The sequence below is a fragment of the Topomyia yanbarensis genome, unplaced genomic scaffold (assembly GCF_030247195.1).
Source record: "Topomyia yanbarensis strain Yona2022 unplaced genomic scaffold, ASM3024719v1 HiC_scaffold_160, whole genome shotgun sequence".
NCBI lineage: Eukaryota > Metazoa > Arthropoda > Insecta > Diptera > Culicidae > Topomyia > Topomyia yanbarensis.
The window spans coordinates 2350-74438 of NW_026683339.1; the positions used below are offsets into that span (position 1 = coordinate 2350).

At 37.9% G+C, this 72089-nt stretch overlaps 2 protein-coding genes across 3 annotated transcripts; both read right to left on the reverse strand.

The window, feature by feature from the left end:
• Window positions 1–10740: 10740 nt before the first annotated feature.
• Window positions 10741–13205, reverse strand: LOC131694812 (uncharacterized). Its single transcript, XM_058983313.1, has 3 exons — window positions 12493–13205; window positions 11935–12436; window positions 10741–11876 (listed from the first exon to the last, which is right to left on the reverse strand). The coding sequence occupies exons 1-3, from the start codon at window positions 13158–13160 to the stop codon at window positions 11430–11432; spliced, it is 1617 nt and encodes a 538-aa protein (XP_058839296.1). The 5' UTR covers window positions 13161–13205; the 3' UTR covers window positions 10741–11429.
• Window positions 13206–29929: 16724 nt separating this feature from the next.
• Window positions 29930–56882, reverse strand: LOC131694811 (centaurin-gamma-1A-like). 2 transcript variants are annotated; one of them, XM_058983311.1, is made up of 8 exons: window positions 56804–56882; window positions 55203–55344; window positions 54996–55130; window positions 32441–33736; window positions 32139–32378; window positions 31962–32079; window positions 31489–31846; window positions 29930–31428 (listed from the first exon to the last, which is right to left on the reverse strand). In XM_058983311.1, the coding sequence occupies exons 2-8, from the start codon at window positions 55255–55257 to the stop codon at window positions 31165–31167; spliced, it is 2466 nt and encodes an 821-aa protein (XP_058839294.1). In that variant the 5' UTR covers window positions 55258–55344; window positions 56804–56882; the 3' UTR covers window positions 29930–31164. The 2 variants fall into 2 exon arrangements, with proteins under 2 accessions (XP_058839294.1, XP_058839295.1); XM_058983312.1 differs by lacking the exons at window positions 54996–55130; window positions 55203–55344; window positions 56804–56882 and adding an exon at window positions 33798–33919.
• Window positions 56883–72089: the final 15207 nt, after the last annotated feature.

Sequence of the window (72089 nt, forward strand, 5' to 3'; positions counted from 1 at the left end):
TGACATTTTATTGCTCCATTTTGTAATACCGTGGAACATTTTTTTCGATATTATGGAACATATCGACGTGTTTTAATGTACATTGTTAATATTCTATGGATCAATGTCAGTTAATTTATGGCGCAAAATGTACCATTTTATGGAACATTTCCAATATTTTTATGGGGCATTGGTTCATTTTAATTGCTCTTTTATTACTATTTTAGTGCTCTTTTGCGACCATTTTATGGTTCAATTTTACATAATCTATGGATCAAATCACCCTTTTTTATGGATCATTCACACAGTTTTATGGATTTTCAGTTTTGTTTTATGGAATATGGACAACTTTTTTATGGATCGTTTTTCAATTCTTTATGGATCATTTTAAATATTTTATATGCAAAAGTACATTTTCCCTTTATTAACCTATTAAAAATATGGGAGTATTTGAATAAAAAGTGCGTAAATTTTTTTTTTCAGGCGCAAACGCTCAAGCAGAATATACACATCGCACTCTGCAATATTGAACTCAATCCAAAGCTCACCCCACCCACCCACTTTGCAAATGATCCTAACACCGCGCTGGTACCTGAAAAATTTATACACGATTTAACTGTGTGCGATGTCACCGATGCCAAAAATCCATAGCGTCTTCCGCTTATTGTAGAACCTAGATGCTATAGCCATGACCTTGCTCGTTTGGCATAAGAGCAACAACATGTTCGAACCGATACGCGGCACCTCCATTTATAACTTTTCGTATTTGATTGAGTCACTTAGGTGCCTCCTATTGACGGCTCTGAACTTTTCTATTTTACCGATTTTCAATAGATTACTTTTATCGCGCCGACATCAAATTATTACTAATATTCAAATTAGGCGTTTCTGAATAGGTGTATAATGAATAAAATCCATTTAGTAATAGCTGATTTATAAGCATGTAAACCGTACATAATTTTGTTATATAAGAGATATTTTAGATATTAGAATGATACCTAACCCCAGATAGTGGAGTAAGACATTTTTAATGTCAAAACTTTGACTAAAATATGTTGAATACTCTTCTGGGTCCAAATCGATGTCAATTGTACATAGAAATTATGGAAATCACATTTGTTTGGATAAGATTTTAGATACATACATGTTGTCATTATCGAAAAGGTTTTCCTAAAAAAACAGCTCATAAAATAAAGAATGGAATATTGTATTTTGTCATTCAACGCATATAAATACATGCTACTTCCATGGCTTCCCTCCATATTTTTTCATGCAACGATTATGTGGCAACAAGTCAAAAGCGATTATGTGGCAAGTCAAAAGCCGTCTGCTTACGCGAGGAGCAAATTTTTTTGTGAGCTGGAACAATACTTACCTAAGCCAAAACCTTGCAAGTTAACAAAAAAAGTGAAAAAATCCTCACGTGGGGATTTTTGATATGGTCTACTTACCCAAGTAACCAATATATTGACCTATATTCTAATTAAATCTCACGCTGAACTTATACGAGAGGAGTGGTATAGCATAGGGTACAGACGTGCTTAATAACAAAAAGGTGGGACCTCAGAAAACGTTTTTAAATTTTTTAAATCATGTCTATCATGTCACTATACTGGAAAATTCCTAGTGCCAAATGTATCATGCAACCATATGCTGTGCCTAAAAAGATAAATAAAAAATATTTTATGAAATTGAATTTACAGGGCAGTACCTTATATTCACTACCCTGACCCCTAATTTTGTGGGGTTAACTGTCAAAGATATCACATTTTGAAAATTGAGTGCTCTAGATGCACATTATAAAAGAATTTTATTCTTGATTTAATTGCCCATATCACAGTAAATAACGTATTTTTGTTTTTAATCTTACAACACATATATTGTTTGAAATAGATGGAAACATAATGGAATATTTTAACGATACCCCAAAGCGGGAAGAGGACTATTCAAAATTGTTCATGAAAGCGGATTTATTAATACATTCATATAGGGGAACTGGGGGCAAGTCCGACACTTTAAGCGCAATCATTTTTCTAAAATACCACAAAGCTCCAAAAATTGTATATTCTCTGCATAATCCTTGTTTAGATGGTTCTTAACAAGATATAATTTTTTCAGCGTTTCAAAAAATTGGATTCATTAAAAATTATTGGTTGCCAAAAAATAGAGAAAAATAACAATCTAAAAACGCTGCGGGTAAGACCGACACCCCGAAGTGGCAAGAGCGACACCCTTATTAGCTTTCGTTTTGTCCAATTTTTTCATTAAAAATGTCTCGACAAACGTATGATTACGGCCTAAAAGCCAACTGTCAAAATCCGCTTTGAATGGAAATTTCGGACAAACCGTTACACGCCAATCACAGATGTTGGTAGTAAACGAAAGAGTAAAGTTTTCTCTTTCATAAACTGTTGTGAACTGTGTTCGACTAGTAACGGTTTGTCCGGAATTTCCATTCAAAATGGATTTTGACAGTTGGCTTTTAGGCCGTAATCATATGTTTGTCGAGATGTGTTGTGTATGTGTTGTAGAGTGTAATTATGTGTATATGAGTATGTGTGATGCAAATGCTTGCTTTGAGATAGATATGTGTCTCGAAATGCTCAAAATAATCGTACTAATGATATCCTGTTATTATTGTATGATTATAAATTTGATATCTGGGAAAAGTCGTGGGGTGTCGGACTTGCCCCCGGTTACCCTATATTTTTCTCTAATCTTTTGAATTATATTCTGTACTATCTTCTGTATCGTATTGACCCGGTGTGAAATTCGTATAATAATATTCGTGTATATTTTCTGTGTTGGCATTTATATACTACATTAACATATTTAGTTTTCGCAACAAATCGTTTCTAAATGCTTACTCGGCGCCAAAAAATAAAAAAAAAACTGAGTACTTTTCAAGTAATCTGTTAAAGGTTGTAGGTCTGGTCAAATACAACACGAAAACACGTTTGATCAATTTAATGGGTGTTCAATAAAAAAAAGAGAATGATTTCAATACCTTTCTGCAATTAAAGTAAAGAGCGCAATTTTTTTCTCTCCAAGAGAATTGCTCTCTGGACGCCGTAGAAATGGGTGGCATGTTTCTTTTCGCTCGGTTGCTGTCAGATCAATCGAAGATGACAAGCACTCCACGAGTGTGTTGTAGGGTTTTACGAAACGCATGGTCATCGTGGACAAATGTTTACGGTAGACCACTTTCGAGACGAAAACGTGCCCGCGAGTATAATCTGCCTATCCTGGCATCCCCCAGCGTGGAGCAGAAGGTCGGTAGCGGCCGTCCGGCGAAGATGATGACTAAGAAGAAGAAGAAGGAAGCGTTGAAAAAGCTCTTCGACAACAAGGACGGAACGAGTTTGCGTTACGCCGGCCGAAAATATCACTGCTCCCATACCTTGGTTCACCGAACCCTCAAGATGAAGGACATCATCTGTCGGAAGAAGACTCGGTCCCCGAGTACACGGACAAGTAGATAGCGATCGTGAAATCGCAGTGCCGGTGGATGGCGGAGAACTACCGCTGGACGTCTGTCGTGCTGAACGATGAAAGTTACTTTCCGTTCTCGAAGATCCACATTCCAGGAAATGACAGCTATTATTCCAGCGAGAAATCGGCCACACCCCCCAAGTAAAATATAAGTTTATGCATAAATTAGAAAAAAAAAGTTATGCTGTACTTCGCTATATCGAACAGAGGGATTTCAAAGCCGTGGTTCAAACCGACCGGTCTGGCCATCAAACAACAAGTATACCAGGAGGAGTGTCTTGATAAAATTATTCTGCCGTTCACAAAGGAGCATCATGCGGATGGGAAGTACGTCTTCTGGCCGAACAAGGCGTCTTCCCATTACGTCAAGAAGACACTGGAGTATCTTGTGCAGAAAAAGATACCGTACGTGCCGAAAGAAAGGAACCCGATCAATTGAGCCCCAGTGCCGTCTCATTGAGGATTTTTTGCGGCTCCCTCAGTGGCTTAGTGTACAAAAATAATTGGCGGGCCAATGATACGTAGCAGTTGACCACCAATTGTATCCGGAAGATTAGCATCGCGACTAAGTTGCGTCGTACGGCTAACCAGGGCCCCTTCTCCGATATTCATTGACACTTTTTTTTAAAAAAAACATGTTTTTAATACAAAATACTAAATTCGTTGATTTTTTTTTGTTTTTTAACTACATGACTGAAAAAATTCTCATTTTTATTGACCACCATTTAATACACCCTCGAAATCTTGATTTAAGCTGGTCGCTCACGAGGCGACAGGACACACGCCACAAAAATATTCACTATAGATTTTGTTCTACCTATTCCAACGCTGTTTCTGTTGCCGCGTTGGAATAGGTAGAACAAAATCTATAGTGGATATTTTTTGTGGCGTGTGCGTACAGCTTTATAGCAAAACTATTTTTCAGGACTTTCGGCAATTTCTACGTTGTCATTTTTCAACCGATTTTTAAATTTTTGGATTGGGAAGGAGAAATTACCTTTTCAACGGTATGCTAGTTTATGCTCTTTAGTTAAAAATACTATGCGGTTTTGGGACAACAATATGAAATCAACCATTATTTTGCGATTTTGTAATGAAACGTATGAAAATTGCTCAACATTTTTATTAAGAAGCGTCTTTGTTTTAATAAAATTTAATTCAACATTTAATTCCGCATCCACCGACCTATTTATCATCAAAATCGGTTGAAAAATGGTAGAGCTATTTTTTCAAATTGGAAGCTTTCTCTCATGAACTTTTAAGGGAACAGTGCCATATGAAATTTTCAAAAAATCGCTTTTTTGCTCGATTACGTTTACAATCAAAAGTACTGTGTGAAATTTGAAGTTGAAATTAGAAAAAATAACGGAAAACGTTATTGTAGAATTTTATAGTGCGCGACAATATCTTACTAACCCTTATTAAGGCTCATGTGAGTAAGTTTCTAATTTGGAAAAAAATATAACTGCAATTTTCAACCGATTTTGAAGATAAATTGGTCGTTATATGCGGAATTAAATGTCCTTTCTAAATGTTTTTTGAACTAGGTACACTTCCTACACACTTAATTTAAATTACTGGGTACAGTAAAATTTTGCTGGGGTATTGAACAGCAAACCGTTCGGTAATCAATTCAGTAAAACAATTTGGTACCGAACTCTCCGCAATCCGTTCTATCCAAACATCAAAAAACACTGGTCAGTCAGCAGTTTCCTCTGAAAATGGCGACTTGACAGATGATTTGCTGTACCTGTTTTGTAAGTTTTTGACGAGGTTCGGTAACGTTGGTACAATTTTGCCGAACAATCAGTCAGTATTTTACTGGATAAAACAGAAGAGCTGATAAATTCAGTGAAAAATACTGCGGGTTTCAGTAAATTATTCGAAAAATTACCGAAAATCGCTAAAAAATGAAAACTATTCCGCAAATTTTTAAACAATTTGCTAGCAGTTCCTTAAAAATATCACTTTACTGAACAAGTCGTCAAAAGAAATTACTGAACAAGTTTGGGCTGGGTTAGTGTGTAAGAAGAATCTTGAGTAATTTTTATAATTTTCAGGAAAAAATCGCAAAATAATGGTTCTTATATTGTTTTTTTGTTTGTGTTTTTTTCATGGTGTTGTCCCAAAACCGCATAGTATTTATAACAAACGAACATAACAACACACACCGTTGGAAAGGTCATTTCCTCTCCTTTCCAAAATACTCATACATTTTTTTGTTATAAATCAAGATTTTGAGGGTATACAACATTTTTCATACATTATTTTGTGTTCAATTTAATGAGATCTACAACCTATACTAGGTCATTTGAAGAGTACAAAATCACTGTAGCACCGTGTTTTTATCTACATCCCCCATTTTTGGTTATATTAAATGTTACATATACACAGTACTACTAGTTTTATAATACTTGGGTTCTACGGTGATTCTGTATTGGATCATGATTTTAAGACAGTACTTTAATAGCGGTAAGCTTGAAATTAGTTGGTACCGCCACACGGTACTATCTTTGATTTTTGGCCTGATTTTAGTCCGGCCTAAGACGTTAGTACCTCTCATTGCAGAAATGTCTGCATCCTGAAACAAAACGAAAACAGTGTAAAAGGCCGCCATGTTCCTCTTGCATACATCTCAATAATTTGAATCAACTTTTTGAACTTCATTTGCATTATCACGGCCCATGTTGCACACAAACCATATGAGGGCAAGTAAGCAAGTTTTATCCCGTACGAAAAACAGGTGTAATCGAATTTTTAATGCAATTTTTTTTAATATTCTTTATCGTCCTATATCTAGAAGGTGCAACACGCTCATTTCAAAACGCCACATCGAAGAGTTATATTACAGGTTAGCAGAAGTCGAACCATTTGGAAACAAACCGTCGAACGACATTTTATAATTGGATTCAGAGATGAAAATTGCTTTCAATTGTTAGTTTACCAATGGCTATCAAAATGAGTGAAGTTTAATTTGCTCACAATTTTTTTGTTATATTAACAAGAGTAAAAGAAAAGAATATATAATCACAATTTGTTCCCTTTTCTAGTTATATTTTCTCACAAGAAACTCAATAAGCAAGTGGAAGTTTATTTAACTTTAGTTTAACTTTAGGAAGTTTAACTAAGATTGAATAAAAATTGTAAATGAAGCCATGCCATATAGCCTAAGTAATACTTTTAAATATGACGGCAAACAAGCTGCTACAAATATTCTCATTTTGATCGTTATTTAAATGTTATCGGAGCTTGCTTATATTGTTTCGTAATTTATACTTTTCTAGTATATGTTGAACGATTTGCATTTCCGCTGAAGTACAAATTTTGGTTTAATTCTTAATGATAGAACAGCAAAAAGTTGATTACGGAAAAATCACCTAAATCGTGTCGGAACTTAAGGGGGGTTGTGTAAAATATTATCGGCAGATATTTTCGATACAAAGATTGTTTTTTTTTCAGTCGGACTCCACATCGAAAACTTGTTTTGCGGTATACACTATAATTCAAAATCTCCTGGACCAAACCTAAGACAAGACGTGACAATCGGCTTCTTGTTTTTCATTCGACATTCTTCTTTTCGCAGATTTCCATCCTGCCGAAATCTTCCGAACAGTGTTGCTATTTTTTAAAATGAAAATGGATTCTTGTTAATTTATTTTATGCCTGCAATATTTTGTATCTTGAATCCATTATATTAATAAAGGGCACCGTTTTTTAATGTCATGGGTGTTTAGTAAGGTTTGATGAAACCATTTTCTGACAAATTTTAGATTCATTTATTCATTTTTACTCTTTTAACGATAATAATATTATTTGTCAAAAGTAATTACATTATTTTTCTATAAATATAGCACCACTGCCAAACATCATTTAGCTACCCCTGCAGTAACATTGCGCACGGTGCAAAAAGTCAGAATCAACCAATCAGGAGATGGAATATTCTGACGTAAAATTGGAACAAAAACGACCCCCTCTATTGTCATGTCTTGTCTTAGGACCAAACGTTGAGACATTTGCACAGTTGTTTTTCACAGCATTTCACAAGTAATTAAGGGAGCTTTTATTTTTTGGTCGATTTTCGATTTTTTCGTAGCACTTTAAAATCATTCGATTATTGCTAAAACAACGATTAACATGTTATTGTAAAATAATAATATTCAGCAGTTTGCAAAAAGCTCTTGTAGCCTGGGCAATGATGTGAAGAAGAAAAACTGTGCAAAATTCAAAACGATTGGTCCAAGAAATTTTGAGATATGATTTACACCGGATTTCGTCGAGGTCGTGAAGATTTACTGTCTGCATCCAGTATCAGATTCAATTTGTAAATTTATAAAGGACAATTCATTATCAGACTGATCGCAGACTATAGAAAGTAACTAATTGTAATTTCTATTGATTTAAATTACTGGACTTTTGGTATTTCAGGCTTGATTTGGGTAATCGTGCTGATAATTTTGATTACTTCATTTTCAGCAAAGTAGGTCTTCCATATGCATGGTTAGTAGAGAAGGTGGGTAGGATGGTATAATAAGCCCCACCAGGCTAAAATGTCAGATTTCTATTCCATGGACGACTGATACAAATATTTCAAAAGATTTATGACATTTTCGACGTTTTTTCACTCAAAAGCCATTCCCCGTAAAATTAAAATATCGAAAAAATCCTACGTATTTTGTTGAATGAAAAATACTGCCAATAGAATTATTTCTAAATTTAAAAAAAAACATAAATTAACATTCATTTAACATTATTGTATCCTTAACTACTTAACAAAATAAAATCGCCAACTGGAGATATTTTTGATGGCTGGATCTTTTGGCTGCTCTAAAAATGCCGAACTGGCGCATATCTGTAACATCCTCAGTAGTCTAAGCAGCCGTTGTTTTATGAGCGTTGCCGAAATGTTCCGTTTCCGCCCCGGATTCAGATGCAGACGGATAATTTGCAGGTTCCGCTACGAACCTTAGTTTGCAGGTTAACTCGCTTAAAATAATTCTTAATGATTTTTCACTCATTATTAAGATTAAAATGTCAATGGGCAAAAAGCACTCATTGTTAGTAGCAAAAAATATCCATTTTTTGACAGCTCGAATAATTTCCGAGAATGGGCAATTTGAATACAATGGGTAAAGTTTTTTTACCGTGTATATTTATCCGCATTACACAGAAAACTTGCATTTTTTAGCAGTAGGTAATCTTAAATCTGCACATCCTACTTCCTCCAACGAAAAACGAAAGAGCCCAAATTTGCCCAAAAATAATAAGATATTCCTCAAAGCCGACTAAACTTCATCCCATTAATTTTATGTAAAAAAATCATTCCCTCTCCCTTGTTTTCCGGCCGTGAAATAAGGACAGCAAATTAAAATTACCTACTAGTAGGTAATAGATTTTAAGTGTGTAACTGCTATGAACTGTGTTTATCCAGTAACGGTTTGTTCGGAATTTCCTTTCAAAGAGAATTTTGACAGTTGGCTTTTAACCCGTAATCATACGTTTGTCGAGAAATAACAATCATGGCACCAATTACAATCACTCCTTTAACTCGACGAGCGCCTATTCAAACTGAATAAAAACATGCATATTTATACCAATTTATTTTCTTTTGTGTATTTAATATTATGTCACTACAAAGTGCTGTACATCATCGGCCAACTTTCAACTATCCAACACGTTAAAGTTCTAAGTTCAGAAACATATCGGCTACAAGTTGACAAAAATTGTACTCAAACGCTATAGAACGAGACATTTGACGAAGAAAAGCTAGATTACTGCACGAAAATATCGGAAAGAAAAACAATTCACCATGTTGTCTAATTTACTCATTTTCTTTAACTTGAATTTGTTGTTTTTAACATTGACGTGTAACGCAGATCAGAACGCAGCCATATAAATGACAGCATCGTTGGTTTAAAGCTTACCAAATAGTTTAGGCCGGTTTAAAAGTTAGTCCGGTTTAAAAACTGTTGGTACGGCTTTGTGCTTACGGCTATAAGAGTGCCAAAATAGTGGTCAACCCTGTTTTAGGTTAGGTGTTTCGTAATGTGGTTGTAAATTAGCTGTCAGAAATCCTAATATAAAAACAAGTCAGAAAAGATTGTCTTCTTCAGACTATTTATAATAAGTATTGAGAATTTTCATTTTTCACACGCGCAGAATCTAATGTAAAATTGACGAAAGGACGACGACAAAATAGTAATAGATAGACAACGAAATTGAAGATCGAGGGATTGACAAGTTGTAAAAAGTTTTAACTTATTTCTTGAAATTCCAAAATATTACAAGAAACTTGAAGCTCCAAATATTAAGTATGTGTGACTATTGACTAATCCATGTGCAGTTGTGTTAGTGCCAGATTGAGGTTAAATCAGATGGCGAATTGAAAACATCGCGTTGTATGGTGGTTATACACATTGCAACTACACCCAAAACAAAAATCTCTTGCAATTATTGCAAGCGACAATCACTTGCAAATAATGTTAGCATCGCTTGCAATTTTGCAGTTAAAGCCGCTTGCAATTGTTGCAAGCATATAAAATCACTTCATCTCTCGCTATACGTACATACGTTTCTTCAACACACTGTCAAAGGATTACCACCACATTCACATGCCTATGCTGGTTGGTATAGCAACGCACGGCGAGTTTTTATTTTCCGTCTACTTTTTATTCATTCCTCACCAACATCATCAAACACAGTTTTGTGGTTTATTCATTACACACGAGACGGCATCAAATTGCGGATGTGACAATTGTAAGAGTTTTAACGCCCTGATCTTATGTGTAAGGACAGATCAGTGCTTATAGTTAGCGCTATGATGCGGAAAGGCCAGAGTTCAAATCTGGCTGCTTGTTTTACTTTTTTCATTAATCGTGAAATCATCTAAGTGTTTATATATGGCTTTTATCCACTTATTACTATCTGGTAGTATGGTTGGGTGGATAAAGCATTGCTTAGCGATCTGTTTGTGCAGGATTCATTTTTCAATGCCAACAGTCTTTTTTTCTAACGCATATTGGCCACCAATACACATACATCGCTAATACATAGGCAAAATTAGGTTTTTCTGTTTCTTGCATTGCATGCAAGGAAGCTTCTTGCAATTTTCGCACATTACCAGAACGCTTGCAATTTTTGCTCGTATTTATTGCATTAATGTAAGCGAATCTTACCGGGTACGTTTTGGGTGTAGATGTACATAATGTTGATGTTCTAGACGTCAAATAAGTCAATACGACTAATGCAGTTTCTTGGTTGAAAACAATCCTATTTGCTTTTGCCGTCTTTGTTTATTATTTTCCACCAGCTAGTAATGCAGTATTTGTGTCATGTGACGTGTACGACTGTACGTACATGAGTCGTAGAGAAGTCTATTCCAAAACTACAAATACCCACTGGAAAAAAACAATGTTGAGTGGTCTAATCTTATCTAAAATAAACGAAATAACCAGATAAAAACAGAAGTGTTTTGGTCTTCTACAAAGCACAACAATTTGGATATTGTCCACCTGAATTAATTAGATAATTTTCATTTTGTTAATGTTGATTAGAGTAAAGAGCCTACTTCGACATATTAGGGAGAGTGCCTCGTTGTTTCATTTATTACTCGGTATACAATCGATGGAATGCGTGTAAATTGGCATCAATATCATTGTTTTGTTGATAAGCACCGATGGCTAAACGCAGAAATGTTCGAGCGTTACGAAAACTCGAATCGAGAGCCCCAATTAACGCTCTATCATTTGATAGACCCTGCTCTGACCACCGGCTTCAAATGGGTAGTGCGATAATATGAAAACAAGGCGAAAAAGGCTCATTACCCAATCTGAATTAGTTATCTGAACATGGTTTGCATTGCGTTGTTTAGGATCCATTCAGTACGAAGCACTATTCGTTGATCTTCTTATCTTACGGAGCATCGTAAAACTGTTCCCTGCGCAGACATTAACAAAAGAACATTATTTGCTGACCGTCTGATCTACTATCAGCTGTTTGACAGATCTCCGCAAAACTTTTCCCGCCGCAGACGTTGGCAGTTGCTGCACGAAATAAACGCCACCTCGTAGCTTTTTGTGATCACTGACCTGACCGTCGACGATGGCGACTACTTGCTCTTCCGTCAGAGAAGATCCTGCATGTCGAACGATCATTGCCGTCGGTAAATCCGACGATCGATCCGCCACTGGAATCCCACAGACACACACCTGTTTCACCCCATCGATCTGCTCAATGACGGCTTCCAAATCGGAGGGAGATATCTGGTAGTTTTTATACTTTATAATATCCTTGATTCGATCGATTACGTACAAGAACCCATACTGATCGAAATATCCAACGTCACCGGTTTTAAAGAAACCTTCCTCGTCAAACGCATCCCGCGTACTTTCTGCGTTGTTGAGATAACCCTGAAAATAAGGAGCATTGTAGCCAACATACCAACACTGACTTAAGCTGCGTGTATACCAAAAACTTATGTTTGTATTTGACTCGAATTTCACCCGTTTCACCCGGTCCTTTTCTTCGACCTTCTTCATCAACAATCTTTGCCTCCAAATTATTAGCTAGTGTTCCAACCGATCCAGGGGCAAACGGGCCTGTTCCCAAAGTTATGAAACCAATTTCCGACGACCCGTAAACCGGCTTGGCAACACCATTCGGAAATCGACTACCCAAACAAGTGCGAAGCTCCTCCGAAACGAGTGCCCCTCCCATGGTCCATCGTTTGATACTGCCGAAGTCTGCGGTTGAGAATTTCGGATGACTCTGCAGGACCGAAATGTATGCCGGAGGCGTGAAAATATCCTCCACTTTGTATCGCTCAATAATGGAGATGAGGGTTTCTTCTGTGAACGATTTGCTGGTGATGACACGTGCCCGAGAACAGTAGAGTGAGGTGAGCATAGCAAACATTCCCGTTGCCCAGAATAGCGGACTAAAGTTGAAGATCGGTCCAGCATCCAGATCGCTATAAATGACGATAAGCTAAACAAAGAGCTAATTTTATACCACAGCTAAACTCACTTTGCAAACACATCACCCTCGATGAGATGAGCGTGTGACAAGCATACTCCTTTCGGGAGACCGGTGGTTCCGGAAGAACAAAGTACCATGGCCATCAGTTTCTTAGAGTCACCCAAGTATTTTGGTTCGAAGCTGTTCTCCCCATCAACCGGTGCAAGTAAATCGTTAACAGACCTAGCACTCCCAGCTGCCTCACCCATGACAAATATTCTAGTATTGTAATCACTGATAGCTTCTCGAGTAGCCTCTTCAACCACCATTCGGTTATCTTCGTCACAAAACACAACCTTCGATTGACTCTGCCTCATCATATGCGCCAAATCATCCTTATTGAACACAGGTGCCAGCGGGTTCACTGCCAAGCCAATCGCCAGACACCCGACAAACACCGGAACCACATTCTCACTATTACAGCAAACCAGTGAAACCAAATCGCCCAGCTTCAGATGATCAACCTGCTTGGTCAAGTTCATAGCTACGCGTACGATTCGCCGGCTCATTTCCGCGCAGGTCATCTCCCGCCCGGTATCGGCATCGATCTGAATTATCTTGTCCGGCGTTCGGGCCAACAGATTGAGGATCACCTGTCCAAAGTTGGCCTCCGGATTGAGAATGCTGGGACGGATGGGACCGTGCCAGGTTTTTGATTTTTCCTCGTAACGAGTCATTTAATGCGGTAGTAAACTTCTGTGTAGTATTTCAATCAACGAACGGCTATATACTGACGGAGATACGGCGAGATTGCTTTTATATATAGCCACACTTCGGTGGTTGTAATAGAATAACATGTGAATTGATAATGATAAGCGGAGGACCAGAGCGATGCTGTCGTAAGAGGCTTGTCCGGGCCCTGATGCACTGTGTGATAGTTTGTTAGTTGATAGTCTTGATAGTGGTATATGCCGATTCAATGAGTGTACGCTAATATTATCAATTCCGTAAACCGGTTTGAAGGTAATCTAGCATTTCTTTCGAGGTATACACGATGTTTACCGAGTTCGATGCAAAAGTTTATTTTGTTTAAGAAACATGTAATAATGATTTATTTTGCATTGTTGTCTATACTAGGATGTCTTCACGCTAGTTTACAAGAGAAATGAAGTTACGAGAAAAAGTGTTTTCTAGACTAATTTTGGGTCGCTGAAGACGAAAAGCACAATCATTTTTTAATTAAAAAAACGTTTTGGATTAAAAAAACGATCTTTGCGTTCTTTTTTTACTTTTTGCATAAGTTATATGCAAAAATAATCTGATCGGGAAAATCGGGAACGGAATCGAAAGTCGTGAAGGTGAGCGAAACGAACCGATCGCCGTCAATACCCGCTTGGGGTGGACGATTTACTGGGATTGTACCGGTAACGGAGACGCCGGCAAATACGTAAACTTTCACGGTGTGGGAAAATGTGAGTGTAGGCTGGAGAATGATAATGATCTTCACAACACGATGAAATCTTACTTCACGCTGGATAACATGGGAGCCATCAAACCAAACAAGCTGCTTCTCTCTCAGGACGATCAACGGACTAAGTCATTGTTAGAATCCCTAACCCGTCCACTGCTTAACCACTTCGAAACCGGCCTACTCTGAAGACACGATCGTGTTCGACTTCCGGACCGTGAAGCGATGGCTTTCAACCGATGGAAATGTCTCGAAAACCGTTTGAGCGAGGATCCACCCAAGTAACCATAAGCATTAAGCCATTGCACTATATTGGCTATACATTTGCACTAATGTTGCATTGAAACTCCATTACAGCATTAACAATGCAATGAAACTCTATATTAGCATCAATAATGCATAACTGCACAGCTGACATATAGCATTATCGCTTGCGTATATAAAGCTGATATAACGCGTACATGCTTCAAGGATCTTTAAAGCATGTAAGCTTTACAAGCGCATTTAATGCCATTATAGAGCAAATAATAAGCCGATATAATACTATTGTAATGCTGTGGGCACAGAGAACAGACGTCCATCTTCAGCGTTCAACTTGTGTAAAATCTCTAACGGTTTCGAAGGTAGTTGGGATATCCAAACCAGGTGCGCTACTGTCGTCATGTTTTTTTCGTGGCTGAGTTCGACAGAATTGACAGCGGTTACTCCTCAATCCAGTCAAACTAGTCCGGTACCGGTTCGGACTTCCAGCATGAATTCCAGCTCAAATGCAACAACCGATAGTGTCGGAATCGGTTGTTTTCTTTGAGCAAGATTCCATACTGAATCCATTTGACGGATAGTTGGGATAGGTTGGTGTGGCGGCGCCAGTGTTTATCGTATATTAATTCAAATGTTTACACACGTTTTTTAAATACTTTTGTTCGATCATGGATGTCTGTTCTCTGTGCTGTGGGTTTATTTGTTATGCAACTCTTCTTGGAGATTATATACGGCATATTTCATTTCAATCGAACATATGCAATATAGTCCTGGGAGCAAACGCAGCGCACTTACCGTGAAGGACGAGGTAAGGTACCTCAGTTGGAGACTTACTAAAGGTAATTTTCGTAAAATTGTCATATCATGTCAGAACGAAAACCCATTAAGGATATTCATTACAATGCTTTAGAAGAGAGACAATTACGGTTTTAAACAGAACATTTTATTTTAATTTTTTTTCCTTTTTGCTCATCATACCGAAAGGAAATATAAGAAATGGTTTTAAAAGCATGGCGGACAATGACAGCCAGCTGAAGCCTTTTAATAGCATTAGTAATGCTAATATAAGGCTTTAAAATTTGACATTTGTGCGCTAGTGCTATATAATAGCATTAGTACTGCAGAAACGAGTTGTCAATCTCTGCACAGTAATAGCACTATATTTCGCCTTTTCTGGCATAATACCAGCATTATATAAGTATTTAGGGCTTCACAGCTCTATAAGACTGCATTATATGTGGATCTGAATCAGATATTAGGCTACGTTATAATGCTTATTGGTTACTTGGGCAGTACTAGCCGAGGCTCTTGAACAAAAGATCCAAGAACATGTCAAGAAGGGTTACGTGAGAAAGCTGACTTCGGAAGAACTTTAAGAAAAGCATGCGCGTATTTGGTACCTACCAACATTCGCCGGGAAAGTTTCGCCTAGTGTGAGACGCATTTGCCACCGTCTATGGTGTTTCTTTTAAACTAAATGCTCCTGAATGGTCCAGAGCAGCTAACATCACTGTTATCGGCGCTGATCCGTTTCCGTGAGTTCCGAGTGGCAGTATGCGGGGACATCAGGGAAATGTTCCACCATGTGCGGATGAGAGGAATCAGGAATCAGAATATATTGACTTAAAGGGCACGTTCCCCGTATATAGTCGGGGATTTGTGCCCTGCCGTGTGTTTTCATCATTTCCTGAGCTGAAGGAAAGGACAAGGAGGTGTGGGGAAGTAGAATTGGAAGGGTGGGAAAAATAACAGCACAAAAATAAACAACAGGTAAGTTAAACTCACAAGTAGTTCAACTTGCCTGCGAATAAGACTAAAGCTCTTTACCACATTGGATAAGAAACTTTAGTATGTCTCTGAGTTTCAGTCGTCCAAACATGTTTTCGTCTATATAAGGACGGCCGAAGATTCGAAATCGCAATTGCGCTACCGCTGGACAGTTGCATATCAGATGATTTGAGGTTCCGTAGTCGGATTCACAAAGATTACATGAAAAAGACTCAGCGCGCTGAATAGTTGCCATGTGATAGCTGAGTTTGCAGTGGCCGGTTAAAGCTTGGAATTTCGAAAAATGTAGGAGATTTTTCGAAATCACTGGGCACGGTTGTTCTAGAAAGGCCTTTGTTTGGCAACACGTTTGTAGATTTCGCCATTAATTGCGGTGCTCGGACGAAGCCCAGGACCGTATTTTTTCCCTTATCCAACTTGTCGAAATTGGCAGCGCGGCCTCAGGACCAACGAAGTCAATCGCTGAACCTTCCCTGGCTAATTCGTCAGCCCATTCATTTCCAGTAATACCGCAATGTCCGGGCACCCAGACAAGGTAGATAGTGTTGACAATGCTTAGTTCTTCGATTTGGATTCGGCACGCGATCACTAGCTTGGACCGGGATTTGTCTGAGCTAAGGGCCCTGATTGCAGACTGACTATCGGAGCAGAAGTTTATAACTCTGCCGGACAAACTCAGTTGAAGGGCCGATTGCACCCCGCACATAAACGCAAAGATTTCTGCTTGGAATACAGTACAGTATCTACCTAGTGAGTGAGATTGTTCCAATCTCATTTCACGACAGTAGACACCAGCACCGGCACGTCCCTCCATCAGAGAACCGTCAGTATAACAAACCACTTGCGTTTGTTGTTGTCTTTCCATAAAGCCAGACAACCACTCCTCTCGAGAGGGAATCTTCACATGGAATGTCCTGTAAGGAAAACTACAAGTGAGTGTAATATCGCTGGGAGCAAGAATATCTTCACCCCATGTAACCATTTGTGACCACAATCGTGTATGACTGGTAGCAAGATCAACATGATTACTGTTCCAAAGCCCAGTAACCTGCAGTCTGTATCATGTATGTACATGATAGTGCTTCTTGTTTGAGGTGTATGTGTAATGGTTTGATATTTAGAAGTGCCTCAAAAGCAGCAGTCGGAGTCGTGGTGAAAGCACCAGTCAACGCCATGAGCGCCATTCTTTGTAGATGGTTTAGCTTTGACTGGACTGTCACCATCTCTTCCCTCTACCACCACACAAGGCACCCGTATGACAGTATTGGACGTACAATTGTCGTGTAAATACAATAGATGTATTTAGGTTTGAGACCCCAGGTCTTTTCAAAAGTTCGTCTACACTGCCCGAAGGCCATGCACGCTTTCTTGACTCTGAACTCAATGTGCGCAGACCAATTCAGTTTGGAATCCAATATAACTCCAACGTATTTGACTAGATCTGCACACAGTAGCTCAGAATCAAAGAACTGCAAGGGATGAACCCCGGTTGTTATTCGCTTCTTCGTGAAAAGAACCATTGAAGTTTTGCTTGGGTTAACTGATAGTTTAACTTGTCGACACCACTGTTCGACAGCTCTTAATGCCAGTTGCATTAAGTCAAAGATTGTTCCGATGCAAAATCCAGTAATTAGTATCGTCAGCAAACCCGTAGGTTGAAGATCCAAGCTCATTGAGTTTCTTCAACAAGCCGTCAGCTACCAAGTTCCATAACAAAGGTGACAGATCGCCACCCTGAGGACAACCGCAAATACTCAACTTCCGTATCTCAGCCTGTCGCAGTGACGAGCAAAGTATGCGGTTACTAAGCATTGCGTTTATCCAACCTGAGATACATGCAGGTATCCCATGACCGCGCGTCGCTTCCAGAATAGACTGGAAGGACACATTGTCAAAAGCACCCTCAATATCTATACACCCAAGCTAGATTGCATGAGCGAGAAGGCTTTCTCAATGTTGTAAACAACATCGTGAAGCAAAGTGATCGTGGACTTCCCACACTGATATGCATGTTGCATTTTGTGCAGTGGATATTCAACTAAACTAACATTCCTGATGTGATGATCGATTATCCGTTCCAAAGCTTTCAGAAGAAAAGAACTTAAGCTGATAGGCCTAAAACTCTTGGCTTCTTCATAGCTTGAGCGCGCCCCCCCTTTGGGAATAAATCTAACAGTTATTTCTCGCCATGCTTTCGGGATATACTCGGTAGCAAGATTGGAAAGCAAAATCTTTTTCAAGACATGTTTAAAAATATCAAATCCCTTTTGCAGTAGCATGGGATGTATTCCATCTTTTCCGGGTGATTTGTATGGAGCAAAGCTGTCAACTTGACCACTTGACCGATTCAGTGGTAATCAATGTGCGTGCTAAGGCTCACGAGTTCGAATCACCAGAATGATATCTGTGAACATTGTTCAGCTCCGGATCGATACAAGCTGGAAATTGTGTGTCGAAGAGACAATTAAGAACATCTTTTTCGTCCGTCACATAAACACAATCTCTGGTTTTTAAGGAGTTCATCTGAAAATCATTCGATTTGGAGAGAATTTTATTTAACCTGCTAGCCTCGTTCAGACTAGAGACATTAGTGCATAGGCTTTGCGAGCTAGCCCGTTCTCCAGATCTAAGACATTTCTTATATGCACTACGAGCTGACCTGAAAGCCCTGGAGTCATCACGCTGACGTTCCAAGTTCTTCTCATAACTTTCTTCATTCTATCAAGCTCAGCCCTCCAACAAGGGGTTCCCCTAGTCGATTTAACAGTACGAAGTGGACAAGCTTCTTCGTAGGATGCTAATATGAATGAGTTTGTCGTATCCACGACGTCATCTAAGTCGTCTAGTTGACTAATTGTAGGAAAATATCCATGAAATTTAGTCGCCAAGTTTTCCAAAAACAGGTCCCAGTTTGTAGATTTGGATTACGATATGTTACCACATTGGAGGTGACATCAAAATGAACGAAAAATATATATTTATGATCGGATAGAGACGGTTCAGTTTTATTTGGAACCTGCCAATTTCCCAGCTCATGCAAAATTCTATCAGAGCAAAGTGTTATGTCTAACACCTCCTCCCTCCCAGACCTTGCAAAAGTTGGTCGGTTTCCTATATTCAGATTATGGAGATTTGTACTACTTATGTACTCCATCAGTTCAGAGCCTCTCAGATTGATCCCTGAGCTGCCCCAAATGATGTGATGAGCATTCGCATCACTACCAATAATGAGCGGAAGCCCATTTCTGCTGCAATATGATACAACGCTTTTGAAATCATTAGAAGGAGATGACTCGTTATGCGGTAGATATGCTGAACAATATATATTTTTTGTCTACGTTTCCGACAGTCAGTGTAACTGTGACAACACAGATATCGCAAGTTGTGAGCTCCGATATGAGACACGCGTCAATAGCCTTATTTGCAAGAATGCAATGCAATGAAGGCAGTGTTAAGTAACCTTCCAAAAAAGAATTTTCCTTTATGGAAATACGGTTCTTGAACCAATGCTATGGAAGCTTTACCTTCCTGCATGAGTCGAGATAAATTCATAGTTGCTGTACGTTTATGCTGGAGATTGATTTGTGCTATTCTAGCCATTGTTGATTAGAGAACTGTGCATCTCATTTCCAACGTAAATTGTACAACAACTAGAGGACACCAAGCGAGTTGGGATGTTAACGCATATAGCGAGCCATATCAGGTTTGAATGGGACACGATCAGTTGATGCCCACGATTTGCGAAGAAAATAATGGTCCACTGTGTCAGAGATTCGCATAACACAGTAAGGGCAATACCCAGAATGCACCGTGCGCGACTGGCATATTTTAGACCCTCCAGTCATCGGCACGGAACTACACCTTGACTTAGGGTCTCTACTTTCAGTAGGAGGCGTCCTACGACATGGGAGCAGGATCCCAGTGGCTCAATTCTTTGCCGGATACCACACGGCCTCTGGGCAGGTTCATCTGTACACATCGAAATTTGATAATCGAAACTCAACAAAACTTCACCGAACTACCATCAGCCGAGAGTCTCAGCAGCCAGCCAACAAAAATTCGGCAAAATTAAGCGGATCATCGGTGAAAAAAAACTTCGGTTCGTAGAGTGAACGTTCCGCTGCGTAATGCAGCATACTGGGGAGTTCGCCCAACTCTTCCCAGGCTCCGTTCGCCATTGAGAATGTTTTAAACCCCCTCAACAATTCTACCCATAGCACGGGTCACCTGACACTATGGAATTAGGGTTCCCTGTTTGGTGGATTTTTACCACTGAAACAGGTAGCCCGTAGTATAATTCTTAGCCGGTTGAAACAACCACTACCGACACTACACGGCTTATCTAGGCTGTTCGGAGAAAGAAGCTGACATTGAAGGACAACTTCCATAGATGGCCGAACAGCCACATAAATTATATAATATCTTATACTATTCTATACCTACTTCATTTTTACTGTTATAATATTAGAGCTTAACCTAGTCGACTTATAACTAGTTAATTTGAGCTTAAAAATAGGATACAAAGTGAGCTATTATTCGTTGGTGTACTCATCTCTTTTATTTTTATAATCTGCCATTAGTTTGTCTTATGCCGACTATAAGCATTGAGAACTGACATACAAGTAAAGTTTCCGATACGTGTAAGAAATAAAACTGTCGTTTTGAAATGCAACTAGGAAGTAGAAACTTGCCCCTAGCCAGCGCTACGATCGGTCAGGGGGGTAAGGGCGTTGTGTGCAAACTTGGATACAATGGTGATCCATCTATGCGAACCTGTATACGATGGTGATTTTCAACGTATTTCCATTTAAATGTGTACACACGTTTTTCAGAAAATTTTGTTCTAGCATGTATGTCTGTTCTCCGTGCTATAAAGCGATTGAAACATACAGTGTTGCTAGAGAAGTTTATATGAAGCAGGATAACTAAAAGCAGGTAGTACAATTGGAATTATTAAACTTAAATCTAAATTTTCAATCTATTGTAGGAATTTAATAATTTACATTCTACTACAGAATAAATTATTTCATTTGGATCCAGTCGCGTTGTTTTCGCAATAAGTATCCTTGAGAAACAGCTTAAATATCTGTGCATGATTTGTCAAATTTTTTACCAATTTCACCGCATGTCAGAAAACGCATTTCCAAAATCATTAAATCTATTTTCCCAACCGTGCATCAGGTATATTTTACCAAGACGGCGTGCCAACCTTTACCATCTGGCTTGAGCCGCCTATGAATATATGTAGATCACATCGAAATCCATTAGGGTTTTTTGCGACCAAAATCGAAAAAATGCGGAATTTTTGATCATTGTTGAAAATTACACATTTTCAGTTGATTTTTTTATTACAGAAATGTCCTATCTCACCTTCCTAGCTCCGTGTTCGAAACTTTACAGCGACATATATTTTGGCCAAAAATCCCATACAAACTTTAAGCTCTTTGGGAAAGGGGTTAGGGTTAACCGATTTCGCCCAAATTTGGACAGTGTCATTTTTTCATGATTTGGGACGACGCTAGAGGGTGTAGGTAGCGTGATTTTTTCATATAAATCCTTGTCACCCATATACACATTCTAGGTATAAAATACCTAAACTCTACGTTGAGCGTTCGAGAAAACAGGGGAATTACCGGGCAATGTTATTCTATTTGGGTTTATCACAGCTGCATCGAAATCCAGTATTGAGTAGTAGCGGGTCGAATTTAAAATGACGTTAACCAGCTTTTTCTATTACCACACAGAATGCTGCATCATATGATACTTCGTAGCTTCACCATCGTCTCCGTGCTGCATAAATGGACATGGAACTGCGTTGAATGTTCCATCTATTTATGTGGATACTACACGTGCTAGTAGTTGTAAGTATTGTATCGAAGCAAAAATCAGAATAAAGCCATAATCAGAGTCAATCTTAGCTTGTAAAATTATTTGTCGAACGCTTTAGTGTTACGTCCACCGATGTGATTCAGATCATCATATTCCCGTGGTTCGGGTGGATCATCACTAGATGGCATGGCGCACATCATATATGCGCACTCTCGCACATCTTCCATAAATTGTGCGCGCAGCTCTGTTTCTCACTTCTACCACTGCGAAGCCCACTCATTTACAAACCGGATAATACTGCGCGAGGGCAATATTGTGTGAGCGGTAGAAAATCTTCTATGAGTGCTGCTGTGCTGTGAGATGTTCTCTATAGCTTATCTTTCGTAAATATGCGAAAGCACAGCAGCATGCTCTGCGTGCTCATGGAAACTTCTCTGTGCACAGTTTTCTGCGCACAGTCAGCTGAACTCTTCTGTTTTCAATGCAAACTGATCTCATCGAGTAAACAGCAGCAATCAGGTAAATGCGTGCGTTTTGTCTGATGTGAAAATGACGAAGAGCATGTTAGCAGAAAGCAGTGGCGGATCCAGAGGGACCTAGGGTTCGTCGCGGTTGCGGTAATTACCGCAACCGCGCGGTATTTACCGCACCCGCACCGCGAAATCTGCGGTGCGGTGAGACACTTTTTCCCGCAGATGCGGTGCGGGAAAGAGCTTTTACCGCGCGGTTTTACCGCAACTGCACCGCAAAAAAAAATTGATAAAGTAATAATTTTGATTATTCTAAATTGATAAACAGACTGCTATAACGAAAGAAAATCTAGCTGTGTCCGAAATATTTGGCGCTATTATTTTTACGACATATTTTGGACTAGTTATTTTATACTTCTAAGTAAAACTTCACAAACTAACCATTTCAAATACATAAAATTCAAGAACCCAATAGGGACAAAATTATTAGATCATTTAAAATAATAAATTTGTACTCTTAAATCCTATTTAAAAGTGCATCACTTCTCCCGATTTCTGTTGGAAATCGTGAAATTATGAATCGTTTTCGATATCAATTTTTCAGCTGTGAATTTTGACTAATTTAATGGAATTAGAGATGAACTAATTATGCTAGGACTTAAACACAACCCTCTTCATCAAACCAAACGAATTTGGAGTAATTGGCAGTAAAGGATACAAATGTATGAAAGCGTCCAAAATAAGGAGGGATCCAAATTAGGATGATTATTCTATCATTCGTTCATCAACATCGTATTTCTATCTTCTTTGATTGCTGTGTAAATTCAATGTGAATATTCTGCAGTCAATTTTATTGGACTCTTTCTCAAAAAGTATGCTACATAACTTTTTTTTGCGTACTTTTATTCAAATTTACTATAATTTTCTATCAAATTAAGTCCTAATATTTTTCAGTTAAGACTATTTTGTAGCTTTTATGAAGCCACAAATACCACATAGTTTGACTCCGGTTCACTTCAATTGAAGTTTTTGCCATTGGCTCTTTGGGAAAAAAATTATAGGAAAATACATTAAATGCTAGAACTTTCGAACTAGCCTTTAGAAAATTACACTTCGTACATTTTTAAAGGGAGCAATCCTAGTTTTTGAATGATAATACATCTGTTTCTTGAAGAATGCGGAAGTTAGAGTTTTGGGATATTTTGTCCGTAAAACCCCCTATTTTTAAAAACCATACATTTTTTGCAGTTTTTCTAATGCTCAATAATTCTGTACCGGTTGAGACCGGACTTCTGCTTAGATGTAATGTATAGAGCATTTTTATTTCGTCAAATATGGCGTCGTTCTTATTGATGAAATACAATATGTTTTTATTTCACTGTATTGGAATATATGCGATACTATATAGAAGTACTGGTATTTCGACTTTATTTTTTTGGTGAGATTCCTTTAAGAATGAAAGGTGGTTTTTACTACGTAAATGTGAAAATCATCCGTTTCATTTTCATATGTCAAAAACATTGACAATATGAAAATTTAAAGAAAAAATATGCAACTTCATTTCTTATTACATTTTTATTCCACATTTTTCAATTAACTGAAGGGTTGCTAAAATAAAAGTTTTCCTATTACTGCAGTAGAACGTTTTTGAATGTATAATGTTTGCCGAGGGGAACGACACTCCTTGATTTGTTGATGAAATGAACATAAAATTTATATTTCTGAACGGATTGATAAAGATTTACATTAGTTAGTTCGAAATGGATTCGCATTTTCAACATTGCCAAAAAAAGTTTCAAATGGCCGAAGATGATTTGAAATGTGTCATGAAAAACAAAATGAAATGCTCGAATTTCACGTTTTGACAGCTTCAGTGCTCGATGAAACCAAAACAAAACATTACCAGCAGCATAACTGCATGACCAAATCAAAACAAAAACATAAATTTTGTTGCCAGAATTGTTGAAAGATTCAAACATTGAGTATACAGAGTTGCCAGTTCCATCAAAATCGTCGAAATTCGAGCAAAATTTGCTTGAGATTGGATAGATTTTTTGTAATTTCTTCGATTTTTCTTAACAATGCTCGATTTGTTAGAACATTGTGAAAATTTTCTAAAATTATCGGAAAAAGTTTGAAGTTTGAAGAATTCGTGTAAAACTGAACGGAATAAAACAATCATTCTGAAGTGACGTTCCCCTCGATGTTTGCCTTAAAATGTACGGAATTTTATTAATAGAAAATACAAAAGTTGATTTTTTTCATAAACATTACATTCTGAGGAGTCTCTTAAAGTTAAATTTTCGTGTGAATAAGAATAACATTTTATTATATATGGTATGTACAATTTTTCAACACTATTTTTAAAAATATAAAAATTTTACCGCATTTACCGCATTACCGCGCGGTGCGGTGCGGTAAATAAATTGCGGTTGCGGTAAGCGGTGCGGTTTTATAATTTTTTTGCGGTTGCGGTGCGGACAATCCATTTACCGCCCACATCCGCACCGCGACGAACCCTAGAGGGACCCCCTCCGAAAATTTTCAACTTGGTGAGAAATTTTGAATATGAGTTTCGATTTTATATTAGTTTCAAACTTAAAATCATTGCAAACCAAATTTGACCACCAAAACTGGTTTTCATTAAATGAGGTTGTTACACATAACGTATTGTACAATGTTCATTCAAAAATCAAAATTTCGGATCCCCCCCTCGAAATTTTTTTCTGCATCCGCTCCTGCCAGAAAGTGTGGTCGAGAACTTCTTTTTCGAGAAAGCAGATTGATAACGGAAGTGGAAAACTTGTTAAAGTTGCATGTTGTAATTTGTGTGATGTAAACGCAAAGCAGTTATCATTGTTAGGGGAAAGTGCTGATTAATTTTTCATGAAGATTTAGCAAAATAACCGGAATGATCTAAACCGCATAACTAGCCTATACTCAAATGGTTCTTCTGACGCTGCAGACTCGCTACCTGCGAATATTTCTCCATCACCCAAAAGAAAACGAACAAACAATATCCCGAGGGAATAGTGCTTCTTGCTTTTATAACATTTTGCTCTTTTACATATAATTTACATTTCAGTTCAATGGCTTATATAGAAAATTTCTTTCACGATGATATAGACAGTTATAATGCGAGTGTTTCAATGAATAATAGTAAATCGCTGAATATTTTGCAATGGAATATAAGGGGTATGAATGAGCTTTGTAAATTTGATCAAATCTTGCAAACATTGGATCGTTGCAATAAATTAATTGATGTGCTTGTTATCGGGGAAACGTGGATCAAGTCGGGCAATGAAGATATCTTTAAAATTAGTGGCTATAATGGGATTTTTTTTCCTGTAGAGAACAATCGAACGGTGGAGTAGCTATCTACGTCAGGAAGAATATTTCTCATAGAGTAGTGCTGAACACTGTTGTTAACGGCTTTCATCATGCTCACATCGAACTCTGCATAATGCAACATTATTTCGATGTGCATTGTTTTTATCGCCCTCCATCTTACGATATTGGTCAATTCCTTATCAAGCTTGAAAGTGTTCTCGCTTCCGCTTCAAATTCGCGCCCCTGTTTCATTGTAGGAGATCTCAATATACCGGTTAACCTATCGAATAACAATGTCGTCTCACGTTATAAAACTCTCCTGGAATCGTATGGTTTCATATGTACGAACACATTTCCGACTCGCCCAGCTAGTTCAAATATTCTTGATCACGTTGTTTGTAGACTGGAGGATGCTGCTCGCTTACGAAACGACACGGTTTACACCATAGTTAGTGATCACGTTCAAATTATATCTTCATATAAACTTGCAGTAAAAAGAGAACCCGTTAATTTGACTAAATCAATAATCAATCATGAAAAACTCAATAACGACTTCCAAAATTTCATAGAAAACATCGAGTTGATTGATGATGTAGATGTATGTCTTACAAACATCATCACAACCTACAATTCTTTACTTGCGGAAAACACTAGAACGGTCTCCAAAACTTTTAAATGTAAAGGCGTTTTTTGCCCCTGGATCAATTTCGATTTGTGGACACTGATTAAAATCAAAAGTAATTATCTGAAACGAGTAAAAAATAACCCCAATGATGAAAACCTCAAAGCTCTTCTGCAACACATAACTAAAAAAGTTAATGTAATGAAAAAGCGGTGCAAAAAGGCCTACTTTGAAAACCTTCTATCCAACACAACTCATTCAAAACTTTGGAAAAATATTAATACCATTTTTGGTCGTTCAAAGTCGGATGTTCTCATCAGCCTAATTTCCAATGATATCAGAGTCACTGAGACTAAAGAAGTATGTAATGTTTTCAACGAATATTTCTCTAGTATTGGCAAAAATTTGTCTGACAATATTCCCACGAGTCCCAACTCAAATCCTATTACAAATGTACAACACGTCCAAGAAACAATCTTCTTGCGTCCTGTAACCATAAACGAAGTGATCCTTTTGATTAAAGACCTCGAAAAAAATAACAGTTGTGGTCCTGATAAGATCCCCGCTAGTGTTCTTAAGAGTAACTGTACCACTTTTGAAAATATCCTAACCAAAGCTTTTAATTTAATAATTCAAACCGGCAGGTACCCAGACTGTTTAAAAATAGCCCGAGTAATTCCAATTTTCAAAGCTGGTGATCCAAACCAACCTTCCAACTATTGACCAATTTCAACATTGTGCGTTTTCAATAAAATTCTTGAGAAATTGCTCATCACTCGACTACTCGAGTTTTTGAACAAACACAACATAATTTACAACTACCAGTATGGGTTCAGACAGGGTTGCAGCACTTTAATTGCAATGACCGAACTAATTGACTCCATCATTAGTCAAATTGATAGCAAAAGAATTGTTGGTGCCCTTTTTCTGGATCTAAAAAAAGCATTCGATACTCTGGATCACTCAATCCTGCTTAAGAAGTTAGAATGCTTTGGTATCAGAGGATTATCAAATCATATTATTCGTAGCTATCTGTCGCATAGGAACCAATTCGTATCTATTGGAGACTCGTGTAGCTCTCATAGACCAATAGAAATAGGAGTGCCCCAAGGCAGTAATATTGGGCCACTGTTATTTTTATTGTATATCAATGACCTAGGTAGACTCGGGTTAAAAGGGACTCCTCGTCTTTTCGCGGATGACACCGCGTTGTTCTACCCGAACAACAACTGCCTGGATATTGTACGCGACATTGAATCGGATTTAAACACACTAACGACTTATTTCAACGAAAACCTTCTTTCCTTGAACCTATCAAAAACTAAATATATGCTGTTTCGTTCATCTAGAAGAGCTATAGGCGTGCATCCAGACCCAAGAATGGGACAGTCTGTAATTCAGGAAACTAACTGCTTCAAATATTTAGGACTTCACTTAGACCCCACACTCTCCTGGGTTGAGCATATAACATCTATAGAGAGAAAAGTTGCATCGTTATGTGGGGCTATGCGTAAAGTATGCTCTTTTGTTCCCCAGCATGTACTTCTAAAATTTTATTATGCACACATCCACTCATTGCTGAACTACCTTGTATCTGTGTGGGGCCGTGCCAGTATTTCGAATCTGAAAAAGCTACAAACGCTTCAAAACAGATGTCTTAAAATTATTTATAAAAAAACGTTTATGTACCCTACTATTTTGTTATACAATAATAATGCCCATAACATTTTACCTTTGCTTGGGTTGACTAACTACCAAACAATAATATACATCCACAATGCTTTGCATAATACTATTGCTCATAATAATCTAGAATTTACGACAGGAATTCGAGCTCACAGCACCAGACAAGCCAATCATTTATTATACTCCAGAGTATCCACGAACCTTGTTCAAAGACGCATTTCTTTCATCGGACCTAAGTTATTCAACCAGCTTCCTACTGATTTAAAGCAAATAACATGTCGCACTCGTTTCCAAGCAAAATTGAAACTAATTTTAAAAAATAAAATAGGAGAATTTTTAATATAAACTTCGTTCACCACCAATCGAGCTTATTCCTTTAGCTATAATTGGTTAACATTTTTTTAAATAAAAACAATTGATAAATGCATTTTTTCTAGCAATAAGTAATAAATAAATTTAAATTATTATGAGCTTCCTGCAAAGCTACGATGGGACCCTTAAAAGGATCCTTTTCCGCTGGGTACTCGCCGTAGCTTCTTGTCAAATTTTGTGTTTTGTCGGTCTTGTATTGTTTTTTTTTGTTCTCAGCGTTTCCGCGATTCGTAACTTTGTTTTGTTGTGCTGACCTTTTTTTGTACGCTGAGAACTGATGTGTCCACTACCAGGGGGCTCCGTTTGTGAGCTTTTTAGTGTGGGGGTAAGAGGCGGGCTATCAAAAAAAAAATGTGTTGCTTTTTTGTTCTCAGAAGTTGAATTTCAAAAATATCAACATTGAACATGATAATTAAACAATGAATACGAAGTTGACTATTTTGTTAAAGAAGAAAATCTTTGATGTGGATGCCAATTACCAATACACTCAGGTTTTTTTACGCGGGGGATACGAGCCGCGTAAATGAAAACCGCGTAAATGAAAACCGCGTAAATTTCAAAATCCGCGTAAATGAAAACCGCGTAAATTTCAAAATCCGCGTAAATGAAAACCGCGTAAATTTCAAAATCCGCGTAAATGAAAACCGCGTAAATTTCAAAATCCGCGTAAATGAAAACCGCGTAAATTTCAAAATCCGCGTAAATGAAGACCACTTAAATTTAAGAATCCGCGATAAAGGGAACATCATTGATGGATACCGCGTAAATTTCAAAAACCGTGTAAATGAAAACCGCGTAAATTTCAAAATCCGCATAAATGAAAACCGCGTAAATTTCAAAATCCGCGTAAAAAAAACCGCGTAAAAAAAACTTGAGTGTATAGATCTCTACGTGTCATATAATATATCAAATAATGTTGCATCTTTAAACGTGCTTTATTTCAATTCTGCTCACTCATAACACTGTGCATAGCTCTGTGCATACAACTGTAAACTACGCAGAGCTGTGCGAGCTGCGTACACATTTCTTCGTCTATTTCAGTTGTGTGAGAACTGATTTTATCATTTTATTTTGCCTGTGCATAGTTCTGAAGCGAGCTGTGTGAGATGCCCGAGATCGTGCGATGGCATTGTGTGTAAGAGACCTACCGGCGCGCACTCGCACTCTCAATGAAAATACGTGTGTAGCGTGTGATAGCTCTTTTCTCTCAACGAACACTGATGAGCAAACCATCTCTGAAGAACTTCGCTGATTTTGGATAATGAAGCGTTTGGCATGTTTACTAATTGTTGTCTAAACCTACAACAACCAGACCAAAACGTTCCGATATACCACCTAACTTCTGAATACTATCTACGCGAGACGTAATTACCTGACTTCATTGATTCGAGCCGTACAATTTACATATTTAGAAAGAACAGCATATGTTGTAAAGAAGAGTTCATTAATTGCAATATCACATTATTGAATTTGTTTTGGTTATCCAAATAAATAGGTCGTACATTCAATTTTACGAGATGTTTGAGCCATGAGTGCGTTAAGGTTTATGACAATCAGGTAAATGTTCCGTTCGCAATAATAAACTTTGGGCGAAAGCTATTTGGGTAATGCTGCAGATCCCATCAATTAAAAAGAAAGGATATTTCTTCAAACTAGTGTATAACCATTTCGAAATCCTACTTGACATACTATCGGAACGATTTTCGTTTATTTCCAGCCATCGCATTCTCGCCCACCTGTTCATTTCTCCTTACTACTTTAGTTTGTAACTGTTGTTGCTTCACTATCCTATTAATGCTACCGGGCGGGAGTCTGTGCCTTGATGGGTCATAATAAGCGGGTGGTGGTAGGTTCAGGAATCAATCCGGGGTTAGATACCGCTGCTGTTCTATCATTATCTAGTTCTTTTGACAGGCGTTATATTACTATTAGCAGAGATTTACGTTCGTTATAACAGGGATTCTAGTGTTTTCTATCATATCGATTTAGTTGCTTTTGGTTTATGCATTCAAATGCCGAATCGTCGCGCTCTACCACCAATATTCTACTGATGCTACGGTTTGTTTTCTGTGATTTAATCAACTACAGATCTGCATGATCCCTAACTGTATACGCTTTTCTAGAAAAGTAGTTGAACATAATTTGCAGATTTCTTAGCAGGTTAGTGTTTTGTTAAAGTTTTTCTGCATGCTACAATTTGGCATTCTTTGGGGGGTAGTTGATGAAATGAGCTTGATTTATTGATATCATAGTAAGTATAATGGAACGAGCAGTTTATTATAGGAATTGAGTGTTGTTCGTGTAATAAAGGAGTTAAAACTGTGATACAATCTAAAGTAACAGATAATTGAATCTAAAATAAAACAAAAAAATGGGAATAGTGATTAAATCAACAGTGTACTGAATGGTGATCGTTTTTCTTTAAGTAAATGGTGCATTTGTTCTAACTTTATGATTTAAAAACGTACATCGGTTGTAAAGCTAAGAAGGGGCTAATCAAATGTACAGACAAACCGCTTCGGCGGTTATTATACGGGAACTTTTTACACGGGATCTTCAAAGGATAAAATTAATAGACATAGAGTACATAGACCTAGACATAAAAAACAAAATTTCCATTTTTTGTGAATCAGGTATCTTACAAGCGGGTCGTGCTTGCATCGCTAGGTTTCAGCCGTTACAACTTAAACAATAGTTAACTATAGTTCTCTCATCTACTCGTTAAATGATTTTGCCTTCGACAAAGGATAAATAAAACCAATACTACCGCTCTCATCTGTGTTTTGCTACTAGTTTCGCTCGTTCTGCTACTGATGAATTTCAGTTTAAATAGAGGGATCACAATGTTTTTGAACGTATATAATTTAAGTCTAGATTTGTTGTGTTTCACTTGCAGATCATTCGTTTCGACGACTCTAGATTATATTCGAGGAAAATTTCTCGAATGTTCCCTGATCGATGGTTTCCCTTCGCCGGGGTAACGTGCCGCTAGCCGTGAACGGAGCGGGATCAGTGCAGCCTAAACTGGTCAGCAATTCCACCAGTGCGGCCGTCGTTTCCACATTGACGTGGTGCGGAGTATTGCTAGCTTGACGTGCCGCGGCCAGCGAGTTGGCCGCTTTGGCGTACGTCAAACAGGATCGGCCCTCGTGGTCGATGTGCTTCAGGTTAGCGTGGTGCTGTAAGGTAAGACTCGTTAGCATGCTGTTTGATTTACTTTTAGAGTTTGGGAAACCTACCCAGATTAACAGCTGCGAAATCGCTAGGTTACCAATGGCGCAGGCTAGGTGCAGCGGCGTTCGCAGATCCCTGCTGCTGACGGTCGAGTTGATATGCTCCTGGGAAGCATTCGCCAACAGGATGATGATGGCTTTCATATCCGATCGGACCACTGCTTCGCGCAGTTGTTGACCGATCGCTGGCGATGGGTTGAAGGCGGGTAGGAATTCTTTAGCCTCATACTTGTTGCGGATCCAAGCTTCCTTTTCCTCTCGGGAACTGGCGGGGGTGGGCTTCACCCGTCCGCGGGTGTTCGACTCCCAGACTGAGTTCGCTAAGCTGTTGCCGATGGCGAGCATCACGCTGAGATGACCGGGACTATGAAAGAGAAATTATTATTGATCTGATACGTTCCACCTGAGTCTAATAAATAGTCTTTGTAGACTACAACATATTTTCAAAATCAGTCGAAATAAAAACCAAAAATACTTACGGCCATTCATCCAGTCCAAGTGACCGCACTTTACTGATATGCGAACCGAGATTTCGATGTACTCCGGAACACTCGATGCACATCAGAACTCCCAGATTTAAACTAGCCCATTCAGGATCTATAAAAGCAAATCCGATTAGTGTCATAGAAACATTTTTTTTTGATAGAAACACTCACTTGGCGAATCACAATCTACGCAGTACCCATTACCCGGAACGCGGCTTCGAATCGACTGCATCGAAGCGATATCACTCGGGTTCAGCGGTTTAGATTTCGACGATTCAATGCCCTGCAATGACTTGAAGATCTCCTGTTCAATCACCGATACCCATTCGTCCCGTTCCTCCGAGTTAGAAGCCTCAAAGTGCCACTGCTTGTTATCTAATGACACGATGTAGAACTCGAACCCGTCGGAGTCTGTAAAAATTTAAATTGTTAATTTTTCTGCATTGTTTCACATTTTCAAGATTCGAACTTACCCTCATACTCATTGTTCTTCCCCACGCCGCTGCTCTTCATCCGCCGATGTCGCTTCTTCACATTCGGCGTCTGAGCATCCAACTTGCTAGTATTGCCATCCGATCCGATGAAACTTTGCGAATTGCTGTTACTGATAACGATTCCCTCATCGCCGCTCGTTTGCGAGTTAGACTTGACCGGTTCCCGCAGGGTATCGAACGCAGTCAAAAGCACTTTCTCCGTCAGCTTTCGATCCTTAGCCAGGGACAAACCACCGATGCCTTCCGTCAGCCCGTTACTGTTGCTGCTACCACCCTGGGATCCACTCGTAGGTCCACTTGATTTGCCATTCATTGCTGCTGGGGGTGGCAGATTCGCTCCCGTCAGGGCACTGTTGGTGATGATCGACTTTGAGCCACGAGGTTTTTGGCCCGGGACCTTCACGGTAACATATTGCAGGGACACCTCCTTTCCATGAACATCATCCATGTAATCGTGCAGCGATGGATGATAAGTTAACCGTCCATCGTCACAGAGTGTCACGTATTTCTTTTTCCATTCCTTGTTCAGCGATTTGCTGCTTCGTTTGTACAAATATCCTTGCTTGATGGGAATCGCTCGACCACTTCCAAGTTCACCATTCTTAATTTTGTCCTGTTGCTCCTTCTTTGACGACGAAGGAATAAAAAGATTCGATCTTCGCCGACTTTTCCGTGAAGTGGTTGGCGTTGAAGTTGGTGTTGGAAGTTCCTTATCCTTTCCGGCACCATTGCTTCCTCCTCCTGAATCTTTACCCGGAATTAATCCCAGTGGTTGCAAACTGTCACAAGACACGGGCTGAGCTGGTGGTATAAACTTAGCAATGTTATTATTCTCATTGGTCAATGCCAACAGTGTCTGCTGGGAAGTTCCGTGGGAGATTGTACCCCACTTTAGCGGAGGGTGCGACTCTCGCTGGGCAATAAGATGACCCGTCTCGCTGGCCAGCATTTCCGAGCTAAGCTTAATCGGAATGTGGTGACTTGAAGCGGAGAGAACGTGGTGCCGATGGGGAAGCGTCATATTGCCCTGTTGGTTTTGTTGCTGCTGCTGTTGTTGTTGGTGTGGGTTGTTGTGGTGGCTTGGTGAGGAACTACTTAACGTTAAACCACTTGCCGGACTTCCAGTTGAAGACGAAAAGCCATTCGTTGGGCTAGGAACGGACGCATGAAAACTGGCCACACCAAGCCGGGTGCCTTGTGGCGTCGTTGGTCTCGAATTGGTTGGTGTGATGTTCGAACCGGTTGATAGACGCTGCTGGACAATCTTCTGACAGGCTGAAAGTAAAGAAAGCTCTGATTAGTATATTATTTAACCTAAAATATCATGCATTATTACAATATCTTCGATAGAAAGGCATTTCCGATGGCAAAAATACTCGATCCAAACACTGAAAACATAACCAAACAAAGCGCAGCAAAGTACAATCAGGTTTCTTCTCCTTTCCTCAATTCAATGTACGCAAAAAGGAACAGCTTTTACTTGCCTCTGATGCTGCTGCTGCTTCTACGTTCTACGAAATTATACACGGTCGGTTGTTTTGTTTATGTGCATCGTTCCCCCACTTATGTACCAGATTTTCCTTCATTCATTTTTATTTATTTATTCGTGTGCTTTGCGCAAGGGTTGCTGTTGTTTAACGGGACCGTCGCCAGAGGGACGTCTGCGTGCGCTGTTTGCATGTATGCGAGACGTAGGCATCAAAGGTATAAGGATGAAAGCCCAAAGCGACCAAAATCAGCAAGGACCCGCCTTTCATTTTGCGCTATTTTTGCTGAACGGTATGAGTCCCTGCTAGTGAGGGTGCAAACCGAAAAGCTTACTGAATCCTATAAGATTTAACATGGGCAAAAGTTATACGAGTTTCAGCCATTGCACTTTCTAACCCAGACGATGAAAATGGTGTAGGAATTGTTTCGTGAATTGGTAATATCATTCAATTAATTTTGTGTGATAATACGAGATAGAGTAATAGAATTATTGAGAAAAAAAACCTTTTATTAGCCAGTTCACTTTACTGTTTCTTAGCTTGCAGCAGACTTTCTATCGCTCCTCTGAGTGTAGTATAGGTCTCCTGGCCAACTATCTTAGTATTTACAGCTTGTTAGAAGGAGCACATAGGGAACAAAGCACAGAAAAGCGATTGCGTCTGGTAACTGGTACAAGTGAGCTTCGAAACTTTATGCACAGTTGAAAACTGTGCAGTTCGATTGGTTTCTCTTTTGAGCTTGTACAGCTGATATATTTGACGAAGAATATATGATGTTATATCAACGTTGTAGTTAACTTTATAGATATAGATAGTGTAGGGAATTTAATTTAATGCAATCCTGCAATATCACCTTCATCTCTTTTGATCCAGTTTTTTTCATTGAAGTAAAATTATTGGAACTGAATACTTGTATTTAAATTTTTGAATCCATGGTGTTGATGCCAAACAGTAAAATGAAATAAATGATTATTTTTTCGAAACCCCTGGAAATGTTGAAAACTATGAACTTCTTCAGATTCGAAAATATCCTTTCAACTGCATGTATAAACACTCAAATATAATGTTAAAACTAAAAAGTTTCTTTTATCGCCGAAAACGACTTAAAATATTCTACACAATAAATGTAGTGCCAAGCTAATGACATTAAACACTACTGTTTTGTGTTTAAACTAATACATGGCTTAATTCTAGTAATGTTATTAGAAATCTAAAACTTAATCAGAGATAAGTTTTGAGCCGCGTCGGCTAGAGCGAAAGAAAAAATTAAAACCGATGCCATTCAGTCATTTTTGAATGACTCGACTTACCTCTGGCTTATTAGACTCTTATGAAATTCTAATTTAACTCACCAATAGAAATAATGGAAAATGTTTACATGGCTTCCAGTTATTCCAGTGGGTCATTGGGACAGTTAGGGTACAAATAACACCAACTTCCTTTCACGTAAACGTTTACCTGATTAAACGTTATCAATTTAGCAACAATTAATTAAATTTGCCTAGTATGATTATAGATATTACACACCATTCAAATTTGAACCAAAAAAAAATCATTCAGCTATGTTTCTAAGGTAGGTAGTAGAAACTGGTTCGAAAATAGTCTAACCCAATTTTTTAAATTTTGATTTGTAATTTTCTGTTTTATTAGTTACGAAAATCTGTTAGTACAGGACTGTATATCAGGTCAAGGATACAGGCCCGTAGCATGCGGTTGGCCGGGGTGGCCACCGTGGGGCGCAAAAATGTGTTTTATCAAACAAGTGAGTCATATCATAAGTGTGTCATTTCCAAGCACTTTCTAAATTAATGTTTGAAAGTCGAACTGAAAAAGAAAGTCGACATAAACACCAAAGGTCGCAAAACTGAGATTCCACCGAGGGCATCAGAAGAGTTCGCTACGGTGCCGGGAGGATCTCCGCAATATCACAAAATTTCCGGTGCCCTACTAGTCCTACACTTAGTTGAATCACTGGATGAAATGTTGAGCCATTTGGGATTTTTGGTGTTCCTGGAAGAGATGAAAACTGCTTGTTTGATCTCAGATTTTTAAGCTGGTTTCTTCGACTTCGACGTCAGCGCTTCCTCAAGTTATGATATTTTGTGTCTCTTAAAAGACAAATTGTACCCTTTACAAGGAGTTTTATCCGCCTATAGTTTTTATGGGCAGTAACACATGGGGAACGTCATAGCCACACTTTTCCCGAGCATGGTTTGTGGTAGTGAGTGGGGAAGCTCTCTTTAATATTTCTCTAAAAAAGTGGTTAGAGAGTCCTTTAACCTTCCGGCAGTCGCGCGAGTGCACTGAGCACACGATGGTCTGAAAATCTAGCGAAATCGTCTTAGGACACCGGCGGCTGCTCGGTCAGTGGGCCATAAGCGCGACTTCCGGAGGGTTAAGGGATATCGTCTCCACGATTCTTTGCGCACTTGCCACATCGGTCCTTATTGCTATAAGGCCCATTTTCTTGTGTTTAGTGCAAACCATCTCGAAGGAGCGTCTGCCTTTTCGGCTGTTTGTACCGTGGAGGAGTGTCCCGTTTTAATTAGCCAAGCAAGTCACCGGATACGAGCTTGAAGAGACACAGAATTTTGTCCCGTCCTGTGCGATTGCCATTCAAAATCTTCACTCAGTGGAGAAAGAGGACCAGCAAACGGCCAAGCCCTTCATCACACGCATGACCAACTCGAATCGGTGACCACATTGTCGATCTCAACTATGTGGATGGACATGTAGACGACGTAGTACTTCATTAAACATCTGCCGTCAGTAATGCCATTTACTTCATTTGGACAGGATATCACATTTCGACATATTTGCCACGACTGAATATTGGTTTCGAGATTAAGCCACCTTTAAATACGTAGTGTCAACTGTTTTCACCAACGTTGTTGTATGATAGAGGCAGCTTAAATTTTCTAATGAATCGTCTGCTCAGTGAACTAATCTACACGCACGTCTTTCGGAAAACATGCTCCATCGGTTGCCTTCAAACACCTGACTTAGAATGATATTACAGACAAATCTGCAGTGAACTTATCTTGTTTAATTTAGTAACACTTTAGTTTCTCTGTTAGAGAACCTGATATCGACTGATAATTTTAATTTTTTGCATAACAATCGGAAAATTTTCTCAAAATAGGTTTGCGTGTTTTATTGTAAAAGTCCTACATACTTTGAAAATAAAATCTGTTCAGATTTTGAAGAAATAATATACCTGGAGGACGTCTACAAGGGACGCTGATATCTTTAGTTGCTTTATAAATAAAGCAAAAATAAATAATAAATGTAAGTACCATTTCTAAGCACACAATTGAATATTGTTCGAAAGACGAACAGAAAATCAAAGCCAATGTTAACACTGAAGGGGCACTAAATTGAGACTCCGCCAAGGGCTACAGAAGTCCACGCTACGGTTCTGAAAGGATATAATCATAATTATAGCCTAATCCCGATCAGAAGGAAATAACACAATTATAACTCATGCTGATATTTTGTTACGAAAAAAATCCTATCAAATTTTGTTATAAAGTAGAAACCGTTAGGTGTTAAAGTAACAAAAATTCTAACAAAAAATTCTCTACGAATATCACATTTATAACAAACGTTGATAGCAATATAACACGATCATAACAACGTGAGATAGCATAATTAAACCCAATATAGCGTGTATTACTTATTGTATAACATCAACGATTTTAGCGTGCGCGTCTAAAAATAGAATACGAGAAAAATAAAGCATACATTAGGGCACTTTTTGCTTGGGAGCAAAAAGCTTCATGCAGCAAAAGCTTTTATAGCATTGCCAAATGATTGCATACATGCTGGCTGATTTTTATAGTGATTATATGGACACGCAGATTATTATTTGTCGATATTGCCGCTTTGAACCTGGGTATTCCGAGTTTGATGGGAAAGTTTCCTGTATGAACCAACGACGTTGTTTTCGACTGATGTTTAATGTTAGCATAATATTCCACGCATCTGTCAAGGGCAAAACGATTATAGATGCAGAAGATGTTTCCAGAACGCACACATTGAACTTTGCCAAAGCCTAAGGACTGTTTGTTTTCCTTGTATAATACGCTTTGTTTTCATACAGTTTTGCTCACGACTACAACTGCCTATATTACGATAGACTGAATAGCTTTATAATATCTTTTCAGATTAGGAAAGTGGGGCTATTTTTAGAATCTAAATAGTGCGCTTCGGCGTTTCTCTTGCACGTTAACCTGATTTACACGATTTTTAGAAATAATGTCGATGCGATATGGTAACATTTAGCGGATAATTTACCTACATTATTTTACGGAGAATACGACAAATGTTACTTATGATTCCGAATAGATTCAATGAAACAAATACAGAGTTTTGAGGCTTGCATTTTGAGATTTCAAGTAAAGTCGCTTTTGGGGTTTTGTTATTAGCATTTTTAGTATGGGGAAGATTAAGTAAACCAGTACAATTATCTCACATCTAATAAATTCGCAGAAATACAATTTTTTACAATAGTTCAATCTGTCAACTGAGAATATTATAACAGATAATCATAAAATTTGAGAAATTGTTGAGGATTCTTCGTTGTTATGAATTTTAGAATATTTCATGTTTTCTAAAATACATTTTCTTTTCTAAATTTTATTTAGTTTTAAGGAGTAAATTATTCAATACTTTGTTTACATTAAAGTTTTAAGCTATTTCAAGCACTATCTAAAACACATATTTAAATTGTAACAGCAAACAATAATACCAGCTGGGATGCGTATTTATTCAGAGATTTCTAGGCCATTTTGAAATATTGATAGCTTTATGCAGCATACTCACAAATATTAATCTTTCAACAATTTGAACAGGTCGTATTATTCCTTTTTTTAACTTTCTACATAATGAATCAAGTATCTTGATTATTACGAAAATTTGTTAGTTCGATGTTTTTTTAAGACGAACGAAGCACCATCGAATACAACAGAAACGTTAGTACATATGCGCATTCAAAGGAATTGTCAGTTCATTGTAAATGTCAAACTGTCTTAGGTGGAATGAAAAGATACAACAATCTCAAACTCAAAAATTTTTATGTGGGAGTTTAAATAAAAAAAATACTTTGGTAATTCGGAGAACGCACAAAATCAGATACCCACAAACTGGACATGTTTCGGTTGTTTATGAAAACCCCGCATAAATTGGAGAAATCGGACTGAAGATCCTCGTAGATCCTCAAAATTCATAACGGTATTGTGGAAATCAGTATATATCAAACAGTTTTTTGAGTTCTGAAAATTCGTTTTCGCAATATGCACAATTAATTAAAATTATTTATAGAATCATTTGACTAAACCATAACAAATAGTTTTAAAAATGCTTTTTTATTTTAATCCGCGTTTCTTTATTTCATTTGGTGTGCTTGATACTTCCTGCATCTTTTTTAAAATAAGTTTTATGCGAAAATTATATTCTTTAGAATACTGCCCATGATCGCATATCAGTCCCATAAAGATAGGAAATCCCATAGAAAACGGGACAACTATGCGATCATGGGTAGAATAGCTTTTGATAATTTTGCGATTCCAAAACTTTTTGAATAAAAGTTTCAACATTGAAATCATAAGTCACATATTCGAAGTTGCGTGTCAGATGAGTGTCTCAGAAAATAGGTAATCTCTTAATCAAAATGCAACCAAGTGGGTTAAACACCTTATTTTCAAGTTTTCCGACCACTTGCATCTAAAACTTATCTATTCTCAAAATCGTGGAGCTTTGAATGTCCATGTGGAAAACGCAAATAAAAGGAAATCAATAAAAACTTCAAAAATTTGCTTTAAAAAGTTGAATAAATACGCATAAAAGGAGGTTTCAGCGTATTAGCAAAAAGACGGTCATTTATGTAATATAACAATCATTCACAGTTGATCGATTGGTTTGTTTATTGGGGCTTTAACCAACTAGTCATTTGCCCGCTTTACAGTGTACAGTTAGCGTTCAAAGATAATTGTGAAAGAATATTTTATATATTATAACATCATTGTTATATGCGTACATTAAAATCATATTAGCAGTTCAATGATATCACCAGAAGATATAATCTTGATATAAGTTTGCTTGCCTTGCTGATAGGGATATCACAAAAATAACACAGTGAGTAATAAATATCAACATGAGATATAAATTTGATAGCTTTCTGTTATGTCGTTCTGATCGGGATAGCTATCTAACTACTTTTTTCAGAGACAACCTATTGCAATGACCTTTAAAGGTCTTTTGGGGTGCACTGAGGTCAGTTCCCGACATCCTCGGGGATCTCAAATTCTGGACAATAACTGTTTCGTCCGGTGCCTAACAATATAGGTATCAAACTTCATGATTTTCTATGACAAACTTTAAAATAGTTATTGGAGGTTTTGCAAAAATCTGCTATCTATCGTGCACAGTGTTGTGCACGATCCAGGGGGAGGGTCTTGGGGGTTCGGACCTAACTGCTGTCAAAACTTTTGTTTGAAGCCAGTTTCGAACCTCGGTTATGCGCCACTGAACTGGAAACCGGGTTGGGTTCTACGTTGAACGTGCGAGCGCCGGTTCATGGTGCCGCGTTGCATCTATTTTGTGCATTGGCAACTTCGTGGTTCTTTGAAGGAGTGGGGAACGGGATTTCGCGTACAACTGTTTTGTAGTTTGCAAGGAAGCTGCAATCCGTTTTGCCTTTTTAACATGTCGGAGGGTGAAGTAAGACACTCCCATGTCTTCTTAAACTTAAAAGAAATTCTATATATATAGAATATCATCATCATCTTTCACAACTGTAATTCTTTCAACTATCTCATTTTTTACACTTATCTAGTACTCAGTATAACCAATAGTTAGCATAACAATAAATAAATCGCGCGCGGTAATGATTGTTTAGAACCGGCACTTTATTGTTGCAATTCAAGATTAGTAACAGTTCCTCTTACTACGATACCACTCTACTACTTAGATTCGGAATTTTATTCAAACGATCGCCGGGAAAACTTTACACAGACACGGCAGAATACACAAAACATTCGCAGCGTGATGAAAAGTTGAACGATATCGATTTATTAAAATATAAGCAATACTCCTCATAGACGGCTATCCGGAGTTTAATTTGCATATTTAACCAATCGCATTAATGCAACAAATGATAAATCTCCCAAATTCTCGGCAGCCGGCTGCCCAGAGCAATTTTCACATGATAACGCTACCGGCACACTTACTAACAAATATCCCCTTCCCGTGATACATGTGGAGATGCAGAGGATTCCTCGGTCTCTAGCAGCAACATGTATCGGACTAACATTCCTTCCTTCCCCAGAAGATCTGCATTCGGACGTGGCCGGCGTCGGTATTGATCAGCATGCAAGGATCAATATAGATTGTACAATGTGGCTCATCGTGCTATTCCCAAGCATGTTGTTCCAATCAACATTTTACAATCTCAATTGGTTCTGGTCAATAACGGAGTAGCAACCACGGGCGATCTCTTATGCTTATGCTTATGCTTATGCTTATTGTAAGAAACCGGTCTACATCTGATTGACGACTTGAAATAAATAAATAAATAAATAAATTGAGACTCCGCCAAGGGCTACAGAAGTCCACGCTACGGTTCTGAAAGGATATAATCATAATTATAGCCTAATGGCTATCTAACTACTTTTTTCAGAGACAACCTGTTGCAATGACCTTTAAAGGTCTTTTGGGGTGCACTGTCCATCTTGAGGTCAGTTCCCGACATCCTCGGGGATCTCAAATTCTGGACAATTACTGTTTCGTCCGGCGCCTAACAATATAGGTATCAAACTTCATGATTTTCTATGACAAACTTTAAAATAGTTATTGGAGGTTTTGCAAAAATCTGCTATCTATCGTGCACTGTGTCGTGCACGATCCAGGGGGAGGGTCTTGGGGGTCCGGACCCCCGCCCCGTCCGTATTCACTTGAGACAGAAACTAAGTCAGTTTTGGACCTAACTGCTGTCAAACTTTTTGTTTGAAGCCAGTTTCGAACCTCGGTTATGCGCCACTGAACTGAAAACCGGGTTGGGTTCTACCCTGAAATATATTTTCACACCGCCGCTATTTGCGAGAACCCAACTCAGTTCCATTAAAAACGTTTGTTTGAAGCAACTAACCTGTGTTAGTTTCTAGGTTTTCAATCGAAAACGACATTAAACTCGGAAATGCGACAGATTGACGGGTTGGACCCTGTCTCAGTTTTGTTTCAAGCGGGAGTGACATTAGTGAAGATCGGCTGGGATCTGTGGTCGTATGCTGGTTTTCTTTTATAGGTTCGGTTTGCGTACAATTCTCGATTTATATTTTTTTCTCTTTTGATAGTTTTTCTTCCTTAAAAATATTTGAAAAATGAATTTTAACCCTTTATAAGGCCCAGAGTTTGGGGCTATTAATGGATTTTATATTAATAGAAACACGGTTCACACACACACACACATTTATTTCGTAATAAAAACTGTTTTGAAAATATATTTGGTACCACCCGTTAGAAAACGTCAGTCTTCGTAATGCTTGATGTATTTCCAACGAGATTGGTGAAAATATAAAGAAAAATCGAGCTGGATCGGAAATTCAAAAAGAAATTAAGGTTAATTAATTACTGGTTATTACCTGATTAACAGTTTATTCGTTTCATTTTTTTCTTTGCAATTTTTACCACTCATAAACCAAATTTAGTTGTAGTTATTTTTACAAATTTGCATCACCAACTTATAGGGTCTAGAGATTTTTTTTCAAAATCCAGATAATTTTACAGGTAATCTTCGATACAACGTACCCTCGATATAACGTACCCTCGATATGGCGTCATTCGATATAACGTACATTTTTCCTCGATATAACGTACATATTTTTTAATTTATTTTCAGGTCCAAATTTATCTTCAATTACGCATGTATTCCATATTTTAAGAATTCAGTATGTTATACACAATCTTAAAACGTACTAATTGGGCTTCTAATGAGCATATTAGGAATTGGCTACTTCATTGAAGGTTACGAGAGCGAATTTTTTTCAATTTCATTTGCGTGTGATCGTGATTTATTAAAACCAACCATTTATCTCAATAAATAACCCAATATCAGTAGGGGAGCCCGAGGCTAGTTGGCGGTTGGGGTAAGTTGGCGGAATCCCTTTTTCTCCGTTTCTATTAGACATATAGCACTGCCTCTCGTTATGTACCTCAAGTTATGTGAAACCCATTATCCAATGTGTTTTGGTTGCAAAACATTTTGTATTGTGGAAGTTCTGGACGATATTGTGTTTTCGAGCATACCTAGTAAATTTCCTAAATTTTAAACACTGTATTATTTAGGGTGATGGCGGTGCTGCTCGCGGGGCAAGTTTGCGGTACTATTTACAATGCAAAAAATTTTATTTCTGGAACTCACTCCAAAGTAAGAAAATCTTTTTCTTGTGTATCTTGTCAATGCAGGAACCATTTACTTCGGCTATTCACCTGAAGAATTTCGAAAATTTGCTATTGCTTGCTATGAAAATTTGCTATGGAGTACGCGTCAATGTCAATATTCCGGGATATTGAGACTGAAATATAATAGCAAATGTCGATTAATATACAGTTTTCTTGAAAAGACATTCAGCATGTTCCAAAAGGACCCATGAAGTATTTGATTCTCCATTTGATTGTTTATTTTATGGTGTATCTATACATATCGCCAACTTACCCCGGGGCCGGGGTAAGTTGGCGGTTTTTCCGCGTCACATATTTTTGTCTCTAAAAATGGAGACAATGCATCAAACATTTTAATAAAATTCAGAGATGTTGCCAACAGTCTGCCCTTCCATGCCACGTGTTCTATTTTGCAAAATCTACGTACATCAAAGCGGTAAAAAATGAAAACTGAAAACACAGCCAACTAGCCCCGGTCTCCCCTAAGTTCTAACTGAAAACTAAAATTGATAATATTTGTGTGACCATTGTTGGTTGGTTTCGGGACTGCGGAATCTGATTCTCTGGGCCGAATGACAACGTTTAAGTTCCACGGCATGCTATGCCCCAAAAAGAATGAGAGGTCATATTTGTAGTTACACGGACAACTGTGCACGCTTCACGGCCGGTTTGGGGTATTTAGGAAATCGGTTAGCGGACTGAAATATATCTTCAGAAATTTTTGAATCGTAGATACAAGTGGATCTTTATACTCTATTCTAATGATTAAAGTTCATAAATTGCTTTTATTGTATGAGGCGCAGACGGTGGGAATATTAAAATCACTTTACAAGCCCAGACAAAATAATAATTAATGATTTAATAATTAGGAAAGGAGTCAGAATAGAGAATATTTTCGGAGGTAGAGATAGCGTAGTTGGTAACTCGATTGCCTTATACGCAGCTCACCTAGGTTCAATTCCCAACCCAGCACATAGTGTTAGAGATTTTTCTAAAGAGATTACTCTAACCCAACAAAGAGGCGAATGACCCTAAGGTTAAAACCTCTAAAATCAAAATAAAAAAAGAATATTTTCAATAAATTTAATTCATATAAGCAAAAAAAAATGATTATGGCATCTTTTTTATGGATCTACTATAATTTTCTTATTAGAAAAGTTGTTTCGCACTGCTAGGTAGGTAAGATTTTCAAAATTAGTTACGCGTTATCAAAATTCTACAAAATAAAGTACCACGAACAACAATTCTTTGACCATTTTGCATGCTTCAATATAACGTACAATTCGATATAATGTACAATTTTTAAACCGAGATGTACGTTATATCGAAGTTTACCTGTATTAGTTTACTGAACTCAAAAGAGATAAAGTTGATTCCCGATCATTTTTATCACATGCAAGATGAGTTAAACTACCTATAGGCAACATGATAATCATTAGTATGCAATCTACGAATAGCACCGTGCTTCGCAACTCAACGCGATTTTTTTCAAATCTGCTATCGTGGGATAAATTCCAGGTATCCCTCGGGTATCCCAAGTAGTTGTCATACACTAAACTATACGAATAATACCAATATGGGTATCAAACTTCATGATTTGCAGTCATTGTAAGTGATCTAGAAAATATCGGTTGTCATGGGCTCATTTCCGGATATCCCCAGGGGAACCGTAGTACTAGCCCAATACTATTGATATCCAGAGATCGTTCAGATTCTTGGATTTTTTCTCTTCGGCGTGTTTTCCACGTCTTTCCATAGAATTAGATTTAGGTCTGGGTGGTGGGCAGATCATGGAAGGACATTAACCATCTGATCAAAAAGCCACTATTTAACGAACCGAAATGTATGCTTAGGGTTGTTTTCATGCATAAATGTTCACCACATAGACCGGTATATGGCTCCATATGATCCTACAATATTTGCTTGTACTGATGCTGATCCATTCTGCGATCACAATTCACGATTAGCCCCATACCATGCCATGAAGAAACATGCACATTACAACCGCCATCGTGTTGTACTAATTTTATGCTACTAAAACTGAGGATTGTGATGCCTCTTTGCTGAAAAATTACTGTCCGACCCAAATCGATTGAATATCGACTCATCGCCTCAAAAAACATTTCTTTAAAAAAGAAGCAGACTTATTTCCGTCCAACTTAACAAAGTTTACTTTAGCTGTCGTATTGTTTTTAGAAATAAGTGGTTTATGTAGGGTTACCAAATGGACTGAGAGAAAATTAAGGACATCCCTGCCCAATGTTATGCCACTTATGTCACTTGAGCCAGAGTTCTGAAAAAAACTGTCGGAATTCTGGCTAATTTTCCAGCGGTTGAACTGGGACGTTGAATCTCAATCGAGACAAATTAGAATGGTGTAGTGCTAGGGGCAGATCACTTGTGATGCATTTTTAAAAATCAGCGAAATTAAATGTATTTATTTCCATCAAAATAAAAATTCATAATGTATTTTGCGTTGCGTGCAATGTTTTTGCGTTGCGTGCAATATTGTTTGCGTTGCGTGTAAGACGTCAAAACCCTACAGAAAAACTAGCCCTACATTTAACAAAACCAGAGACTAATTGAGACGGCGGACTCGCGAGTTTTCCGTGGCTCAAGAGGTACTAACTCAGGTAGTACTAGACGGTCCCTCGAAATGTCAAACAGAAAACGCGTTGATCATCGAGGATGCTTTGCTTTTCTTTGCTACGTGTTTTTATTTTTCCTGCTAGGTTATCTGTTGTTTACGAAACAGTGAAAAAATTAATTGTAGAGCTGCTTTTTATGGAACTAACAGAGCTTTTTATGAATCTAACGGTTTCCAATTGAGTAGTTTATGTCGTTTCTGCTTACGTTATATGATAGGGTGTGCTTTTCCATATTTTAAACATCTTGCGGCAATATACATGAAACTAGAGCTTCTTTATGATGACACATAGATGTCCGTACCATAAAATATCCTCATCCCAGTAAATTACATTCGGAATGAGACTTGGAATATGGGCTGATTTGTGATGGAATTCCAACCGAAGGCAACAACCCATCCTGAATGAATCGGATTTCGAATCGGTTGTTACTTTTGCGCTTAAAGTCTTAAGTCTCTGACAAAACATTGAACAAAGTGGATCAGCGTAGAACGTTTGTTAAACAAACTTTTTTGCGAGGCAGTGCAAAGCTGATGCAAAACAGGAAATTGAATGCATTTTTTTTTCAATTTGATGCAAATTTGTTATACATTCTTAGAGTGATCTGCCCCTAGGTGTAGTGCCAATACCGAACGAAGATACCACTTTGGCCAAACCTCATATTGAGCTATCCAACAAATTGTGGTTATTTCTGAGTAAAACAAATTTTGGTTGCCATGAGTCGCAGAGAATAGGCATTAACAAAAAAATCGCTGGAAGGAATTGAAATTGATTCTCTTTGAATAAAGTTGATCTGAATAATTTAATACAGGGTGATTCGTCATTACGTTTTTTAATCTAGCAAAAAAATTGAAAAATGAAGTAAATCGCGAATTGTTTATTTGTCAATCGAAAGAACATTTTTTGCCATTTATTGTTTGAAAACAATTTCTTTTAAATGTTGACCATGTTGGCGTTTCAGGTAGTCCATTCGACTGGTCCAATTTTTGATGACAAATTCGACTATTTCAAGTGGTATCTGGCTAATTACTCGAGTAGTATTGGTTTCCAATGATTGGGGATGTCACCGCCGCTATGTTTTCCTCACTGCGTGCTGGATGTGGTCGATTTGTTCGCTAATCATCCAATAACGAGAGCTACAACTCTTACTTTTTATTGTATGGCGAATAGTTGAGTAATTTGGACGATTATGTCGACCTTATGGTCGGAGCGCACTAAACACTAAACGCTGATAGTTGAATAATTTGGAGATGGTGAGCCAGTGTAAGTCGTTCCATTATGAAATGGCAAACAATACTAAACTATAATAGCATGACAGTTTGCATTTAGTACCCGTTAACAACTAGAAAATGCCCTGTTAAAAAGCTTCATGTTGAACCACCCAAGGTTTGAGACTAAAATTAAGGACATTTGAAGTAAAATAAGGACGCTTTCCAAAAACCTCGAAAATAAGGACATGTCCTTTAAAATAAGGACGGTTGGTAACCCTAGGTTTATGTTGTGCAATAAGGGCGATCAAATGCTCCTCAGATGTCATATTCGTATGGTTTTGCTGCCCACTGACACGCTATGAGTTCGTTCAACGATGTTTTTGATTTTAGCCGACGAAAGTGATTGATTTTTTTTGGTTCCATGGTGATAAGATGATCTTCAGTAAATGTCGTTTATCGTGAAGGGGGATTATATTTCAGGGAATTGGTTGTAATCTGTTGCTCAAAATGTTTTATTGCATTATATAGCCGCTTCCTGGAACGCCCGATGGATTCTGAAAGTTATTTCACGAGTTATTTTTATTTTCGTTATTTTTCAAGTGGAAAATAAATTTTCTGGGTTCACCCTCCCATCAAAGATAATATTCGGATAATATTCACAAATAAGTGTCTCCTTAGCCAATTTAGCTTGAGCAAACGACTTGTTTTGAAACTGTCCGACGTTTTGACCGTGTTTGGCGGCCTTTTTCAAGGTAAATTTAATTGGCGGAAAATTCCCTTGAAAAAGACAGGCAAACATGGTCGAAACGTCGAACAGTTTTAAATACAATTGACTGAGAAAGCCGAAAATATTCATGGAAATTCCAGTTCCAATCCATACAATACTCAAAGATAACTTCAATGGGTCTTTTCACGAAGAAGCGAATAAAAACCGGGGTTCGTCCCTTGCAGTTTTTGATTCTGAGCTACTGGGTGCAGATCAAATCAAATACGTTGGAGTTATAATGGGTTCCAAACTGAACTGATCTGCTCACATTGAATTCAGAGTTCAAAAAGCGTACATAGCCTTCGAACAGTACAGACGAACTGGGACCTGGGATCTCAAACCCCAATACATGTATTGGATTTACACGACAATTGTACTTCCAATACTGTCACACGGATGCCTTGTGTGATGGTAGAGGGGAGAGGTGATGACGGTCCAGTCAAAGCTAAACCATCTACAAAGAATGGCGCTCATGGCGTGGACTGTTGCTTTCACCACAAATTCGACTGCTGCTCTTGAGGCACTTCAAAATATCAAACTTTTACACATACACCTCAAACAAGAAGCACTATCATGTGCATACAGACTAAAAATTCCTGGGCTTTGGAGCAGTAACCATGTTGATCTTGCTACCAGTCATACACGACTGTTGTCACAAATGGTTACATGGGGTGAAAATATTCTTGCTCCCAGCGGTATTACAATCACATGTAGTTTTCCTTACAGGACATTCCTTGTGAAGATCCCCTCTCGAGAGGAGTGGTTGTCTGGCTACATGGAGAGACGACAACAAACGCAAGTGGTCTGTTACACTGACGGTTCTCTGATGGAGGGACTGGTGTCTACTGTCTTGAAATGAGATTAGAACAATCCTACTCACTAGATAGATACTGTACTGTAGTCCAAGCTGAACTAAGTCCAAACTAGTGATCGCTTTCCAAACCCAAATCGAAGAACTAAGCATTGTCAACACTATCTACCTTGTTTGGCTGGCTGGACATTCCGGTATTACTAGAAATGATTGGGCTGACGAATTGGTCAGGGCAGGTTCAGCGATTTTCGTTATTTTTCAAGTGGAAAATAAATTTTCTGGGTTCACCCTCCCATCAAAGATAATATTCGGATAATATTCACAAATATAGTATTGTAAAGCTTACTTTTTATGAATACACAAGGTTTGTTTTATATTTTTCGTTTATCCAGGAAATAGACACAAAAAAACTTCAAGTGTGCTAATTCGGTGTCCACACTTTTTCAACCACAAAACGCGTGTTTCCTCAGAGCGACAGTTACAACCAGAATATAGCAGCACTTACTAATTCAACTACAAGAAGGATATGTAGACTGCACGCATACAAGGCGTTTGAAGCTGTGAAATAACTATAACTCGCTCCACACGTGCTGAAATATATGTAAATGTGCTAATTCTCTGTCCATCACTGTATGTGACCGCAATAACCAATCTGCAACTCCGGAACCAAGGGTTAGATTTGACTGAACTTTGATAACAGTCAATGGAAGTACTTTCATTTGAAATCAAGTTTGTAGAAATCGGTCACGAATTTGCTGAGAAATAGGTGTGGCATTATCTTGGGGACCATTCATAAATTACGTAACGCAAAAATTGCCCAAAATTGACCCCCCTCCCCCTATGTAACAAATTGTCACAAATTTTTCCATCCCCCCTCCCCTGTTACGTAACAAATTCCAAGAAAAATTTTTTTTTTCTTCGATGAAAACATGTTACGTAACGATCTAGTTAACACCCCCTCCCCCCTATGTCACAACTTGTCACAACTTGTCGTACCCCCTCCCCCCCCTAAAAGCGTTACGTAATTTATGAATGGTCCCTTGGAAGTTGGGACATCAAGAACCGTCGTAGGTGGCCAATGTGGTGAAAGTTACTTAGATTGTTCCACACATTTAATTATGTGTTGCATCATTTGGACATCATGGTGGAATCAGTTTATATGGAAATTTACCGTGTGACAAACGGCTGTTCGGCCATCTATGGAAGCTGCCCTACAATGTCAGCTTCTTTCTCCGAACAGTCTAGATAAGTGTCTCCTTAGCCAATTTAGCTTGAGCAAACGACTTGTTTTGAAACTGTCCGACGTTTTGACCGTGTTTGGCGGCCTTTTTCAAGGTAAATTTAATTGGCGGAAAATTCCCTTGAAAAAGACAGGCAAACATGGTCGAAACGTCGAACAGTTTTAAATACAATTGACTGAGAAAGCCGAAAATATTCATGGAAATTCCAGTTCCAATCCATACAATACTCAAAGATAACTTCAATGGGTCTTTTCACGAAGAAGCGAATAAAAACCGGGGTTCGTCCCTTGCAGTTTTTGATTCTGAGCTACTGGGTGCAGATCAAATCAAATACGTTGGAGTTATAATGGGTTCCAAACTGAACTGATCTGCTCACATTGAATTCAGAGTTCAAAAAGCGTACATAGCCTTCGAACAGTACAGACGAACTGGGACCTGGGATCTCAAACCCCAATACATGTATTGGATTTACACGACAATTGTACTTCCAATACTGTCACACGGATGCCTTGTGTGATGGTAGAGGGGAGAGGTGATGACGGTCCAGTCAAAGCTAAACCATCTACAAAGAATGGCGCTCATGGCGTGGACTGTTGCTTTCACCACAAATTCGACTGCTGCTCTTGAGGCACTTCAAAATATCAAACTTTTACACATACACCTCAAACAAGAAGCACTATCATGTGCATACAGACTAAAAATTCCTGGGCTTTGGAGCAGTAACCATGTTGATCTTGCTACCAGTCATACACGACTGTTGTCACAAATGGTTACATGGGGTGAAAATATTCTTGCTCCCAGCGGTATTACAATCACATGTAGTTTTCCTTACAGGACATTCCTTGTGAAGATCCCCTCTCGAGAGGAGTGGTTGTCTGGCTACATGGAGAGACGACAACAAACGCAAGTGGTCTGTTACACTGACGGTTCTCTGATGGAGGGACTGGTGTCTACTGTCTTGAAATGAGATTAGAACAATCCTACTCACTAGATAGATACTGTACTGTAGTCCAAGCTGAACTAAGTCCAAACTAGTGATCGCTTTCCAAACCCAAATCGAAGAACTAAGCATTGTCAACACTATCTACCTTGTTTGGCTGGCTGGACATTCCGGTATTACTAGAAATGATTGGGCTGACGAATTGGTCAGGGCAGGTTCAGCGATTGACTTGGTTCTGAGTCCGCCTTGCCAATTTTGACAAGTTGGATAAGAGAAAAAAATACGGTCAAGCGCTTCGTCCAAACACCGCAATTGGGTCATTGAATGAGAAAAAAATTATTATTCGTAATTATTACTTACATCGATAAAGCTGATTTTCGTGATTGTTTTTTTTCCAACTCAGAAAACGTGAAAATAATATTAAATTTTAAAATAAAGAAATATGTAGACAGTCTGGATTTGACACTATAGGAAGGATTTGACATATCGAATTTGACGACAAATGATGCCCTGTCAGAAAAAATTAGGGCATGTTTTCTCGGTTTTCCCGGAGGGTTATTTTTATTTGACATGAACCAAATCCATTGCATATAGTTTTTTTTTTCATTTTGGGTCTTGTCCTGATAGGCCAGATGTAAACAACCGCAGTTTTCCTATATATGGTTGCCAAGTTTACATAAAATTTATTTTAAAAAACAAAAAAATCGTTTTCACGTATTACAACGAATTTTTTTTTGAAATAATATTATATTATGCATATTAGACCTAAAATTTATCGAATGGAACCGAAAACTATATATAGCTTAATGACCCAATTGTTGGAGAAATCTACTAACGTGTTCCCAAACAAAGGCGTGCCCAGTGATTTCGAAAAATCTTCTACATTTTTCGAAGCTCCGTTAGGGCTATGCTTTAACCGGCCACTGCAAACTTAATTATCACATGGCAACTATTCTGCGCGCTGAGTTTTGACGTAGGACTTACGTCTTTCTTTACTATACTGGGTGTCATTTCAAAATTTTCAAAACGGATGCGTTACGTACACTTTGAACTCTAATAACTTTTCTCCTACTCAAGGAATTACTAATTTTGTTTCATAAATCGAAAGGAAAACGTTCAACGCTTGCTATTGATACCTTGTTTGCTATGTAAAACTTGTTTAAAAAGTTCAAAAACTACTTTTAATGCGAATCAACATTAATGCTAAAACCTATAAATATGGGTGTCACAGTTTTTCTTAAAGCCAGACGTGTGTAAGCCACAGAGCAGAACACACGTACGTGTGCTGCTCAACGAGAAGCTGCATTTTGACCACCAACCAAATCATAGCTACTGCCTTATCGCTGCCAACCAAGAACAGTCGTCGCCCTGCGTGAAATTCATTGCTCTCAGAAGTGGACAGAGTTACTAATTCGCAAGCTGCTCTTCCAGTGCCTGGTCCGTGAGATTGCACAGAATTTCAAAACCTACTCTTCCGGAGCTCAGCCGTAATGGCCCTTTAAGAAGCCAGCGAGGCCTGCCTGGTTAGTTTGTTGGAAAATACCAATCTGTGCGCTATCCATGCCAAGCGAATAATCATCATGCCGAGCGGGAAACGGCGAAATAATATTCACAACAAACGGTCCTTTTTAGGACCACAAAATCGTTCTCAGAAGAATTACAATTGAAATTTCCATTTCGTGCTTTGGAAAATAACTTCCCTCTTATCGGGTTAGTTATTTTCTATAATAATATCCGAAAAATGTGCGATAAAACCAATAAACTGACCAATTGGACGGAAGCAATAAAATACCTACAACAATTTGAGTCAGAAAAGTGATATTAACGGAAAAATGCTTCGATCGTTTCTAAGTGTTTGGCAGCTGAAGTTGCCGATTTGTTTTCCAACGTCAATTATTTGCGCTGTGCTGTACGGAACAGATTTTTGCGCGATTTGTTGGGAAATAATTAAAACAATTGTGTAGTAGATTCCGTAGATTTTACCGTAAATTTTGATAGAAATGATTTTGTAAAAGCATTAATTAGCCGTGCTTTGAATGGTGGTTTTTGCAAATCTTTCTAGAACATTAGTGAATGTGGAATGATGAAAATATTTTCATTTGTCGCACAAAGGGATGGACTACCATCTGCACTAAGAAGTTTATAAAAGAGATCGCATTCCGATATACAATGCTCATTCGATGTGAGCTGCGAAAGGGGAATGTTCGTGTATGTACGCAGCAGATGCGAATTCGGGCAAGGTTCGAATCGTTAGCAAGGATTCTCGTCTGGTATCACCAAACATAGTTATCTACAAACCGTTCTTTTTAGGATGAAAACATAATGGAGAAAGAATTGAATTAGAAAGTCTGGTATCACCAAAAATAGTTATCTGCAAACCGTTCTTATTAGGATGAAAATATAATGGAGAAAGAATTTATTTAGAAAGCTCCTTTTAATAACTTGGATTGAGTTACTGAGGATACTTTATCAATGACACATATAAACCAATGTTTATCGAATTAATCTACAATGCAAATCTTTCTAGAACATTAGTGAATGTGGCAACCCTGCTACTAAGCGAATGCCACGCCAAAACGAATGATGAAAATATTTTCATTTGTCGCACAAAGGGATGGACTACCATCTGCACTAAGAAGTTTATAAAAGAGATCGCATTCCGATATGCAATGCTCATTCGATGTGAGCTGCGAAAGGGGAATGTTCGTGTATGTACGCAGCAGAAGCGAATTCGGGCAAGGTTCGAATCGTTAGCAAGGATTCTCGTCTGGTATCACCAAACATAGTTATCTACAAACCGTTCTTTTTAGGATGAAAACATAATGGAGAAAGAATTGAATTAGAAAGTTCCATTTAATAAGTTTGCGCCTGTCAATTCTTGTGTACATTTACCAGTGATTCATATAAGCAAATGTTTATCAAATTAATCTACAAAAACCGAAAGTTTTTGCAAGTCCTAGAAAATCAGTGAATGTGGCAATCTCATTCGACATGAAATTTCCAGTAAACATTCATTCAAAAAGTGCATTGGCTCAAATTATCCATGAATGTCATATGATATGCCCAAGTTTAGTCCTACGTCAACACCGCGGTTACGTCCCGGACATTACCCACTCCTAGTTTTTTTCAAGTGATCTTTGCGATTTCGAGATTTCGTCCGTCCGTACATAGATAACATTACCTACCCCTTGTTTTATGCGGAGTACTCGGAAGTAACATTGTTTTACTGAAATGATTACCGAGCGGGATACTATCCAAATCCTCAAGAAAATTTTACTGAACCCGGTGAATCAAACTTAATGTATAAATTTAACCGTTGGAGATACAAACAGAATTTTAGTAATAGGATATGCATACGAATAGTATTACGTCAACACCGCGGTTATGTCCCGACATTACCCACCCCTAGTTTTCTCTGCAAAATCGTCTCCTAGCTAGTCGGCTGTACCCAAACAGTGTCGTGTAGCAACAAATGTATCAAATTTTGTTTTCATTTTGCTCTTCTTCCATGTGCTTCAAAGAGATTTATTTATGTTTTGATTTTTTTGGCAAAGCATCAACTTGAATACTTAATTTCGGCATTTGATTGGATCATCAAATATTTCTCACTGAGAGACAAGTATTCAATCCTACATTTAATTCCACAGTTATTACGTCAATAATCCAAATAAGTATAAATACTGCCCCAAAATCTAATGTCGTTTTCTGGAATTAAAATTGAATTACTTTCGAAGCTAACTTAGCTGTACACAATTGTTTGAAAGCAGATTCGAGCAAAGGTGCGTCATTGAATTATTTCTTGTTCAAGATTTTGCTTGAACCCAGTTAAAACAAACCAAGCCATTACAAGAAGAGACAAAGTAAACATATCTTAAATTTAGACAAGCAAATTGTCATTGTTTATAGTTATAATCATCAACTGTGGTCGACCCTTGGAATCAAATGCCAAAACTCATCGGAAAGCCTTTGAATCGACACCTTCTTCCGTAACTTACCATCCTGAAAGACTCGTTCCACGTTCAGCCCGTAGGTGGCACATGTTTCATAGTACGAGCACCGCTTCAGATCCAGCGCCAGTTTTCGCGCCCGCGCATCATCGATGACTCGTGGTGACCGCTCGCTAATGGCATCTGAAAAATCCAAAAAATAAGGGTATTAAACTTTCCTAAATAAACTGATAACTGAGTACAACTCTATCATACCTTGCGTCCCGACCAGGATGATCGGTATTTCGGCACTGTTGCGGTAGTGTGACATTTTGGTGTAGTACGTATACACGGCGTTGAAGCTTGATTCGTTTTCCAGACTGAACACAAAGATGACCGCGTCGACCCAGGCGGCAAACTGTAAGCGAAAAAAAAAGAAGTGAGGTTAAGTTTTTGATACTGTTACTGTTTTTTTTGCTCGAAATAATAGTCAGCTATTAAGGCGTCACCGTAATTGATTTGTCACGGTGGGACGATTAATCATAAACACACATACGTGTATGTCACAAACCAGCAGAAGAAATCCTTTTTTCGAAAATATGAACCCGAAATCGATTCAGGTTTCCACCCCATTGTTGTTTTGCCGTTGTTTTTTTCTATTTCGAAAATACAAGGGGGAAGTACATTAAATCAAATTCTGCACATTATTAACTAAATGACATCCTAGCATGCTTCGAGAGGGATCCGTTTCATGTGTTTCTTTTTTTTTCGAAAAAAAAAGGTTCCTTTTCTTGTTGGAAGAAGAAAGTTTTGATTGATATCGAAGTGTGTATGATTGATCCAAGGATGTTGGAAAACCGTTACAAAAATAAACTTATAAATAAACTGCTGATTTGGGATAAACTTTCGTCGTTCTTCTATTCAATGGTAGTTTTCGAGACGGTTCATCAAGCGCCGAGGGGCGACCGCCTGCGGATTAGAACAAATATGTAAAGAGAAACGAGAAAAACAAAAGACCAAGGTTAGGTTAATTTTTGACATCTGCAAACAGGGGAGAAATCAGCCTTTACGCGTTTGAACGTGAAACAAAACAGAAAAAAACACTGGCAGCAAGTCGGTGTCCATTTAATTAAATATTATTTTTACCCATTAATATGAATGGGGGGAAAACGATGAAAAAAGAGACTGTTCAGTGAAACTGCGAGTGACACATAAAATCACGATTCAAGGGCAACTGCAGATTTTTTGTCGTGTCATTCGTAGATACAACTCACATTGAACCACATTTAACAGCTGTGCAATGCAGAAGAGAAAATTTTAGCAACCGAGGGGTATGTCGATGGTGCAGAACTCTCGAAGCGAACACGATGGTATGGTCAGTCACTAGTTTGTGTGTATTTTTCGTTCAGCTTAACAACTATAGGATAGCACTACAATGGTAGTCTAAAGGAAACGTGAAATTTTAGCCAGAACCACTAGCTCTCACAAATGGTTTTCGCAGTCCGTAAATCATCGCCCGGACTCGGTCGTTTGTTCTACACCCTGCTGATGCTGGTCGGTTGGGCCACGACGCGTCTGCTTTCGCGCGTCGTAAATCACCGGATTCGGTACCGAAAACAAAGAAACAAAAACAGTTCGAGGGCGATACTCACTCGGTATAGAGATGTTACAATCGAGCGAAAAAATAGCAAATCGTTCTTTTTTGGTAAAAATAACCTCAAAACAAATAACACAAATCATTTCGGCACAGGCAAACTGTCGGCTGGCGATGATTTACTGACCCTGGCAGTCAATTGTTCCGATAATGGCAGCAATTTGTGTCGATTTTCGGACCATAATTGCCTCAAAACAAGTTCTGAAATGGTAACAAACTTTACCTTTGATGCAGAATGATTTTCCTCCCAGATTTATACACAAATAGCACGAACTTCACTTTCGTAAGCATTGAACTTGACTGCAGCAGCGGAAGTCAAGTCTAGCCACCACTCAGTCTTGGCGGTAGCTCTGTAGTGTGTCGTTTATTTGCATAGAGCGCAGGCGCCTCTGCACCTGCAAACGAAGTTACACCATCCCCCTTTCAGACAGAAGCAGGTGGCAAAGTAGCAATTGTGTGCATGCACACGCACTTGTCCTGTCACTGGTGTTTCTAAACGGGAAAAAGCTTGCGTTCTTGCAGTAGCAAGATGGTACTTTCAACTTGCAACGCCTGAGAGGTAGACTGCCGTAAGGACACGTCGATTGTTTCTCCGGTGCTGCCTGACTGCATGCCGTCCTCCGTCTGTATCTTAGAAGTCTACATAAGGAGAATCGTTTGAAGTAGCTCATTACCGGGAAAGCACGGTTGCTGTAACTGATGTGAATAGTAGCGAGTGATTACTTGGACTTAGCTTTGCCGTGTGGTGGTAACATTTTGTGCTACTATTTTGTGCGACTCTAGACTATTTTCAAGCAGGATAGGACTTCTTCAGTTGCAGACATCTTTTGAACTAAAATCAGGCAGCATTTATCATAAGTGTGTGAATATATAAATTTCACTCCGAGGATTGGTTCGAGCAAAAGTAAATCGACTGAAAGAGTTATTTCTAGAGTTTTCTTCAAATATACGTAGCTAACAATGAAAGATTGTCCTTGTTTACTTTCGACTTTTGTAAATAATTCAGTAATTCACGTTTAGTACTGAACTCTTCGCACAAACAATCATCGTTCAATCGGTACTAGAAATTGGAAAATTTTGTAAACAAAAAGCGTTGTTGGATACGTCAATTTGAAAAAGTACGCGAGATTTGCGGTTTATCTGTCAAAAAGGCGGGGAAAATTCTGATTGCTTTCTCCTTACTGCACCGTCTAACCGTGGACCCACATGCTTCTCATTCGACTAGCGAACGATGAATGAAGCACTCATCACAAAGATGTATGCGGGACTTTTAAAACTTCTCAACATTCAATTAGGTCTCTTAGATGCATAATATTGACTACACTGTCTATTTCAGATTATCAAATTTTGGGTTTTCCGCGTCAATTTTGAATGTGACAGTACATACTTCGAAAATTTAATAGAAAATTGGTTAACGTTTTTCCAACTGATTAGCATAACATAACATAACAGTACAATGAAAGCTACTGACGTTCAAAAACATTCCTTCCCATTTCTTCCGAAAATTTTAAAGCACGCTCTGTATTGAAAAGTAAGTCGTAGTCATGACAAAATAATATGAAAAACTTAGATCAGATTCTCCAAAAGTTGCTAGTAATGATTGCTGTCTTTTGAACCGTAACCAACTTCCGCCTATGAATGGTTTAGAGGTTGTTAATAAAGGGTGTCCCACATCAAATTGCATCACGAAAAAAAAACGCTGTATAAAATAACCCAATAGCTGTTTTCTCTGCAAAATTTGGGTAGAAGTAGTTTAGAGTGTATTGTTTACAATATATTTTTATCGCTGTCAGTTTTTCGAAAATTGGAATGAATAGCGCAACCGGAAAGCAACGTCGCGATTGATTTTGCGCAAGTACCTGGAAAATCTTCAACTTTCGCATCGGGACATCGGAAAACAATACGGAATCGTGCAGTCAACGGCGAGTCGTGTGATCAAACGTTACTACCAAACTCTGAGCATCGAACGGAAGGAGAAACCCGGTGAGCATGCATGTTCTATTAGTGATCAGGATCACAAGCGTGTAGTGAAAACGTTTAAGCGGAATCCCATTCCTCCGACAGGGATGTGACCAAAAAGTTTAACCTGTCCAAGTTTTCCATTCAGAGAGCCAAGGACCGAGAGGGACTGCATACGTACAAAGTGTAGAAGGCTCCAAATTGTGACGCATTGCAAAATACGGTGGGAAAGTTACGGACTCGGAAACAGTACACCCAGATTCTGACGAAGCCCTATTGTCTCATTATGGATGATGAGACTTATGTCAAGGCGGACTTCCGGCGGCTTCCGGGGCTACTGTTCTTCACCGCCCAGTACAAGTTTGGAGTTCCGGAAGAAGTAGAAACTTTCCAAGTTTGTCAATGAACACATGATTTGGCAAGCGATCTGCTCATGTGGCAAACAGAGTGGGCCGTACGTGACTACCGAGACAGTACGACTGATCTACTTCAAAGAGTATCCACAGAAGCGTATGCTTCTTCTGTTGAAGTAACACAAGGGCCCTACGATCTTCTGGCCGGATCTAGCTTCGTTACACTATTCATGGAGTTGTCTTGGAGTGGTATGAAGCAAACGGGGTCACTTTCGTACCCAAGGACAGGAACCCCCTCCCCCCCCCCACGCACCGGAACTAAGGCCCGTCAAAAAATATTGTGAAAATTTGAATCAGGAACTAAGCAAAAGGAGGTCAAATCTGAGGAAGACATGAAGAAAATATTTCATTACAGAAGAAACTGCAGCCAGTTGTTGTACAGAACCTAATGAGTGGAGTTAAGCGTAAGGTGCGATCAAACAGTTATGGTATTGAAGTTGAATAATATAAATACGCCAAACGCTTACTAGTTGGTTATATTTTGTCTGAAAATTTGAAAAGGTTCGGTCCACTAAGTAATTTTCTACAGCGTTTTTCCGTAATGCAATTTGATGTAGGCAACCCTCTAGCTGCACTTCAAGTTATTGTGCTCCAATTTTGATGGAATTTTGAGCTTTTTAATGAATTCGTAGCAAAGTGCAAACCAAGCCCTTCCGAATGGAACAGTAAATACTCAATTCCAGTTGAAGGCCATTCTAATATTATATGACTAAAACAATGTTAATCAACTGTTTGACTAAAAAAAGAAAGTACTCTGCAGCGAGTCAGCCTTCGAGAAGGTTACAAATATTATTGAGCAAGTAAACAATACATCTGAAACTACGGGCAACAAACAATGGTCAGAATCCAGGTCCGTGAGGTGTTCGACCAGCTGCTGATGAAAGTGAATGGATGTGTTTTGATTGACGATGAAACCTATGCGATAGCCGATTTCAAACAAATTCCTTGGTTCAAATTTTTCGCGAATAGGTTCACGGAAAAATTATGATTTGACAAGGAATCTGTTCCTGTGAGAAGAAAACCAGCGTTTTCGCGATTGATTTGAATTTGTTAAGGAAGTTCCTCAATAAACGGATGTTACCATTCGTTAAGTGCCATGATAGTCCGCTACGCTTTGGACAGATTTAGCCAGCTCCCATTACAGCAAGGATGAGCTATAATTATACGAGCATGGAGTTCAATTTACACCAAAAGAGCAATAACCACAAAATTCAGTTTATCATCTGAGCTTACACAAAGCAGAAGCAAATAATCGCTACGCTATAGGCACCAGTGAAGCAAGCCTGTACTTTGTTCTGTATCCAGTGCACAAACAGTATTGTACCATTGCCCCCCGACTACACAGTGAAATGAGTCTGCTAAAGGAAACAAAAGTGCCAGTGCTACGGGATAGCACAATTTCAATCGACTTAAATAAAACTCGTGTTAGACCTACAGTTCAGGAGATGGAACAAATCGGGCCCATGCGCAGAAAATTCTCAAGGAGGTTAACGTTTATTTTAAAAGAAACGTTCAGAGACCCTTTAACTTTGAAGATTTTTTCAGAGGCCTGGACCTAGTCTTGTGAACCAAACGACACAGCTCCACCATTTGGGTAAATATTTGTTATCGTGAAGGAGTCATCAAAAGATACCGCTGCATAGTGGTCGGAAACCCCAAAAACGTGAACTTAATTCATTAGAGGCCAAACCATCGAATATATTCACTGAGCTCAATTTCGAATTTGACACGTGAAGTAATGTGACTCATGTTCATGATATCGGAAATTTTATCATGATTTTCGTTATTTCTCTTCGCCTTATCGTGATATGTTATTTTTTCTTACTAGCGGAGTTTTTACTCGGAGTAACGTGACAACCTGACCTAAATCATAAACGGGGAACTGATTCGCGGTATCTTGTTTTGTGAACTATATCACGAACATGATTCGTGGCTCTATAATGCATTTTTGGCATCTAGCGCAGTTTTATTTTTCTGTCCGCACATCACATAGAACTTTATCAAATAGATAAAGATGTTTGAGGACCTAATAGTTTTCTTATAACTGCTGCTTGCCCCTATTACTAGTCGCTAGCAGTTGGACATAACTATATGATATGTTACGAATAAATCCAAAACTTGTGAAATAGTTCAAGTAAAAATTTCATGACCATGTGCAGAGTTGCATGAAATTGGTTATGTTCTAAATATCACAAACACTCAAAATAGGAATCATGAACCAGTTCACGAATCCATGAAAAATATTTTATGATTTTGTGAACGAGCACGAATGGTTAGTCGTGAATACTATACAAAGAATAATGAACAAGTTCACGAATACATGAATATTTTATGATTTTGCGATCTATTTCACGAGAATGAATGGTCAGTTGTTACTATAATACTAGGAATCATGAACAGGTTCACGTTTCGATGTATACTATTTCATTATTTTGTGAATGACTTACACAGCACGAATGATGAGTTGTTTCTAATATACTAAAAATCATCAATCAATTCATAAATACATTAATGTTTTGAATATTATACTAGGAAACGTGAAACAGTTCACGAATACACGAATATGATTTTGTGAACTATTTCACGAGCACGAATTTTGAGTTGTGTTTAATTCGCTAGGAATTATGCCTCAGTTCACGTATACATGAAGAATATTCTATGATTTTGTGAATTATTTCGCAAGCACGGGTATTGATGCGTCACTAATATATTAGGAAGCATGAACTTATTCAAGATGATCGAAAGAATTCATGAATAAAATTTCGAGTTTCGGGAAATAGTTCACGAGAAAATATGTTTTGATTTTGTGAACCAAGTCACAACCATGAAAACTAGACCATGTTCAAGATGCAATGAATCGGTCGTTTTCAACTTTTTGCGTTTCATGTACTTCTTTCCGAATATTTATCTCGATCATGCACCCTTTTCTGAAAATTGCTTATCACCAGGATACAGAGATAGGGCAATCGTTAGAAAAATAAAATGATTTTCAATTGGATATGCACCATATTTTAACGTAGAACTAAACGCTTACTTAACTACGTTTTTGTTTTATATATACGGGTATACTTTGCAAACTCAACAAAAACGATATGTAACAACAAGTGGTTAGGCTTTGAAAGCCATTTTACGATAAATTTTCGATATTTTTGCACATATTCCTCCGAAATACTTCTAAGAACAAATTCCTATACAGATTTTTTGGCAGTATTTGGATACCAAACGGCACGTGTGTTGAAAACGGCACTCTGTGCCGGTCAGCTGATTGAGAAGTCTGATCTCTAACCCTAGCGTTAACTATTCTCACATGCTGAAAGCATCTCAACCAAGTGTTTTCAGTTTTGGAGAACATCTTTAAACTTGCACACGTATCCTAGCGACTGGTTTTACTTCCGCTTGCCGCGTGAGGTAAACATTTAATTAAAAGAAGTAAAATCAAATCAACGATGTTTGGTATACTAAAGAGATGCCGTGTTCCGTTTGTAATTCAAATTCAGCTGAATTGGAAGCCGAAACAGAACATACATAAAGTGTTGAGCCTTGGTTAGCTCGATTCTAATAGCTACACTACCCATTTGAAACTGTTGTTTAAAAAGGTAATGTTCATCACATTCAGTCAAATTGTATCGGATTTTATTCCCTACATCGCACTATGGTCCCAAAGCTGTATTTAGGAAGACAAAACTGTTTGCACCCAAACTGTTGGTTTTAGATATATAGTGTCTTCGGAGAACTTTCTTCTGTGGTATTTTTTTATATTAGTTGAATTAGGGTGGTCCTTGTGGTTTGGGTGTTCCAAGTATCAACTTTTTAGATGTGTTAAATTCAACTACATAATGTTCTACAAAGTTACAAATGAATCAAATTGAAGCAACTTTTCTGAAGAAACTGTATAGCTATCTGTTATAGTTCATTCGTTATAATTTTTGCAACATTTAAGGTAGGGTGGCTCTTGAAAAATTGGTTTTCTAATAATAAATTTTTATGTGTTTATTTCTCGCAAATACTTTGTTCTAGAGATTTTTAGAACTTTTGTAATTGCACATTTTTGCCGAAGCAATCAAGTTTCTATCTCATATGTTTGCATAGTTACAGGCGAATTTCAAAGCAAAAATGGTTTTTTCCAAAGCTCTGTATCTTCCAAGATTGCAAATGGATTTTCAATTTTTTAACTTCATTTGAAAGATCGGAACTTTTTTAGTTTTTAGTGAAAAAACTGCGAGAGCGTTATTTCTGTAAAAAAAATAATAAATTTTTAAAAATGGTGCATTTTTCAACAAAAATCGTTCATAACTTTTCAAATAGACGAGATAATAACATTGTTACTTCAGCAAAAATATGCACCATACAAAGTTCCAAAAGAGCTGCAAACAAAGTATTTACAATAAATCGATGTATGAAATGATAAATGAAAAAAAAGTGATTTTAAGGGGTCGCGTTCTCCGAAGACACTATATATCTAAAACCAACGGTTTGGGCGCAAATAGTTTTGTCTTCCTAAATACAGCTTTGGGACCATAGTGCATCGGTTGAGCCAAAAAGTAACCGGTCAAATACGAGGGATAGGTTAATCGTATACACGGTTGCGCACTATTATTTCATTGCATTTAGGTATATGTATATGAAAGCACCTAAAATCAGTGTGCATCTCATTAGCATTAAATGACTCAATGCTCGACAAACATGTGATTAGGACGAATAAGCCGACTGTCAAAATTCTCTTTGAGAGGAATTTCCGGACAAACCGTGAAGAGAAAATTTTTCTTTTTTGTTTGCGACCAGCAGCTTTAGTTGACTACTAACGGTTTGTCCGGAAGTCCCATATCAAGTGAGTTTTGCGATTTGTTAACAAGTGAATTGATTTTATAATAAAAATATTTTGTGTTTAGAAGTGTAGTTCTACGTCAACAGTTAATCATATAATCCGAATGAGCTGCTTTTCAATTAGATACCTGTTACAGAGCATTGTAATTATTGATTCACTGGTTCAATATACAACCTCAAATATTCGACAGGAATGTTCGGATAACAGGTTATAATTTTTCTGGCATAATTCATCCCCTACAATAGTCTAATTCACCCCTGGGGGTGAATTCACCCCCGATTGAAAACCACTGAATCATGAATCAATTCACGTCGTATAGTCGGGCTCTGAATAATGTTCCTAAATCCAAGAATGAAATCATGAGTCAACGTTAGGTTTTATGAATAAAGTTTATAAAGTTGTGAACTAGTTCATGTACAGAAAATTTGATTTGGATTTGGCAATGACATGGCGGAAACCGTGACAGAAGAGCACATAACAAAAACAAATATCTCCACTAATAAAAGCGTTATATGGGCGTTACTAAAGGGAACTTAAATAAATGGTTTCTGTTCATGGGTCTGTTTTCGTAACGTAAAAACTCGATTGTTCCAAAATTCATGACACTTTATTCACGATTTTGAGAATATTTTTTTCCGTGTACAGTCAACTCTAAGAAGCAGCCACCAACATTTACAGATTAATCAAAAACAACGATCCGGTTAACCAATAACAACCATAACAACCGCTCCCAAATCAACAACTGGCATCACCAATAAAGAAGCAAATACCGATGAAGACGGATTTACAACAGCGACTCGTAAGAACAGAAAAATCGCTGACCGTGAACAGCAAGAAAGCAGTACCGATGATGACATGGACGGGAACGATAACGCGAGAGAAGGCAGACATAGTGACTCCCAGGCTGCCAAACGGATAAGGCAACTAATGGCTCACCGCCAAGGAAAAGGATCTCAACACGAAGCAACAAACTGTGTTAACAAGATCTGGTAGATTCTTCGGATTTTTTTGTTTCACTTAAAATTGTCCCCAGCTCCGTCCAATAGCGAAGTTTTGTGTGATAATGAAGCGGAGACTGAACATGAAGAGCACATTCTCCAGACAGAACGGTCGGATGAAGAATTGGTGGAATCAGTAGGCTACGACCGTGACTGAAGAAAGTATTTGTTTCAGTTGTTTTCGCTAAATAATATCTGAAGATATCTGCAAGAATAAATTTATATTCCTTGAGAACATGCTAGGACAAATTCTGATAAAGTAAAAGACCGCTGAAAATTGAATTAGCGCTGAATTCGTGCGAAGAAATAAGGTTTTTTTAGTGTTTCGGATTCTCCTCGTCAGTAACTAACACCAACTTAATGCTAGTTAGATAAGTCCAAAGTAGCAGCAAATTTGCGCAAGTTATACACCAAAATCCAAAAAAATACGTGTACGTTTTTCGTGAACGCAAAACAACTAGCTTATACCGAGTGACTTTTCAACTTTTTTCGTTTGGACTTATCTAACTAGCATTGGTTGGTGTTAGTAACTAACACCAACCAATGCTGGTTAGATAAGTCCAAACGAAAAAAGTTGAAAAGTCACTCGGTATAAGCCAGTTGTTTTGCGTTCACGAAAAACGTACACGTATTTTTTGGATTTTGGTGTATAACTTGCGCAAATTTGCTGCTACTTTGGACTTATCTAACTAGCATTAAGTTGGTGTTAGTTACTGACGAGGAGAATCCGAAACACTAAAAAACCATACTTGATGTTAGGTCTTGTGTTCTTATGCGCAAAAATTTGGTCTTATTCAAAATTATCTGCCGATCTTGTTTGTCCATGTTGTCGTCGCTGCTTATGGTTGGCTATCATTGTTTGCTTTATGTCTTACGGGCAACCATTGTGTACTCATTTTTTCTGGTCTTTACTTTCTCGTTGATTCTTCTGGCGATGAGTTTGAAGGAACTAGGTACAGTCGTCCCGAGCAAACGAAAAGCCCATAATACCCCCATGTTCATGGGGCTTGACATGGGTGTTTGAAATGGGTTCAACCCATGAAAACACCATCACCATGGTCCGGTAGATCCCATATAAAATACCATATGTTGGAGTATATATGGGTTATTGAGACCATTTTATGGTGTCTTGATGGTTGTGAATTTTGGCACGGACCATGTTTAAGGCCTTTTCAAGGGGCTATGTGGTGTTTGAACCCATGAGTATTTGCTCGGGGTAACTGATTAGACACTTATTGATATATTTTGTTGCGCATCGGTTGGTGGATTCGCTGCAGATGGCAAAAACTCCACTGGTAGAAATTTCTCCAAATTCTTAATCGGAATTCATCTAGTCAAAATTCAACATTTATTTTACCAAAGTATGAAATATTGTTAGTGTCGAATCGTGTAGTCAATCAATATGGAGCACGTGTTAATATGATCCGATTTTACATCAATTTTTATTTATATTATTTATTTGATCAACTTTATGACCGGCGAAGGAAAAAATTCTAACATTACAAAAATAACTGCCATCCTAACATACACACATTCAGAATAAATCCTTTCCTCCAACAGCAGCCGTTAAAATCACCTTTGCACCTCATTAGAGCGCACCAAACAATGGCAAGCCAAATGCATAATAATAATAACTATCCTCGGGCGGGACCCTTCCGCTTTCACCACACCACAAACAGGGACTCCTCCGGCAAATCATTATTTGCACCGAGCGGAACAATAAAAAAGTCATTAAAATCAGCGAAAATAATACAAAATTGCAACCTAATTGTGTCAGACGAACTAGCTCCCTCGGATAAACTCCTAAACAAAGGGACCATAGTGCGCGTGCATCTGCATCGACGTCATACCTGATTTGCATATTGCCCCGGTTGTGCGAATTAACTGAACCCCGATTCTCATCTATGACGAATACATGATGAGTTGTGCACTAGGGGATTGCAATGAAATATCAACTGTCTCCGGAAACGATCTGCTAATCGATTGGATATGGAGTGCATGCGGGGCTATGGATATGGCGAACCATCGGGCCATAAATTGATCGATTTCGAGGCACCATATTTTCGCACCGGTCGTCTCATTAGCGGTGGGTCGCTGTACTGCAGTGATGGTCTGATTTGAATTGTAGATTAGCGTGATGAGACAACTGGATAGGTACGTATGAGCCGCCAAGGTTCGTGAAAAGCTCAGCCGGGGTGAGAGATGAAAGTATAAGTTTTTTTCCCCGTTCCAGTTGATCAGTCTTTCGTTACGCAAATCATCGCAACGAGATCGCGAGATGAGAGAATACAAAAAAGTGTTTTAGCCGTCGCGCGTGAAATAATTATAATATGGTGCCGGAAGGGTGGTGGGATCATCGACTTTCAATTTCATGCGAAGAGAGTTGGTGCGGGATCAAATCAGGTACAATGTATTTTTTTACGATTTATTGATTTTAGAGAGGGGCGATAATGGGATGGTTGAGAGGATAATATGGGTTGTGCTTGGCAATAAATTTTCAATTTCGATGCTAATCAGTCGATTGATTTTGTTGCTTTATCAAATTCGTTCGATTCGGATATGCAAATAAATACTGAACAATGCTCGGGGATTTGTTACTAGACACTTCGTTGCAAGCTGAAAAGTGTGTCTGTTTGATGGGGTGTAAATTTGGAGTGCTCCCGTTAGTCAATAAATCGGGAATATTTTTTGTATTTTCAACACTATGAAGATCAGATTCGTTCGAAAAATTTACTCTATGCAAAGTTTAGTAAATTCAACAGTGTCGACGGATAACTGTCTTTTTCTTGTGGATAGAAAGATGGTAAATACCATTACAACATTATACAGTGTCGGACATCGAGTTATTCGAAAATCCAACAATTTGTTATTACTTTTTATAAATATCATGAAAATAGAATATATCCACCGCCTTTACATTGTAAATAAACGAAATTATATTTGAATTTCGAAAAATTAGCGACAAAACAACAGGTAAATAAGGTTCGACCAACAATTCAGCAACTATATGGTCGGTGTTAAGTCAGACCAGACTAAGTGACAAAATATTGATTTCGAGAAAAACGAGTATAAAGTTTGAATTAACATTATGATTGGAAATTTATTTTTGCCATAATTCTTGTTTGTTGTTAAATATATCAAATCTGGCAAAAGTTGATGTAGCTGACGCAATTCTTTGTTCAGTGCTATCATTATCTCATTTTTTGATGTTTTACGACTTAGTCCGGTCTGACTTAACACCGACCATATGAAAGTAAAAAGCTAGAACTTTCTGTATCTTATGGTCTTTCTTGCTCAATAACGGATTATTTAAAATGAATGTAACCCTAAAATTTGAATATCATTTTAAATTCAACAGATTGAAAGCTGCTTTGTTCTGCAAAAATACGTGTTTCGATACCGCAAGCAACTTTGTGAAAAATTTCTAGAAAGTAGGAGAATGACTAAAAAAGTTGATCCGAGTGGGGCTCGTAGTTCCGTATGATCCGAGTTGTGGGGCTCGTAGTTGCAGAAACGACAGGTATTATCTTGAATTTTGCCAATTATTTCAGATATTACTTGGCAGGGCAATGTCCTGTAAAATTAGGTCTGTGATTACACGTCTTTTCGTTTTAGTTTTTGGCTCTTATTGTAGTTTGAAGGATGAATTTCTTAGCTTGTCTAGAGCCTACTGTGCTACCTCAGTCGTATATAAGTTGGTCTCTTCCCCAAGCTGAAAGTTCTAGTTTGATGGCACAGGTAGATATGCCCAGAAATGGCGATGGCCCAAGACACATATTTGAAGAACCACGCACCTAGCTAATTCATCATCCACTTCGATACCAACGATTCCCAGATACCCAGAATCTTGGTGTAATTTCATTTCTTGCCGATTCATGAACAAATATTGCAGATCTGCTTGAAAAACTGTAGGTCACTATCTCATTGATGCAGTTTCTTATTTTTTTGTTTTATCTTAAAAACGATTTTGGGAATATTTTCTCAAATTTTAATAGACATCCGAGCGGAAGATTACGGTGCTTCGAAGCGCGCCTCGCCAGCGAAAACTAGTCCTTACATAAAACTTTTAACTGGATTATTTCGATATGTTATTTTTCCAAAAATGGCGTTTCCGTGATCGCGATTGCCGAAATACTATTTAACCGATCTTCTTTATTTTATTTTTCAATAGTTCGTAATTAGTTTTTCTCGTACCGTCAAGATTCATTTTTTATGTAAAACTTTTATTTTCTTGGTTAGAATTTTTTAATACAATTCGTAGAGCTAATGCTATCGATTTTGTAGGAAAAACGTTCTTGTATAGGAATAGTCCTTCAATGATGAATTTTTTGGTATTTAGTTTTTTCCATCGTTATTACCGCAAGGCTAATTAAAGAATAAGGGTTTCAAGGATAATGCCATAGCTCCGCTAATTATCAAAATTTTTGAATAAACTAATACTTATTTTTCACTGAAAAATATACTATCAAAAAACTGTACCTTTGATGTTTTAAAATCATTGCTACATACCTTCCAAAAATCAATTGTTTTCCAATTTAAATTGACCCCAACTAACCCTCTTATATATATATAATACATTTTGAAATATATTATGAATAAATTAATTGCTATAAGAAAGGCGTCACCACACTGCTAGATGGATTAGATTTTGGGGTACACAAGATTTTTCAAACATTGTTTTGTGTTGCATTTGGTAAGATCTACATCTACAACCTATACTAGGTCACTTGATAAGTACAAAATCACTGTAGCACCGAGTAATTTTTCCATTTCATATTTGTGGGGGATCCCGGGGCTATTAAGACCGTGGGGGTAATTCAGACTCCCTTGATTTCTCAGAAAATTGTAAAACTTTCTGACTGTCCTGTATATTCGTGGAAGTGCAATTCAGAAACATGAATTTTGACAGATGAATCTCATTCTGCAGTTTTTTAGGAAGGAGATACAACGTGTTTCATTTTTTCGCCATTCTCAAAACAAAAATTATTATAATCTTAAAACCGTGATAAAAGTTGCAAATAAAAGTGAAAATAATTACAAGTAAGCGTTGTGGAAAGCCTCAGGCTCCTATTTTATGGGCGAATTTTTGTTTGAGTGAAAATACAAATATTTTTAAGACGCTCACCACTTTTGTGTTAAATGAGCGAGCTGGGCTATTCAGCCCCCCTATTCCATCAACCACCGTTCAGCGGTTTGCGCACACGATTGTACACACCATAGCAAAGAAAATACACGATTTATTTTTTTAACACGATTTTTTTTTTGATTCTTAAGGAATTTCTCCAATAAATATTTCATAGGTAAACCGAATTACATTGTAAAAAAATGATGGTCTGAATTGCCCCGTAGGGAGGTCCAAATTATCCCTACATTGTAAAAGATGGAAAAACGTAGAGTTTTGCTAATTGTCACCTAGCGCTGCCACGGAGTTGCGCAAATCAATTTTTATGGCTTCAAAATGTAGCTAAGGTTCCAAACTAACAATTAGGGCCTTTGACCTATGAATTCTTTCACATCTATTCACCTAAAAAAGTGATTCGCTTAGGTAGGTCCGAATGTCCCCGGGTTCCCCTATCTCTTCTCATTTTTTTTTAAAATTTCATTAATAAACGTTTTCTGTAGTCGATGTGAGTGCTTAGAGGACTAGCCAAAAAATATGCTTATTCCCAAGGTTTCATCTGAAAGCTGAGAAAGTTTCCTAACAAATTATATACAAATGACTTTTACTAAAGTTTCACCAGTAAAGTAGTTGAAAATTAATTTGTTTCGAAAAGTTATATAGATAATTATATTGATAATAATAATGGTGACGCTTGTTATTTTTTAAAGAACTTAACGATAACAATTTAAATTAATTCACTACTTAACAGAAAGATATTAGTACATTTTCTATGTAAATTTTTCTTTGGTTTCCAATTGAAATAAAAAATAAAAGTGGCATACTGTTTATATTAGAGCTGCTATAAGGGAAAATAAAGTAAAAATATCCAAGTTCAATAACCCGAACACATGAAAATGAGAAGACATACGTGTATGACGCCAAAGAACAAATAATGCAGCTTTTTCAGGTGAACAATCTGTATAATGATGTTAATTATTTACTTTATTCGAGTAATGAACAAAAACTCGATAAAAACACTAACTTTTAAATATTTTACCTCTAAAGAGCTGCTTGAGCTGATTTACTGAAATGTATGAGGACACCATTTAATAGGAATTTTTTCATTTTTCCAATAGAGCTAGAAGCTTAAAAATACAAGCTACAGTTAGAGATACTTAAAAACAAACATGTCAATTACAGAAAAAGTACAATAACTCTGTAATGATTGATGATGGTATGTTTAGAGCGACATTTTCCCTAAATATGATCCTCTATCAACTATATCTATAACACTCTGTATATGAGTCAAATATGACTAGAAGGAGAATATTTTGGATATATATTTCTATAATTTTGAAGCAATTCGAAGTGGTAATTTTGGTCGAAAATTCGATTGTTTTAAGAGGCCGCCATTATCTATATCGGAGAAATCACGATCACAGCCGAACAACTTTTTGGAAGACTTTCAGGTGATCGTCTGCAGAAGCCCACGTGGACAATTTCTATACATCTGTCTCCTCTTCATAGACAAGCGTAGATTTTTTCGTACCCCCTACCCTCCCCTAAATTGTCCGCGTGGTATATGAGTATACCCAAACCTTTAATTTTGAAAACATTCGACTCCTCTTCGGCTCCTTGAAGTTGTCAATGCAAAAAATAGATCAAATGCGGTACCAATGATTGGATACGTTCATCGAAATTGAAAAATTGAAATAGGATCTTAAAGTACATATAGTCAATTATCTTATTTTTGATCCATACGAGTTGCTTGTAAATAAAAAGTTTCCGTTAAGAGTTGTTTATCGCCATAAATAATAGTACATTTTATTAGAAATTTTCAGATAATACTTTTGCAACATGAAAATGCAAAATAACAGCATATGAATTTCTTCAAACGGTTTGAATATTTATCCTTAAAATGCAAATATTTCAGAATATCCAAAAAGCAAAAAATATTTTTTTCAAGTAATTAAAAACAAAGGGAACGTAGGCCCATAAACTTGTTGGATCACCTTCCCTGAAATCTATATCTGTGCACATCATATTGATACTCTAGAATTCGACAAAAAATCCTTAGTATTTATTGGACTTTTTTTTACAAATTATCTAAAGTTCCGAGGATGCCTCTGAAATTTGGAAATCTGCTGAAGTTTACCTGGTTCTTATATGGAATTTGAAATTTTTTTAACCCTTCCATGCCCAACTTTTTTCTA

Bases quoted from the DNA above. Each gene is read 5' to 3' on its own strand.
- LOC131694811 (XM_058983311.1), bottom strand. From the start codon at position 55,257: ATGTCACACTACCGCAACAGTGCCGAAATACCGATCATCCTGGTCGGG. The intron at 32,080-32,138 runs GTGAGTGTTTCT...TTGCTTTTATAG, and splicing joins CGTAGATTGTGATTCGCCAA to ATCCTGAATGGGCTAGTTTA. The intron at 31,429-31,488 runs GTAGGTTTCCCA...CTTACCTTACAG, and splicing joins TTTCGCAGCTGTTAATCTGG to CACCACGCTAACCTGAAGCA.
- LOC131694812 (XM_058983313.1), bottom strand. From the start codon at position 13,160: ATGACTCGTTACGAGGAAAAATCAAAAACCTGGCACGGTCCCATCCGT. The intron at 12,437-12,492 runs GTGAGTTTAGCT...CGTCATTTATAG, and splicing joins GAGGGTGATGTGTTTGCAAA to CGATCTGGATGCTGGACCGA. The intron at 11,877-11,934 runs GTATACACGCAG...CCTTATTTTCAG, and splicing joins AATACAAACATAAGTTTTTG to GGTTATCTCAACAACGCAGA.